The 72089-nt window shown below is 43.6% G+C and overlaps 1 protein-coding gene across 1 annotated transcript; it reads left to right on the plus strand.

Moving 5' to 3' along the window:
- The first annotated feature begins 44025 nt into the window (after positions 1-44025).
- On the plus strand, positions 44026-45321 carry LOC123450650. Its single transcript, XM_045127795.1, has 2 exons — positions 44026-44037; positions 44372-45321. Exons 1-2 carry the CDS (start codon positions 44026-44028, stop codon positions 44915-44917), a joined length of 558 nt encoding a protein of 185 aa, XP_044983730.1. The 3' UTR covers positions 44918-45321.
- Positions 45322-72089: the final 26768 nt, after the last annotated feature.

Here is a 72089-nt window from a genome sequence, read left to right on the forward strand (position 1 = left end):
AATTTTCAGGGCCATCGGAGAACTTTTATTTTCGAGGTATTTTTCTCCGGGACACTAAAATAGGAAACAGGGAAAACTAAACTAAATCTATCATTTTTCTTCTAAGCAAAAGAAAGTGAAAGCTTAAAACAGACGTATGTGACTCTTTGATTCATCCATTTCATGGTCATCGAAAGAAGTCCGTCAATGGGGTTGATCAAATCCTTATGACAAAACTTTCGAATCGCAAAAGAGAACAAAGAATTTTCGAATAGCCACTAGGTTACCTCAATGGGGATGTGAATCTCCCCAACAAGCAAATCATACTTCATCTTGACACGAGGAATAGGGCATTCAAAGCTCCCAATAAGAATTGATGAAGTTTTTTTGATAGCATTGATGCAATGTACTTGATATCGTTTCTTCGGGAAGTGCACGGTATGCTCATTACCGTTGACATGGAAAGTGACATTGCCTTTGTTGCAATATATAACAGCCCCTGCAGTGTTTAAAAAGGGTCTTCCGAGGATGACAGCCATGGCATCATCCTCGGGAATATCCAAGATAACAAAGTTTGTTAAGATAGTGGTGTTAGAAACCACAACAGGCACATCCTCGCAAATGCGGACAGGGAAAGCAGTTGATTTGTCGGCCATTTGCAGAGAGATTTCAGTGGGTGTCAACTTATCCAGTTCAAGTCTATGATAAAGAGAGAGCGGCATAACACTAACACCGGCTCCAAGGTCACATAAGGCAGTTCTTACGTAGTTTCCTTTAATGGAGCAAGGTATAGTGGGCACTCCAGGATCACCAAGTTTCTTAGGAGTTCCACCTTTAAAAGTGTAATTGGCGACCATGGTGGAGATCTCAAGATCTGGTATCTTCCGTTTATTAGTCACGATATCCTTCATGTACTTGGAATATGGAGACATTTTGAGCATATCAACTAACTGCATCTGCAGAAAGACGGGTCTTATCATTTCAATAAAGCGCTCAAAATCCTTATCATCCTATTTCTTAGATGGCTTAGGAGGAAAGGGCATAGGTCTCTGAACCCATGGCTCCATTTCTTTACCATGCTTCCTAGAAGTGAAGTCATTCTTATCGTATCTCTTAGGTTGTGGGTTATTAGGATTAATCGAAGGTTCAATCTCCACATCCTTATCATTGCTAGGTTGAGCATCATTATGAACATCGCTGTCCATATTCTCACCAGGTTCATGTTCATCACCAGATTGTGTTTCTGCATCAGACTCAGAAATATCATTTGGTTCTTCAGGTGTGACAGTATTTGGTGGACTAACATGCAGGTTTCTATCATCCTTCTTCTTCTCCTTAGGATGATTGGGTGTATCAGCATTAATTCCTTGAGACTCTTGATCAATTCTCTTAGGATGACCCTCAGGATACAAAGGTTCCTGAGTCATTTTGCCTCCTCTAGTAATGACTCTGACAGAGTTGTCATTTAATTCATTGAGCAAGTCATTATGAGATTTAAGTACTTGTTCTACCTGAGTAGTAATCATAGAGGCATGTTTACTCAGAAGCTTTAGATCATTGACATTTCTATCTACACAAGCACTTAAATGACTAAGCATACGAGTACTTTGTTCCAGATGTCTGCTAACATAATCATTGAAACTCTGTTGTTTGGCAACAAAGATGTCAAATTCATCAAAGCATAAGCTAGCAGGTTTATCAAAAGGAATATCACTCTCATCAAACCTATGCAGAGAATTTACTTCTACTACCTGTATCGGGTTATCGAGACCATGGATCTCCTCGATAGGGGGTAGATTTTTGACATCTTTAGATCTAATGCCTTTCTCTTGCATAGATTTCTTGGCTTCTTGCATATCTTCAGGACTGAGGAATAGAATACCTCTTTTCTTCGGAGTTGGCTTAGGCGGTGGTTCGGGAATAGTCCAAGCATTATCGTTGATCAAGATGTTATTCAGTAGAGTCTCAGCTTGTTCTACAGTTCGTTCCCTAAAAACACAACCGACACAACTATCTAGGTGGTCTCTAGAGGCATCGGTGAGTCCGTTATAGAAGATATCAAGTATCTCGTTCTTCTTAAGAGGGTGATCAGGAAAAGCATTATGTAGCTGGATGAGCCTCCCCCAAGCTTGTGGGAGACTCTCTTCTTTGAGTTGAGAAAAGTTATATATTTCCTGCAAGGCAGCTTGCTTCTTATGGGCAGGGAAATATTTCTCACAGAAGTAATAGACCATATCATGGGGACTACTTACACATCCAGGAGCAAGAGAAGTGAACCAGGCTTTAGCGTCATCCTTTAGAGAGAAAGGAAACAGTGTAAGGATATAGTAGTGGTGGATCTTCTCCTCACTAGTGAAAAGGGTGGCTATATCGTGTAGTTTGGTAAGATGGGCTACGATCGTCTCAGACTCATAACCGTGGAAAGGATTAGATTCGACTAGAGAGATTATCTCAGGGTCGACAAAGAATTCATAATCCTTATCGGTGATAAAGATAGGTGAAGTGGCAAACTTTGGGTCGTATTTCATCCTAGCTGTCAGAGATTTTTCCTTCCACTTGAGAAGTAATTTCTCAGCATCATAGGCATCCTTACACGCAAGAAAATCCTCAGCTATCTCTCCCTCCATAATGTAACCCTCAGGTATATTAGGCAATTCATATCTAGGAGACCTAGATCTAGCAGGAGCAAAAGCAGGTTCTATCTCAATAGCATCGGCAGTTTCAGAAGCATCACGAGCATTGGCAGTAACTCTAGCAATATGAGCATCAAGGAATACCCCTAGTGCCACATCAGGCAAAGTAGTATCTCTAGCAGTATCAAGCATAGCATCATGAGGCAAAATAGCATCTCTAGCATCATCAGGCAAAGCAGTATCAAGCATAGCATCTCTAGAAGTATCACGCATAGCATCTCTAGCAGTATCACGCATAGCATCTCTAGAAGTATCAGGCATAGCATCTCTAGCAGTATCAGGCATAGCATCTCTAGCAGTATCAGGCATAGCATCATAAAGCATAGTAGCATCATAAGCATCATCAAGCACATGCGACATATCAAGATTTCTAGCAGGAGGTGATGTCGAAAACTTACTCATAACTGAAGGTGAATCAAGTACAGAGCTAGATGGTAGTTCCTTACCTCCCCTCGTAGTTGAGGGAAAGACTTTGGTTTTTGGATCTTTTAGATTCTTCATATTGATCAGCAGATATAAATCCCAAGTGACTCAGAGAATATAGCTATCCTTCCCCGGCAACGGTGCCGGAAAAGAGGTGCTTGCTAGCAGTCCACAGCAACGACACTAGAAGAATGTTATTGACGTGTGCCTGACTTGATGCCTCCACGGCAACAGAGCCAGAACTGCTCCCAATTGCTGAACAATTAGTAATTGTCTTGCAATGGCCCACCAGCGTGTGGGTTCGCGGCAGTTTTCGAGGGTAGAGTATTCAACCCAAATTTGTTGGTTCGCACAACGGGAAGTGAGAGTATACTCTCAAGTATTAGCAGCTGAATGTGTCAGATTCAACCGCACCTGAAAAATTAGTATACGCAAGCGGAGTATCAGTAGCAAAGTAGTATGATAACAACGGGGTCAGAAACGATCTGATGACAAGGCAGACTATTCCTAACTGTTGTATCAATGGCGCCAGAAAAGTATTATAGCAGGTAGCGGCAGTGTAACGAGTAACAGCAGTGGCAAGGAACAGCAGTAATGACAACAGTAGCAAGTAGCAACAGTAGCAAGTAACAGCAGCAGCAACTAGCAATAGTAGTAACAGCAGCAGAGCAAAGCAAGTAACAGTAGCAGCAATAGTAGTAACAGCAGCAGAGCAAAGCAAGTAACAGCAGCAGCAACAGTAGTAACAACAGCAGAGCAAAGCAAGTAACAGCAGCAGTGAGACAAACTCGTAGGCAATGGGTCGGTGCTTCGTTTGGATGACATTCATCATGCAACAGTTATAACACGGAGAGATATGTGTCTAGCTCCCGTTCGTCAATGTGATGTAGGCATGCATTCCGTGTGTAATCATACGTGCTTAGGGAAAAGAACTTGCATGACATCTATTGTCCATCCCTCCCGTGGCAGCGGGGTCCAAAAGGATACTATGGGATATTAAGGTTCTCCTTTTAATAAAGAACCGGAACAACGCATTAGCACTTGGTGAACACATGAACTCCTCAAACTATGGTCATCACCGGGAGTGGTTCCGGTTATTGTCACTCCGGGGTTGCCGGATCATAACATATAGTAGGTAACTACAACTTGCAAGATAGGATCTAAAACACACATATATTGGTGACAACATAATAATTTCAGATGTGAAATCATGGCACTCGGGCCCTAGTGACAAGCATTAAGCATTGCAAAGTAGTAGCAACATCAATCTCAGAACATAGTGGATACTAGGGATCAATCCCCGTCAAAACTAACTCGATTACATGATAGATCTCATCCTACTCATCACCGCCCAGCGAGCCTATGAATAGATTACTCACGAACGATGAAGAGCTTCATGGAATTGGAGAGGGAAGAAGGTTGATGATGACGATGGCGACGATTTCCCCTCTCCGGAGCCCGAAACGGACTCCAGATCTGCCCTCGAGATGAAGAACAGGATGTGGCGGCGCCTCCGTATCGCAAACGCGACAAAATCTTCTCTTCTGATTTTTTCTGGACGAAAGTGAATTTATAGGGCTGGAGTTGGGGGCGGCAGAGCCATGTGGGACCCACAAGCTTGGTTGTCGTGGCCAGGGGGGTGGCCGCGGCAACAGGGCTTGTGGCCCACTGGCCCATCCCCTCCGGTGGATCTTTGCGCAAGTATTTTTCATATTTTCGAAAAATATTCTCCATAAATTTTCAGGATGTTCCGAGAACTTTCATTTCAACACAAAAACAACACCATGGCAATTCTGATGAAAACAGCGTCAGTCCGGGTTAGTTCCATTCAAATCATGCAAATTAGAGTCCAAAACAAGGGCAAAAGAGTTTGAAAAGTAGATACGATGGGGACGTGTCAGGCACGCATCATGTTGTTGCCATGAAGGGTAACAAGATGGGCTTTTATCATATATATGAGATTGTCCATCTACATCATGTCATCTTGCTTAAGGCGTTACTCTGTTCTTTTGGACTTACTACACTAGATGCATGCTGGATAGCGGTCGACGTGTGGAGTAATAGTAGTAGATGCAGAAGTACCGATCTACTTGTTTTGGACGTGATGCCTATAGATATAATCATTGCCTTAGATAACGTCATGACTTTGCACGGTTCTATCAATTGCTCGACAGTAATTCGTTCATCCACCGTCTACTTGCTTTCATAAGAGAAGCCACTAGTGAACACTACTGCCCCCGGGTCTATTCACAACTATCGTTTCCACTTTCACTTTTATTTTGCTTTGTTTACTTTTTGCTTTCAGTTCTCACTTTGCAAACAATCTATAAGGGATTGACAACCCCTTCATAGCGTTGGGTTCAAGCTCTTTGTGTTTGTGTAGGTACTTGTGACTTGAACGCTCCTCCTACTGGGTTGATACCTTGGTTCTCAAACTGAGGGAAATACTTACTGCCGCTGTGCTACATCACCCTTTCCTCTTCAAGGGAACACCAACGCAAGGCTCCAAGGACGCGGGGAAATCCTTTGCATATTTGCCAAGGAAGTCCCTATAGGCGTAGCCGTAGGAGCAGGTTTCCTGGCGCCGTGCCAGGGAAGGTCTGTTGTCGCAATAGCAGAAGGATTTCTGGCACCGTTGCCGGGGAGGATCAAGTCAAGAATAGTCTCCCTTCAATGTGTTGATTTCTGGCGCGGGGAGGAGAGATCAAGTCAAGATCTATCCAAGTAGGTGTCACAAACTCATCTCTTGCATTTACCTTTTTTGCCAGTTGCCTCTCATTTTCCTCTCCCCCACTTCACATTTGCCTTTTTCGTTCGCCCTTTTCTCTCGCTTGCTTTCTGTTTGCTTGTGTTGTCATGTGCCTTCAATATGCTTGCATCTTTGCTTGCTAGAAATCTAGTGATATGGATCCTCATCCACTTGCTAATCTCTTTAAAAGATCCAATTATGTTGATCCAATTGCTAGTAAGTTGAGTGCACTTGACTATCTTTATGGAGTTTTGCTTGAGATGCGTGAATCTGAAAATCGTGATGAAGAAATTTATGAAGTGATTCACGAGCGCTCCTTGAATGAAAAGCACACTATAAATGCTATTAGTGTCAATCATGCAAAAATATGCAAAACCCTAAGCTTGGGGATGCTAGTTTTTTTATGTCCCCTACTTGTTGCAATGATCATGATTGGGGTGATGATTGTTCTTATGATCTTGAAAATTTCTTTAAGCCTCATGATGAGTATGATATTCGCAACAATATTGAAAGTGGGATTGGAGAAGTCATGACTTTATTTGATGATAATCCCACTATTTTTGAAGAGCGTCAACTTTGCATGCATGTGGATCATGAAAAGAATATCCTATGTGATTGTTACATTGTTGAATTCGAATATGATCCCACATGTAATTATTATGAGAGAGGAAAATATGATGGTAGAAACTCTCATATCACTAAGTCACCTCTCGTTATGTTGAGATTGCTCTTGTCTCTTTCTTCTTCCTTGCATGTGGCAGTTATTGGTTGTCTTGACAATCTGTTTTCCTATAAAATGCCTATGCATAGTAAGTATGTTAGACTAAGATGTGATTTTCACATGTTTCATGATGCTCTCGTTGTTCTTCAATTCTTGTCTTTTTGTGAGCATCATTGAATTATCAATGCCTGGCTAAGGGCGTTAAACAATAGCGCTTGTTGGGAGGCAACCCAATGAATTTATATTTTTCTTTCTGTTTTGTTGCGTCCACACTTTCATAATTCTGTTGTGATTGTGTTTTTTGTGTTTCTTTTTGTGTTTGAGCCAAGCAAAACCTTTATGATTAGTCTTGGTAATGGTTGTTTGATCATGCTGGAAAAAGACACAAACTTTTCGCTCATGAGATGATTTTTCATTTTTATTCAGAAATATCTTTTGAGATGATTAGTTTTGCTGCTGGTTGATATGCCTTTTTCCCAGGCAGTCGTAATTTTTCAGAATTTTTGAGGTACCATAAGTATGCGAAGTATACAGATTGCTACAGACTGGTCTGTTTTTCACAGATTCTGTTTTTGTTGAGTTGGTTGCTTGTTTTGATGAAACTATGGTTAGTATTGGGGGGGGGTACTAGCCAAGGAAAAGTGAGAATACAGTAGCCCAACACCAATACAGTAGCCCAACACCAATATAGATAGAATTCAAGTTTGCTACAGTACCAAAAGAGGTGGTAGTCTGTTTTCTTGTGCTAATGTTATCACGAGTTTCTGTTTAAGTTTTGTGTTGTGAAGTTTTGAAGTTTTGGGTGATGTTCTCATGGACAAAGAGATAAGGAGTGGAAAGAGCTCAAGCTTGGGGATGACCAAGGCATCCCAAGCCAAATTCAAGGACACCAAAAAGCCTAAGCTTAGGGATGCCCCGGGAAGGCATCCCCTCTTTCGTCTTCAATGCATCGGTAACATTACTTGGAGCTATATTTTTATTCACCACATGATATGTGTTTTTCTTGGAGCATCTTGTATCGTAGGAGTCTTTTATTTTTGTTGTGTCACAATCATCCTTGCTGCACACCTTTTTGAGAGAGAGAGACATGCACTCATCGTGATTTTGCTAGAATGATCATAGTGCTTCACTTATATCTTTTGAGCTAGATAATTTTGCTCTATGTGCTTCACTTATATCTTTTAGAGCACGGCGGTACGTGACTTGGTAATATTAAAGGTGATAGGTACCCAAAGAGGATACAAAAACCTTCATCTTCATGTGCATTGAGTAGAAAGAGAAGTCTTGATTCCTCTCAATTAGTTTTGAGACATGGATTTGGTAATATTAAGAGTTATGTTAGTAGGGTGTTGTGAATCTAGAAATACTTGTGTTGAAGTTAGTGATTCCCATAGCATGCACGTATGGTGAACCGCTGTGTTAGGAAGTCAGAGCATAATTGATCTATTGATTGTCATCCTTTCTGTTGAGGTCGGGATCGCGCGATGGTTAACACCTACCAACCCTTCCCCTCGGAGTATGCATTTAGCACTTTGTTTCGATTACTAATAAAAACTTTCGCAACAAGTATGTGAGTTCTTCATGACTAATGTGAGTCCATGGTATAGATGCACTTTCACCTTTCACCTTTGCTAGCCTCTCTAGTTCCACGTAATTCTCACCCGTACACAAACCCACCATATGCCTTCCTCAAAACAGCCACCATACCTACCTACTATGGCATTTTCATAGCCATTCCGAGATATATTGCCATGCAACTCCCACCGTTCAGTCTCATGACTTGTGCCGTCACTCTCATATTGCCATTGCATGATCGTAAGATAGCTAGCGAGACGTTATAACGTCATACGCCAAGCTAGATCGTTGCACATCCCGGTACACTGCCGGAGGCATTTCCTACAGAGTCATCATCGTTCTGAGCTTTGAGCTGTTAGTAAATAAAAGTGTGATGATCATCATTATTAGAGCATTGTCCCATGTGAGGAAATAAAAAAATAGATAAGAGGCCAAAGAGCCCAAAAAAAGAGAAAAAAGAGGCCTAAGAGCCCATATATAAAACAAAAAGAGAGAAGGGACAATGCTACTATCTTTTTCGACACTTGTGCTTCATAATAGCACCATGTTCTTCATGATTGAGAGCCTCTCATTTCGTCACTACCATATGCTAGTGGGAATCTTTATTATATAACTTGGCTTGTATATTCCAATAATGGGCTTCCTCAAAATTGCCTTAGGTCTTCGTGACCAAGCAAGTTGGATGCACACCCACTAGTTCTACTTTTGAGCTTTCACATACTTATAGCTCTAGTGCATCCTTTGTATGGCAATCCCTACTCATTCACATTGATATCTATTAATGGGCATATCCATAGCCCTTTGATACGCCGAGTCAATGTGACCATCTCCTCCTTTTTGTCTCACAAGCACCACCACACTCTATCCCACCTATAATGCTATATTCATGGCTCACGCTCATGTATTGTGTGATAGTTATAAAATTTTTGAGAAAGTAAGAGTGCGAAAACAATTACTTGGCCAATACCGGGGTTGTGCATGATTTACATTAGTTGTGTGAGGATGATGGAGCATAGCCAGACTATATGATTTTGTAGGGATAACTTTCTTTGGCCTTGTTATTTTGAAAGTTCATGATTACCTTGCTAGTTTGTTTGAAGTATTATTGTTTTCATGTCAATAGCAAACTATTGTTTTGAATCTTACGGATCTAAACATTCATGTCACGTGAAAGAAGTTGCAAACGACAACTATGCTAGGTAGCATTCCACATCAAAAATTCAGTCTTTATCACTTCCCTACTCGAGGACGAGCACGAGTTAAGCTTGGGGATGTTTGATACGTCTCCAACGTGTCTATAATTTTTTATGGTTTCATGCTATTATCTTGTCAAACTTTGGATGTTTTGTATGCCTTTTACATAATTTTTGGGACTAACTTATTAACTCAGTGCCAAGTGCTAGTTCCTATTTTTTCCAAGTTGTTGACCCCTTTCAGAGGAGGATTTCGAACGGAGTCCAAACGGAATAAAACTTCCGAAAAGATTTTTCCGGAACGGAAGAAGATCGGGAGACTTGAGAGCCAAGGTAGGGGGTCCTCAGGGACCCCACAAGCCCTCATGGCGCGGCCAGGGGGAGCCCGCGCCGTCTAGGCTTGTGGGCTCCCTGGGCCACCTCTGCCCTAGGTTTTGCGCCTATATATTCCCTAAAATCCCACAAAAAATCAAGAGATCATCGAAAGTACTTTTCCGCCGCCGCAAGCTTCTATCTCCATAAGATCCCATATGGGGCACGTTCTGGTGCCCTGCCGGAGGGGGGATTCGGATACGGAGGTCTTCTTCATCAACACCACGAGCTCTCCGATGATGCGTGAGTAGTTCTCCATAGACCTACAGGTCCATAGCTAGTAGCTAGATGGCTTCTTCTCTCTCTTGGATCTTCAATACAAAGTTCTCCATGATCTTCATGGAGATCTATTCGATGTAATCTTGTTTTGCGTTGTGTTTGTCGAGATCCGATGAATTGTGGATTTATGATCAGATTATCTATGAATCTTATTTGAGTTTCTTCTGATCTCTCTTATGCATGATTTCATATCCTTGTAATTCTCTTCGAGTTGTGGGTTTTGTTCGGACAACTAGATCTATGATTCTTGCAATGGGAGAAGTGCTTGGTTTTGGGTTCATACCATGCAGTGACCTCACCAAGTGACAGAAGGGGTAGCGAGGCACGCATCATGTTGTTGCCATCAAGGGTAAAAAGATGGGGTTTTCATCATTGGTTTGAGATTATACCTCTACATCATGTCATCTTGCTTAAGGCGTTACTCTGTTCGTCATGAACTCAATACACTAGATGCATGCTGGATAGCGATTGATGTGTGGAATAATAGTAGTAAATGCAGAAAGTATCGGTCTACTTGTCTCGGATGTGATGCCTATATGTATGATCATTGCTTTATATATCGTCATGACTTTGTGCGGTTCTATCAATTGCTCGACAGTAATTTGTTCACCCACCGTGATACTTGCTATTTTGAGAGAAGCCTCTAGTGAACACTATGGCCCCCGGGTCTACTCCACACCATATTTTCAGCCTTACACTTTTTACTTCGTTGCACTTTCCATCTTCAGATCTCACTTTTGCAATCAATCTTGAAGGGATTGACAACCCCTTTAAAGCGTTGGGTGCAAGCTCTTTTGTGTTTGCGCAGGTACTCTAGACTTGACGAGATTCTCCTACTAGATTGATACTTTGGTTCTCAAACTGAGGGAAACACTTACTGCTCTTGTGTTGCATCACCCTTTCCTCTTCAAGGGAAAAACCAACGCAAGCCCAGTCTCCGTCAACGTGTCAATATCTGGCGCTGTTGTCTATTGTCGTAGCACACATCTTCATTGTGAGTTGAAAACAGCTCATAATAAAGTTTGGTGCAGCTTGGAGTCCCGATTTAACCAGAACTTCACGAGCAGCCTTGGACAATCCTTGTCCTTTCCATCCAGAAAATTTCCTAGAGGAGCTCTCTCTAACATATTTGAACACCCCATGTTGGAAGGCCTAGATATCGTTCAGTTAGAGCCTGTGAATCAATCCCAATAACTTGCTTCAATGTTGCCTTGTCCTCGTCCGTACATCATTTTCCAAAGAATATAGACGATATTTTCATATTCACTTTCTGACCCGAGGTTTCCACATAAATACCCAGGATTTCTTTTCGAACATGCAGATTGTCTTGTCATCCTTCTAGAGAAACTATACTATCATCTGCAAATAAAAGATGTGTAACATGTGGGCTAGTACCCCTAAATTTAACCCCCTTGAAAGTTTCCTCTTGTTTAGCATGATTAAGCAGTGTCGAGAATCCATCCACACATAATAGGAACAACTACGGGGACAAAGGGTCTCCCTGTCTAAGACTCCTAGATGGGGAAAATGACGTGAGAATCCCCCATTCAGTTTCACCGAGAAACGAGCACTCTTGACACATCTCATTACCATTGTTATCCATGCATGATCAAAACAAATTTCTGCAACGACTTCTCCAAGAAGAGCCACTCAACCCGGTCATAGGCTTTCATCATTTCCAACTTAATCGCACAAACTGGCTTCTTCCGTTTCCGCTTTCTCATGGCATTAACACACTCGTAAGCAACGAAAACATTATCAATAATCAGTCGCCTCGGGAGAAAGGCGGTCTTCTCCTCCAAAATAATGACCGGAAGAATAACTTTCAATCTATTTGCCAGAACTTTGGCTGCTAACTTGTATAGTACATTGCAAAGACTAATTGGACAGAACTAGAACAATATTTCTAGCGAGTTTACTTTCGGTATCATAATGATGATTCTGTCATTAAAAGTCTCCGGTGATGCCGATCGCCCACGAAACTCTCGTACAGTTGTGTACACGTCCATTCTAACCAAAGGCGAGTGCCTTTGGTAGAGCAAGGCCGGAAGCCCATTGCTACCTCTTGAGCTTGCGTTGGTTTTTCCCTTGAAGAGGAAAGGGTGATGCAGCACAGTAGAAATAAGTATTTCCCTTAGTTTGAGAACCAAGGTATCAATCCAGTAGGAGTATCAAGATGAGGCACCATAGAACCTGCGCAAAAACAAACAAACTTGCATCCAACGCTATAAAGGGGTTGTCAATCACTTCACGATTATTTGCAAGGTGAGATCTGAAAGTTGAAAAGTGCAACAAAATAATTTTGTGGATCTGAAAATATGATGTGAAATAGACCCGGGGGCCATAGTGTTCACTAGAGGCTTCTCTCATGATAGCAAGTATTACGGTGGGTGAACGAATTACTGTCGAGCAAATGATTGAATCGCGCAAAGTCATGATGATATCTAAGGCAATGATCATACATATAGGCATCAAGTCTAGACAAGTAGATCGATACTTTCAGCATCTACTATTATTACTCCAGACATCGACCGCTATCCAGCATGCATCTAGTGTATTGAGTTCATAAAAAACAGAGTAACGCCTTAAGCAAGATGACATGATGTAGAGGGATAAATTCATGCAATAGATATAAACCCCATCTTTTTACCCTTGATGGCAACAACATGATGCGTGCCTCGCTACCCCTTCTGTCACTAGGTGAGGACACCGCACGGTATGAACCCAAAACCAAGCACTTCTCCCATTGCAAGAATTATAGATCAAGTTGGCCAAACAAAACCCACAACTCGAGGAGAATTACAAGGATACGAAATCACGCATATAAGAGATCAGAGGAGACTCAAATAATATTCGTAGATAATCAGATCATAAATCCACAATTCATCGGATCTCGACAAACACACCGCAAAAGAAGGTTACATCGGATAGATCTCCATGAAGATCATTGAGAACTTTGTATTGAAGATCCAAGAGAGAGAAGAAGCCATCTAGCTACTAGCTATGGACCCAAAGGTCTGTGGTGAACTACTCACGCATCATCATAGAGGCAATGGTTGGTATGAAGAAGCCCTCCGTGTCTGAATCCCCCTCTGGCAGGGCACCAGAACGGTCCCAAGATAGGATCTTGCGGAGATAGAAGCTTGCGGCGGCGTAGAAGTATTTTCGTGGCTCTCTCTGGTGGTTTAGGATTTTTAGAGAATTTATAGGCGAAAGAAGTAGGGAAAAGGAGCCACGTGGGGCCCACAAGCCTGCTAGGTCCCCCAAGCCGCGACTAGGGGGCTTGTGACCTCCCCCGGGGTCTTCTTCCTTGGTTCTCAAGTCCCGTGCATATCTTCTGTTATGGAAAAAATCATCCCGCAGGTTTTATTCCGTTTGGACTCCGTTTAATATCCTTCTGTGAAAAAGGTCAAAAACACGGAAAAAACAGAAAGTGGCACTTGGCACTGAGTTAGTTGCTTAGTCTCAAAAAAGATAATAAATAGCATATTCATGCATATAAAACATACAAAGTTGACAAGATAATAGCATGGAACCATCAAAAATTATAGATACGTTGGAGACGTATCAAGCATCCCCAAGCTTAACTCCTGCTCGTCCTCGAGTAGGGAAGTGATAAAGACCGAATTTTTGATGTGGAATGCTACCTAACATATTTGTCCTTTGTAACTTCTTTCTTGTGGCATGAATGTTCAGATCCCTAAGATTCAAAACAATAGTTTACTATTGACATGAAAATAATAATACTTCAAGCATACTAGCTAAGTGATCATGAACTTTTGAAATAACAAGGCCAAAGAAAGTTATCCCTACAAAATCATATAGTCTGCCTATGCTCCATCATCCCCACACAACAAATTTAAATCATGCACAACCCCGGTATTGGCCAAGTAATTGTTTTCGCACTCTTACTTTCGCAAAAAATTTCAACTCTTACGCAATACAAGAGCGTGAGCCATGGATATAGCACTATAGGTGGAATAGAGTGTGGTGGAGGTTGTGAGGCAAAAAGGAGGAGATGGTCACATTGACTCGGCATATCAACGGGCTATGGATATGCCCATCAATAGATATCAATGTGAATGAGTAGGGATTACCATGCAACGGATGCACTAGAGCAATAAGTGTGTGAAAGCTCAAAAGGAAAACTAGTGGGTGTGCACCCAACTTGCTTGCTCACGAAGACCTAGGGCAATTTTGAGGAAGCCCATCATTGGAATATACAAGCCAAGTTATATAATGAAAATTCCCACTAGCATATGGAGGCGACAAAACGAGAGACTGTCTATCATGAAGAACATCGTACTATTTTGAAGCACAAGTTTGTAAAAAGATAGTAGCATTGTCCCTTCTCTCCTTTTCTCTCATATTTTTGTTTGGGCTCTTTGGCCTCGTTTTTTTTCATTTTTTTGTGGGCATCTTTGGCCTCTTTTTTTTCTTTCCTCACATGGGACAATGCTCTAATAATGATGATCATCACACGTTTATTTAGTTACAACTCAATACTTAGAACAATGATGACTCTATATGAAATGCCTCCGGCAGTGTACCGGGATGTGCAACGATCTAGCTTAGCATATGACGTTGAAACATCTTGCTAGCTATGTTACAATCATGCAATGGCAATATGAAAGTGATGGCACATGTCATGAGACGGAACGGTGGGAGTTGCATGGCAATATATCTCGGAATGGCTATGAAAATGCCATAATAGGTAGGTATGGTGGCTCTTTTGAGGAAGGCATATGGTGGGAGGTGAAAGTGCATCTATACCATGGACTCACATTAGTCATGAAGAACTCATATACTTATTGCGAAAGTTCTATTAGTAATCAAAACAAAGTGCTAAACGCATACTCCTAGGGGAAGGGTTGGTAGGTGTTAACCATCACGCGATCCCGACCACCACACAAAGGATGACAATCAATAAATATATTATGCTCCGACTTCCTAACATAGCGGTTCACCATACGTGCATGCTACGGGAATCACTAACTTCAACACAAGTATTTCTAGATTCACAACACCCTACTAACATACCTATAATATTACCATATCCATATCTCAAAACTAATTGAGAGGAATCTAACTTCTCCTTACTAATCAATGCACTTGAATATGGACGTTTTTATTATATCCTCTTTGGATTCCTATCATTTTTAGGACTCTTTCATAGCACACGCCAATTACCAAGTTACTTAGAGAGAGCACTCTCAAAAAGATATAAGTGAAGATTGAGAGTTCTTATTTCTTAAAAATATGACACCGCCATGCTCTAAACAGATCTAAGTGAAGCACTAGAGCAAAATTATCTAGCTGAAAAGATATAAGTGAAGCACATGCGAGCTAAATTGCCTAACTCAAAAGATATAAGTGAAGCTCAATGAGTATTCTAGAAAATTCACGATGAGTGCATGTCCCTCTCAAAAAGGTGTGCAACAAGGATGATTGTGACAAAAAAAAAGACTCCTACACGACGCTCCAAGCAAAACACATATCATGTGGTGAATAAAAATATAGCTCCAAGTAACGTTACCGATGGATTGAAGACAAAAGAGGGGATGCCTTCCCGGGGCATCCCCAAGATTAGGCTTTTTGGTGTCCTTGAATTTGGCTTCGGATGCCTTGGGCATCCCCAAGCTTAAGCTCTTTCCACTCTTTATCCCATTGTCCATGAGAACATCACCCAAAACTTGAAAACTTCACAACACAAAACTTAAACAGAAACTCGTGATATCATTAGCATAAGAAACCAAACCACCAACTCTTTAGGTACTGTAGTAAACTTGATTTATATTTATATTGATGTTATATTACTGTATTCTCACTTTTCCATGGCTAATACCCCCCGATACTATCCATAGTTTCATCAAAATAAGCAATCAACACAACAAAAACAGAATCTGTCAAAAACAGACCAGTCTGTAGCAATCTGTATACTTCGTATACCTCTGCTATCCCAAAAATTCTGAAACATTTTGAAAATTAGGGCAATTTTCATATCAACCAGCAGCAAAAAGAATCAACTCAAAAGCTCTTTCTGGATAGGAATGAAAAATAATTTTGTGAGCGCAAAGTTTCTGTCTTTTTTAGCACGATCAAACAACCATCACCAAAACTAGTCATAAAGGTTCTACTTGGCACAAACACAAAAAAGAAACATAAAAAACACAATCATAACAGAATTATGATGGTGTGGACACAACAAAACAGAAATCAAAAAGCAAAGATAAATTCATTAGGTTTCCTCCCAACAAGCGTTATTGTTTAACGCCCTTAGCTAGGCATAAGGCGATAGAATCAAGTATCGTCATATTTGGTGCTCAAACCATAAGTAGCCCTCATCATGGATTCATAGGGCAATATTATTTTCTTTCTAGGAAAGTGTTCCATGCCATTCTTTAATGGAAATTGAAATCTAATATTCCCTTCCTTCATATCGATGATAGCACCAATAGTCCTAAGGAAAGGTATAACAAGAATGACGGGACATGTCAGATTGCAATCGATATCAAGCACAATGAAATCTACGGGCACATCGTTCCTATTTGGAATAATAAGAACATCATTGATCCTTCCCATAGGTTTCTTAATAGTAGAATCCGCAACATGCAAATTAAGAGAGCACTCATCAATCTCATTGAAGCCTAGAACATCACATAAAGACTTTGGAATAGCAGAAACACTAGCACCCAAATCACAAAAGCATTGCATTCATAGTTTTTAATCTTGATTTTGATAGTAGGTTCCCACTCATCATGAAGTTTTCTAGGAATATATCTCCAACTCAAGTTTCTCTTCAAGAGATTTCATCATAGCATCAACGATATGATCGGTAAAGGCCTTATTTTGGCTATAAGAATGTGGAGAGTTTAGCATGGATTGCATCAAGGAAATACATTCAATCAAAGAGAAACTATCATAATTGAATTCCTTGAAATCCAAAGTAGTAATTTCATCACTACTCAAAGTTTTGATATCCTCTACTCCACTTTCAGTGCTTTTAGCATCAAGGTAGATAGACTCCGAATCATTGGGGTGTTTTTCAACCAAAGTGGATTCATATCCAGCCCCATCGTCATTGGGATTGACATTAGAAAACAAGGATTCAATAGGAGTCACACCAAGAACTTTAAGATCTCATGATTCTCATCACGAGAAACACGCCTTTTTAAGCCATTCATGTCTAGCACGAATTTGGACGGTTCTTTCTTTACTCTCATTCATGCAAACATGCATAGCTTTCAAAGTTTCATCCATATTAATCTTGGGAGGAGCACATCTCAATTTCAAAGCATCAATATCAAGAGACATTCTATCAACGGTCTTAGCCAAGTCATCAATTTTGAGCAGTTTTTCTTCTATGGACGCATTCAAAATCTTTTGCGAGTTGATAAACTCTTAATATTACTCTCAAGATCATAGGGTAATTTATTGTAATTTCCATGAGCATTGTTGTAGGAATTGCCAAAGTTATTAGAGGGATTACTAGGAAAAGGCCTAGGATTAAAGTTACCTCTATAAGCATTGTTTTTGCCAAAATTATTCCTACCAACAAAATTAACATCTAAGCTCTCATTGCTATTCTCGATCAAGGAAGAAAAAGGCATATCATTTGGATCTAAAGGAGCACTTTTACTAGCAAAAAATTTATTAACTCATCCATCTTAGCACTCAAAGAGTTAATTTCTGCTATACCATGCACTTTTTTACTAGTAGGTGACCTTTCAGTGTGCCATTGAGAATAGTTTGTCATGATATTATCTAGGAGTTTTGTGGCTTCTCCTAGTGTGATTTCATGAAAGTTTCCACCGGAGGCAGAATCCAAGATATTTCTAGAAACAAAATTCAAACCAGCATAGAAGATTTGTATAATCATCCAAAGACTCAGGCCATGAGCGGGACAATTTCTAATCATCAATTTCATTCTCTCTCAATATTGTACAACATGTTCATGATCTAGTTGCTTAAAATTCATGATATCATTATGGAGAGAGATAATCTTAGCCGGTGGAAAATACATGGAAATATAAGCATCTTTACACTTGTTCCAAGAATCAATACTATTTTTGGGTAAAGATGAAAACCAAGTTTTTGCTCGGTCTCGTAATGAGAACGGAAATAGCTTCAATTTAATCATATCATTATCCACATCTTCTCCTTTTGCATATCACATAACTCAATGAAGGTATTAAGATGGGATGCAGCATCGTCACTAGGAAGGCCGAAAAATTCCTCTTTCATAACAAAATTCAGCAAGGCAGCATTGATTTCATATGATTCCGCACTAGTGGCGGGAGCAATCGAAGTACTAATAAAATCATTATTATTAGTATTCGAGAAGTCACATAATTTGGTGTTGTCAGTCATGGTGACTTAGTAAGCAGACAAGCACACAAGCGAACAGAAAGCAAGCGAAAGAAAGGGCGAGCGAAAAAGGCAAATATGTTTGTAAATTTTGTTTTTTCAGAAGTGGGGGAGAGGAAAACGAGAGTAAAAAAGGCAAATAATCTAAATGCAAGAGATGAGTTTGCGATAGTTACTTGGATAAGCTTCACTTTGAATATTCCCCGGCAACGGCGCCAGAAATTCTTCTTGCTACTTGTTGAGCTTGCGTTGGTTTTTCCCTTGAAGAGGAAAGGGTGATGCAACACACTAGCAATAAGTATTTCCCTCAGTTTGAGAACCAAGGTATCAATCCAGTAGGAGTATCAAGATGAGGCACCAATGTACCTGCGCAAAAACAAACAAACTTGCACCCAACGCTATAAAGGGGTTGTCAATCCCTTCACGATTATTTGCAAGGTGAGATCTGAAAGGTGAAAAGTGCAACAAAGTAATTTTGTAGATCTGAAAATATGATGTGAGATAGACCCCGGGGCCATAGTGTTCACTAGAGGCTTCTCTCATGATAGCAAGTATTAGGTGGGTGAACGAATTACTGTCGAGCAATTGATAGAATCTCGCAAAGTCATGATGATATCTAAGGCAATGATCATACATATAGGCATCACGTCCGAGACAAGTAGACCGATACTTTCTACATCTACTACTATTACTCACACATCGACCGTTGTCCAGCATGCATCTAGTGTATTGAGTTCATAACAAATAGAGTAACGCCTTAAGCAAGATGACATGATGTAGCGGGATAAATTCATGCAATAGATATAAACCCCATCTTTTTACCCTTGATGGCAACAACACGATGCGTGCCTCGCTACCCCTTCTGTCACTAGGTGCGGACACCGCACGGTATGAACCCAAAACCAAGCACTTCTCCCAGTGCAAGAATTATAGATCAAGTTGGCCAAACAAAACCCACAAATCGAAGAGAATTACAAGGATACGAAATCATGCATATAAGAGATCAGAGGAGACTCAAATAATATTCATAGATAATCTGATCATAAATCCACAATTCATCGGATCTCGACAAACACACCGCAAAAGAAGGTTACATCGGATAGATCTCCATGAAGATCATGGAGAACTTTGTATTGAAGATCCAAGAGAGAGAAGAAGCCATCTAGCTACTAGCCACTACAGGAATCAGCTTCTTTGTCGTCTGCCATCACAGACGGCAAAGACTAAATCCCGGACGGCAAAGACAAAACCACAGACGGCAAAGAATCTCACGGCCGGCAAAATTTCTGCGTCAGCCTACGACGGCATAGGACCTTCTTTGCCGTCTGTCCCCCCAAAGCGGACGGCAAAGCTCTTTGCCGTCAGATTTCCATAGGAGCAATCGGCAAAGTGCTCGAGACGGCAGCCGACAGGCGTTGCCTCCATTAGGGGTTAACGGAGGCTTTGTCGTCTGCCTCCCCCTTATTCTTTGTCGTCTGCCTCCCCCTTGTTCTTTGCCGTATGCTCCCCCTTATGCTTTGTCTTCTGCCTCCTCCTCCCCCCCCCCCCTCCACTCTTTGTCGTCTGCCTCCTCCCCCCCCCTCCTTTGTGCCCTCTTCTTTGCCGTCTTCCCACCCTGGAGGCAGACGGCAAAGAGCCTATATAGACACCCCAGGATGCACAGGTCTTTGCCATCAGCTGGCGGACGGCAAAGAGCCCATATAGTACCTGTTTTTTTTGTTTTATATTATTTCATAGCATATATATATATTTGACATCATATTTATATAATTCACCACACATATATGATATATAGTTCACCACACATATACTTGCAACACATATATATAATTCACCACACATATATGATATACATATAAATCAATGTACATCCCCATATATCGAAAGAACCAACATACAAAGTATTGCATTGTTTATCCATATATACATATACATATAGTTCGACATTGTTCATCAACTCAAATGAAAACTAGATGATATACATATAAAGTTCATCCATCGACATTGTTCAACTCCATGAATCCCAGCTTCCATGCCTGTAGTATATCCAATCTCCAAAAATGTGAATAAGAAAGTCAGAAGAAGAACAAAATATGATGTTTTTGAGCTAATTATGTCATTTTTTAGCAGAAAACAAGCTAAGAATATAATATTCATGAGCTAACCAAGGTTCTTATGCCATTTTTAGCTTATTATGGCATTTTGGAGCTAAATGGGCTAATTATGTCATTGTTGGGGAAATTAAAGCAAAGATAATATGAAAGAGGAGAAGAAAGAGGAGGAGGAGGAGAATAATAAGAAATCAAGAAGAAGGAGGAGAAGGACTAGAAGGTCCTTGGCCTTCTCCTCCTCCTCCTCCTTCTCCTTCTTCTCTTCTTCTTCTTCTTCTTCTTCTTTCTTTTCATTTTGCCTATTTCTTCTCCTCTTCTCCTCTTGTTGGAGCTAAATTACCTAATTATGTCTTTTTGGAGCTAAATGGGTTAATTATCACATTTTAGAGGAAAACAAGCTAAGTATATAATATTCATGAGCTAACCAAGTTTCTTATGCCATTTTGAGCTTATTACGGTATTTTGGAGCTAAATGGGCTAATTATGTCATTGTTGGGGAAATTAAAGCCAGGATAATATGAAAGAGGAGAAGAAAGAGGAGGAGGAGGAGAAGAAGAAGAAATCAAGAAGAAGGAGGAGAAGGAGGAGAAGGAGGAGGAGGAGAAGGACTAGAAGGTCCTTGGCCTTCTCCTTCACCTCCTCCTCCTCCTCCTCCTTCTCCTTCTTCTCTTCTTCTTCTTCTTCTTTCTTTTCATTTTTCCTATTTCTTCTCCTCTTCTCCTCTTGTTGGAGCTAAATTACCTAATTATGTCTTTTTGGAGCTAAATGGGCTAATTATTCCATTTTAGAGGAAAACAAGCTAAGTATATAATATTCATGAGCTAACAAAGGTTCTTATGCCATTTTGAGCTTATTATGGTATTTTGGAGCTAAATAGGCTAATTATGTCATTGTTGGGGAAATTAAAGCAAGGTTAATATGAAAGCGGAGAAGAAACAGGAGGGGGAGGAGAAGAAGAAGAAATCAAGAAGAAGGAGGAGAAGGACTAGAAGGTCCTTGGCCTTCTCCTCCTCCTCCTCCTCCTTCTCCTTCTTCTCTTCTTCTTTTTCTTCTTCTTCTTCTTCTTCTTCTTCTTTCTTTTCATTTTTCCTATTTCTTCTCATCTTCTCCTCTTGTTGGAGCTAAATTACCTAATTATATCTTTTTGGAGCTAAATGGGCTAATTATCCCATTTTAGAGGAAAACAAGCTAAGTATATAATATTCATGAGCTAACCAAGGTTCTTATGCCATTTTGAGCTTATTATGGCATTTTGGAGCTAAATGGGCTAATTTTGTCATTGTTGGGGAAATTAAAGCAAGGATAATATGAAAGAGGAGAAGAAAGTGGAGGAGGAGGAGAAGAATAAGAAATCAAGAAGAAGGAGGAGAAGGAGGAGAAGGAGGAGGAGGAGAAGGACTAGAAGGTCCTTGGCCTTCTCCTCCTCCTCCTCCTTCTCCTTCTTCTCTTCTTCTTCTTCTTCTTCTTTCTTTTCATTTTTCCTATTTCTTCTCCTCTTCTCCTTTTGTTGGAGCTAAATTACCTAATTATGTCTTTTTGGAGCTAAATGGGCTAATTATCCCATTTTAGAGTAAAACAAGCTAAGTATATAATATTCATGAGCTAACCAAGGTTCTTATGCCATTTGGAGCTTATTATGGCATTTTGGAGCTAAATGGGCTAATTATGTCATTGTTGGGTAAATTAAAGCAAGGATAATATGAAAGAGGAGAAGAAAGAGGAGGAGGAGGAGAAGAAGAAGAAATCAAGAAGAAGGATGACAAGGAGGGGAAGTAGGAGGAGGAGAAGGACTAGAAGGTCCTTGGCCTTCTCCTCCTCCTCCTCCTCCTCCTCCTCCTCCTTCTCCTTCTTCTCTTCTTCTTCTTGTTCTTCTTTCTTTTTATTTTTCCTATTTATTCTCCTCTTCTTGGAGCTAAAGTACCTAATTATGTCTTTTTGGAGCTAAATGGGCTAATTATCTCATTTTAGAGGAAAACAAGCTAAGTATATAATAGTCATGAGCTAACCAAGGTTCTTATGCCATTTTGAGGTTATTATGGCATTTTGGAGCTAAATGGGCTATTTTTTTATTTTTGGGGAAATTAAAGCAAGGATAATATGAAAGAGGAGAATAAAGAGGAGGAGGAGGAGGAGAAGAAGAAATCAAGAAGAAGGAGGAGAAGGAGGAGGAGGAGAAGGACTAGAAGGTCCTTGGCCTTCTCCTCCTCCTCCTCCTCCTCCTCTTCCTTCTCCTTCTTCTCCTCTTTTCTTCTTCTTTCTTTTCATTTTTCATATTTCTTCTCCTCTTCTTGGAGCTAAATTATCTAACTATGTCGTTTTGGAGCTAAATAGGCTAAATATCTCATTTTAGAGGAAAACAAGCTAAGTATATAATATTCATGAGCTAACCAAGGTTCTTATGCCATTTTGAGGTTATTAGGCATTTTGGAGCTAAATGGGCTAATTATGTCTTTTTCGGGAAATTAAAGGAAGGATAATATGAAAGAGGAGAAGAAAGAGGAGGAGGAGGCGGAGAAGAAGAATAAATCGATAAGAAGGAGGAGAAGGAGGAGAAGAAGGAGAAGGAGGAGGAGGAGAAGGACTAGAAGGTCATTGGCCTTCTCCTCCTTCTCCTCCTCCTTCTCCTTCTTCTCTTCTTCTTCTTCTTCTTTCCTTTCATTTTCCTATTTCTTCTCCTCTTCTTGGAGCTAAATTACCTAATTATGTCCTTTTGGAGCGATATGGGCTAATTATCTCATTTTAGAGGAAAACAAGCTAAGTATATAATATTCATGAGCTAACCAAGGTTCTTATGCCATTTTGAGGTTATTATGGCATTTTGGAGCTAAATGGGCTAATATTGTCTTTTTGGGGAAATTAAAGCAAGGATAATATGAAATAGGAGAAGAAATAGGAGGAGGAGGAGAACAAGAAGAAATCAAGAAGAAGGAGGAGAAGGAGGAGAAGGAGGAGGAGGAGAAGGACTAGAAGGTCCTTGGCCTTCTCCTTCTCCTCCTCCTCCTCCTCCTCCTCCTTCTCCTTCTTCTCTTCTTCTTCTTCTTCTTTCTTTTCATTTTTCCTATTTCTTCTCCTCTTCTTGGAGCTAAATTAGCTAACTATGTCTTTTTGGAGCTAAATGGGCTAAATATCTCATTTTAGAGGAAAACAAGCTAAGTATATAATATTCATGAGCTAACCAAGGTTCTTATTCCATTTTGAGGTTATTATGGCATTTTGAAGCTAAATGGGCTAATTATGTTCTTTGGGGGAAATTAAAGCAAGGACAATATGAAAGAGGAGAAGAAATAGGAGGATGAGTAGAAGAAGAAGAAATCAAGAAGAAGGAGGAGAAGGAGGAGGAGGAGAAGTACTAGAAGGTCCTTGATCTTCTCCTCCTCCTCCTCCTCCTCCTCCGCCTCCTCCTCCTCCTTCTCCTTCTTCTCTTCTTCTTCTACTTCTTTCTTTTCATTTTTCCTATTTCTTCTCCTCTTCTCCTCTTCTTGGAGCTAAATTACCTAATTATGTCTTTTTGGAGCTAAATGGGCTAATTATCTCATTTTAGAGGAAAACAAGCTAAGTATATAATATTCATGAGCTAACCAAGGTTCTTATGCCATTTTGAGATTATTATGGCATTTTGGAGCTAAATGGGCTAATTATGTCTTTTGGGGGAAATTAAAGCAAGGATAATATGAAAGAGGAGAAGAAATAGGAGGAGGAGGAGAAGAAGAAGAAATCAAGAAGAAGGAGGAGAAGGAGGAGGAGGAGAAGTACTAGAAGGTCCTTGACCTTCTCCTCCTTCTCCTCCTCCTCCTCCTCCTTCTCCTTCTTCTCTTCTTCTTATACTTCTTTCTTTTCATTTTTCCGATTTCTTCTCCTCTTCTCCTCTTCTCCTCTTCTTAGAGCTAAATTACCTAATTATGTCTTTTTGGAGCTAAATGGGCTAATTGTCTCATTTTAGAGGAAAACAAGCTAAGTATATAATATTCATGAGCTAACCAAGGTTCTTATGCCATTTTGAGATTATTATGGCATTTTGGAGCTAAATGGGCTAATTATGTCTTTCGGGCGGAAATTAAATCAAGGATAATATGAAAGAGGAGAAGAAAGATGAGGAGGAGGAGGAGGAGGAGAAGAAGAAGAGAAGAAGGAGGAGAAGGAGGAGAAGGAGTATTAGGAGAAGGAGGAGAAGGAGGAGAAGGAGGAGGAGGAGAAGGAGGAGAAGGAGGAGGAGGAGGAGGAGGAGAAGGACTAGAAGGTCCTTGGCCTTCTCCTTCTCCTCCTCCTTCTCATTCTTCTCTTCTTCTTCTTCTTTCTTTTCATTTTTCCTATTTCTTCTCCTCTTCTTGGAGCTAAATTAGCTAACTATGTATTTTTGGAGCTTAATGGGCTAAATATCTCATTTTAGAGGAAAACAAGCTAAGTATATAATATTCATGAGCTAACCAAGGTTCTGATGCCATTTTGAGGTTATTATGGCATTTTGGAGCTAAATGGGCTAATTATGTCTTTTTGGGGAAATTAAAGCAAGGATAATATGAAAGAGGAGAAGAAATAGGAGGAGGAGGAGGAGGAGAAGAAATCAAGTAGAAGGAGGAGAAGGAGGAGAAGGAGGAGGAGGATAAGGACTAGAAGGTCCTTGGCCTTCTCCTCCTCCTCCTCCTCCTGCTCATTCTCCTTCTTATCTTCTTCTTCTTCTTCTTCTTTCTTTTCATTTTTCCTATTTCTTGTCCTCTTCTCCTCTTCTTGGAGCTAAATTAGCTAACTATGTCTTTTTGGAGCTAAATGGGCTAATTATCTCATTTTAGAGGAAAACAAGATAAGTATATAATATTAATGAGCTAACCAAGGTTCTTATGCCATTTTGAGGTTATTATGGCATTTTGGAGCTAAATGGTCTTATTATGTCTTTATGGAGCTAAATGGGCTAACTTTGTCATTGTTGGGGAAATTAAGGCAAGGAGAATATGAAAGAGGAGAAGAGAAACTTACCGTAGTGGTCATCAAGGAGGAGAAACACTTCGAGAAGGGTCGTGCGATACCGCTTGGGAGTTATTATGCGGAATAGATATTTTACAATGTCTTAGTTAGCATGATGACACTCAATTATTAATACTAGTTTATAATGAAACTCACCGTGCCAATCGAAGAGAAGACGGGCATCGGTGGAGGGACTTGACCGCTCTTCTCGCACAGACCATGAAGAGTGGGTCGTATTAGTTAGTAATGAAACAGACATTACACACATGATTTCGCCTATGTGAAAAAAAACTTACCACAAAAAGCTCGTACAGGGCCCGTTGACCCGCCTCATTCCGGGACCTCTCCTCCTCAATCAATCGTGTCGTGGTCTGGTCCCTCTCATCAAGAGAAGGCTGACTTGCCAATCTCTCTTTCTCAAGAGCAGCCTGGCTTGCCAATCTCTCTTTCTCAAGAGCAGCCTGGTTTGCCAATCTCTCTTTTTGAAGAGCAGCCTGAAACACCATTCCTCGTTACCACAGTAATGATCTATGGTGACACACATAATGAAATGGATGAAAGTGTTCTTAGTCCGTACAACTAACCTCGATGGAAAGTTCGACTGGCCATGGACGACGCATTACCTTAGGACAGCTGCTCGACTGGCGCGCCTTGATCTCCGGAAGAGTGAGTGGACAATGTATTATCCCATCTCCAATGGCTATCGATCCATGGGGCCTCCCGCCACCAGATATCATCACCAGCTCTCGATCCAAAGGTTCCTAGCTAGGGTTAAAGTCATCCCCTTTCGTAGCCTTCCCCGCGTCCCTGTATGCCACGAGCTTTTGGTGGGATGATATGTTGGTGAAGTTATTGGGATCATCCAGGTCATACTCAGAGAATGCCTTCGCCTTCTTGTACGAGGCAGTATGGGCCATGCCATAAAGGTCGTACAAGTGATGCGCCTAAAAGAAAGGAACAAAATATTAGCATCAAGAATGAATTGCATGAATCATGAAGCAAATCACATACCCAGTTTCATCCAAACTGAAGTAAGTTGGCGCTGCCTTGATGGTGTGGCACACCAACCATTTGGCTACGCCGATCCTTCGCATTCTCGTGGACGGCTCGCCAGCTGCCTATGCACCACTCATCAACCAACGCCTCCCAACAATCCATCTTATCCGCACACCATCTCGGGGGCACGTGTAAGTTATTAGAAAGAATTTGCAGCGCTACGCCTATGATGAAATCAAGAAAACTACGTAGAAGGACTTAAGAATAGGTAATTACCTTCATGTATTGCTCCTTCCTTAGAAACTTTCCGCGGCAATCCTTCTTCTGCTTCTTAATACCACGCGTGGCGTAGTAATCTCGAATAGCCTGCGGCCGAGCCTCATGGCGCAAGTTCTGTAGTAACCGCCTACACTCAGCCTCGAGAACCCTGGCCGCCTCCTCCTCATATCCATCCTCACACCTATAGAAGGTCTGCAATCAAACGTGAAAACACCGATTAGTACAATAATTAGCTATATTGTTAATTTGAGATTCTGTAAAAGGATAATTTACCTAAAAGCTCTTGATCACCATCTCGGCCCCCGTGAGGCACAAGACACCATCTATAATATCCTCCGGCGGGGCCTGTGCAGCCTGGTAGTGCTCCCAGGAAAATCCTAGTGTAGGAACCTAACCCTCACCAGGCAACGTGACAAACCCCGGGAAATTTGTCCGGCAAAGCACACCAAGGACGGAGTTCGGCCTGCGGACTCCAAGAGGGTGTACCCATCCCCTGCAGTATGATAAGGTCAACGCATTAGATATTTGAACAAACTTGAAGGCAAAAGCTAAAAAAAGAGTAAATGTACTTACCTATCTCCTTCAGGTTTAATCACCGGCCTCTGCTCGCGGGTAGTCGGCGCGACCGGGAGACGTGTACTACCACGCTTGTACACGGTGGCCCCGTCCACCTGCACATCGCCCTCACTATCCGTAAGCTCATACCCGTCATCCCCGCCCCCTGAGCCACCCGGACCCTCGGTCCAATCTGGCAACTCGGTACGATCCGGCCAGGTCTCCCATCCGGGCCTCTCCACGTCGGGTGAAGCCTCCGGAACCCTAATCTCCTCCGGCTGCTCCTGGGTCGAATGCACCTCGACCCGAGGCTGCTCCTGGACCAGAGTCTCATGGGACGAATGCCCGTCAACAACAAGCTCCTGGAACGGAGTCCCCGTAGCCTCCTCCGCAAACGGGTCGACCATACTAGTCCTATGCTCGGGTGAATGAGCTGGTGGTGGTGGCGAGGACGGCTCAACAGTCCTCCTGGATCTTCCGCGGCCACCAGCTCTCCCTGTACCCTTCCCCTTCTTCCCTACCCAACCAGCACCTCTCCCAGTGGGCAATGCCGCCGACGAAGAAGAACCCACGGGTGGTGTCGGCAGACTGTCTTCCAAGGCTCTACGGAGAGATAGGGGTGGAAGGGAAGTACCACCCCTCGTGCGGGGCGCCTGGGAAGAACCCGTCGAGCGATCTGGACCAGCGCCCACCATCTTTCCATACCTGGTCACCTGCCATGATAAAGATTAAAAGAAATTAGTACAACATAAAAAATTGAATAACTGACATGAATAATAATATGTACATGAATAATAAAGATTAAAATATATATGATTTAAGTTGTGAATCTTACAAACTAATAATCATCATCAATAAATGCATCATCATCATCACTATCACGCATGTCTTCATGAATGACGTGCTCGTCGGGTTCAACGGCGTGAAGTTGTGAAAGGCCTTCCTTTAATCGTTGAAGCATTGATAGGTCATCCACATCAGTAACCTCTACGAGTTCCAGGTCTTCTGGTTCCGGCTCAGGGCTGGAGTCGGATTCATTGTCGCTCTCTACTTCCATGTTCTTGGGTGAAGCACGGTGGTTCTTGAAACGTTTCTTGGAAAGACGTGTTTCTTGGAAGAATTCTCCATGATATGTGTTTGGGTTAATGTGAGGTTCATAATCCTGTTCATTTGGGAGAGGTGGTCTGACATGTGGCGGCACTTCATAAACAACATACCAACCTTCCAGATTCTTATCCGTTTGGCATGCCCACAGTAGATAGAAAACTTGGGTCGCCTGTTGAGCCGTAATATAGACATCGGGAACATCTAAATGGGTGTTTGGATTGATTTCGACTAGTCCTATATGTTCATGAGTCCTTCTAGTCTTTTTCGGCTGGAACCAATAACATTTGAAGACTACGACGTTCGATGGGTTTTCACCGTAGAATTGAAGTTCATAAATTGCTTCAACTCTTCCATAATACTCGATAACACCTTCGCCGATAGCACAGACACCACAATTTGTAGATTTCCGGTCGGGCATAGATAGCTCTTTGCCAAAGGTACGAAAGAGATACCCGTTGATGTTGTATTTCTCAAATGAACGGACCTTATAGTCAAAACCATTAGCGACTTGTCTCAATTCTGCATCCATAGACTCTGAATTAGCCTACAAGTTTAATACGAAACGGTTGTTGCATTAGCCGCAAGTTAATTACCATTAGAATGAAATGGTCCATTATTGATAATTACCATTTGTTTGAACCAATAGATGAAACCGGGATAGCTGCCTCCTGTCTTTGACAGAAGCTCATACCCTTCGACGGAATCATTTTCGATCACCGCTCCATCCGAGAATTTGACGACGTAACGGCTATTTGAAATATCCGGGAATAAGAGCAGTTCAAATGAATTAGAAGTTACGGGAAAATGTGCCGAGAAATCACTCGATGTACGGCCGCACTTCTGTTAGGTTGTTGAAGATATACAACAAAATGTTCCGCCATTCGACATCCAACGTTATTGGTTTCGAAGCACCGGCTGGTGCGAGCTTCCCTTTGAATAGGCTGAGGTTGGACCCACCTTTTTTAGGGTCTACATCATTGTGTCGAGGCTTCGGATTATGCAAATGATGATTTTTGGCTTCGTAGTGTGCTGTCACAAACTTTGCCACCTCCTCAATAATGAATGCCTCAGCCATCGATGCTTCAATTCTACGCTTATTTTTACATTTAGCTCGAAGGGTCTTCTGCATCCTCTCAGTTGCATAGCACCAACGATCTTGCACGGGCCCACCCAATCTTTCCTCGGTCGGTAGATGTAAAATCAAATGCTGCATTGGATTAAAGAAGCCTGGTGGAAAGATCTTCTCTAACTTGCACAACAACTCCGGTGCAAACTCCTCCATGTCTTCTACCACGCCAGGCGACAATTCTTTCGCACAAAGAACACCGAAGAAATAGCTCAGCTCCGCTAGTACTAGCCATTCATCCTCAGGAATAAAGCCACGTAAAATCACCGGCATTACCCGCTCTAGCCATATGTGCCAATCATGACTCTTGAGACCAAAGATTTTTAATTTTTCAAGACTCGCTCCCCTCTTTAGATTCGCTGCATACCCATCGGGGAACATCAAGTGCATTTTGACCCACAAGATAATTTCCCTCATAGCTGGCCTTCGAAGATTGAACCAGGCCTTTGGCTTCGACCGCTTCTGCTTTCCTTTGCCTTCTCACATGTTTTGTAACGGTCTATGACATAGTGTCTCTTGATCGACTCTAGCCTTAATATTATCCTTTGTCTTCCCATCTATGTCGAACAATGTACCAAAAATAGCCTCTCCGATATTCTTTTCAGTGTGCATCATGTCGATATTGTGTGGAAGAAGGAGGTCTTTCAAGTAAGGCAGATGCCAGAAGCATGGCTTGTGAGTCCAGGCGTGTTTTGAATTATACCCCTTGAAATACCCTGGACGCTCTGGATCAGGCTCGAGGGTGTTTAACTGATCCAGGATCTGTTGGCCTGTGAACGCATGTGGTGCCAAGTTTTTGACAACTTTACCTTTGGTAAAGTTCTTCTTGTCTTTTCTGAACTGATGGTCAGGATCCAGGAACTGTCTATGCAAGTCAAAGCAAGAATACGTCCGACCCTCCTGCAACCAATGAAACTAAAGAGCTGCCTTACATTGGGGGCACGGGAACCTTCCATGCACACACCATCCAGAGAATAGCGCATACGCTGGCAAGTCATGCATAGAGTACATGTACCACACATGCATTTTGAAGTTTTCTTTTCTAGCGGCATCGTATGTCTTGACCCCATTATCCCAAGCTTCTTCCAATTCATCCTTAAGCAGTTGCAGGTATACATTCATATTCTTCCCCGGATAATTGGGCCCTGGAATTATCAATGTCAGAAATATGTTCTTTCTTTGCATAATCTGCCCGGGGGGGAGATTGAGTGGAATGACAAATACAGACCAACAACTGTATTGGGTTGCCGTCATGCCAAAGGGATTAAAACCATCCGTGGCGGCGCAGACTCGAGGATTCCTTGGATCTGCCGCTTTATCCTCGTGCAATCCATCGAAATGTTTCCACGCTTCCCCATCCAATGTGTGTACCATCATCTTATTCCCATCCGCATCTAGTTCGGTTCTTTTGCCCAATTTGTGCCATGTCATCTGTCTGGCTGTCTCTTCGACCATGAAAAGATGTTGAAGTCTTGGTACGATTGGCATATACCGAAGAACACTAACTGCGATTTTGGTCTGCCTCTTCTCACCCATACCGTTGTCTACCACAAGATACCTGCAAGACTCGCAATTGGGACAATAGTCCAAGTGTGCATACTCCTTCCTAAATAAGACACATCCTTTCTCACATGCATCTATCTTCTCATAGGGCATCTTAAGTACACGAAGTATTTTGTCCGACTGGTACAGGTTTGCAGGCATGACATGGCCTTTGGGTAGGAAACGTCCAAATAGTGTCATCATCACGTCGTAGCATTCTCTTCCCAAGTTGAACTGAGCCTTCAGAGCCATTACTTGTGCAATTGCATCCAGCTGACAGAGCTCAGTGTGCTCATGGAGAGGACGTTTTGAAGACTCCAACATTTCATAAAAGGCCTTTGCAGATTCCTCCATCTCATCTTCCGAATCCCGAGCATCATCAAAGTCTTGCACCATGTCTTCGATCCCAGTACCATGCTCGTCCGTGCGACGACGGACCACCTCAGCTCTTGTGCGTTGTATAGACTCACCATGAAATGTCCACACTGTATATTTAGGCTTAAAAACCCTCCTCTGCAGGTGTTTAATCATTACAGCCTGTGTCGTCTTTTTATAGTTGTCGCATCCAGGACAGGGGCAATAGTTTCTTTCCTGGCCATTTGCGAATGTGGCTTTCACAAATTCCTTTGTTTTTACAAACCATTCTTTCGTCATCTCTTTCTGACTAGGGTGACCGGTATACATCCACGCACGATCACTCATCTTACGTAGCTACTAAAGACAGAAGAAATATATTTATATATAATTTAGCATTTATATTCATCGGTTAATCAGGTTCGCCATTTTTATTACGTCCAGGCAACCTACACGCTAATAGGTAAAGATAGGTCCTAATCCCACCCGAGTATGTGTAGATTGGGTTCGTTTTCCCATGCTCTGCTCCGGATCCAACACAAAATTTCGGTAGCACCTCCCCGCTGTTCTCCTGATACATGTCTCCTCAATAAACAGAGAGGATGTGCATCCGGAGAACAACAGGGAGGCACTGACGAAATTCTGCATCGGATCCAGAGCACAGCATACGGGAAAACGAACTCAATCTACACATACTCGGGCTGTCCATGGATAATGTTGGACAATTCGAAAGGATGGCGGTTATAAATATGCAAAGACATGCATATTTATAGACGTGGCCCTTTCGAACGGGAGACGCATATTGGTCACGCATACTGATAAATTAATTGAATTACCTAAATCTAGAAAGTTTCATCCGGAAACTGAGCCACAGTAAATGAAGGGGCGAGGAGGAGATGAAATTTGTACTGTCCCACGAATGCAGGGGCGGAGCTCGTACAACGCACGGGCAGGTCTTCACACACCAGACCTCACAGCGACGAGACAACTATCACATGTAAATCCACCCGATCAACACAAATATTCTAATTATGTCATTTTAGAGGAAAACAAGTTAAGAATATAATATTCATGATCTAACCAAGGTTTTTATGCCATTTTGTAGCTAAATGGGCTAATTATCTCATTGTTGGGGAAAATAAGGTCAGGAGAATAAGATAGAGGAGAAGAAAGAGGAGGAGGAGAAGAAGAAGAAGAAATCAAGAAGAAGGAGAAGGAGGAGGAGAAGGTATTCTTCTTCTCTTCTTCTCTTCTTCTTCTCTTCTTTTCTTCTTCTTTTCTGCTTCTCCTTCTTATTTTTGTCTTCTCCTCCTCCTATTCTTCTTCTTCTTCTTCTTCTTCTTCTTCTTCTTCTTCTTCTTCTTCTTCTTCTTCTTCTTCCTCTTCTCCTCCTCCTCTTCTCCTCTTCTCCTCCTCCTCCTCTTCTTCTTCTTCCTATTCTTTCTATTAAGCTAACTAACTAATTAACCTAACTAACCAAGCTAACTAAACCTATCGCTAAACCTAGATAGCACTAAACAGGAAAAAAAATAACAAAAACAGAATCTACCACTATAACAAAAACAGAATCTACCACTAAGTAACTAAAAAAGAATCTAGCTACCACTAAATACCAAACAATAAAAAATCAACTTCTTCTTCTTTTTTCTCTTCTTCTCCTTCTTATTTTTTTCTTATTCTCTTCTTCCCTTATTCTTCTCTTCTTCTTTACTTCTTCTCCTTCTTATTTTTTTTTCTCTTCTTCTTCTTCTTCTTCTTCTCCTTCTTATTTTTTTCTTCTCCTCTTCTTCTTCTTCTTCTTTTTCTTCTCCTCCTCCTCCTCCTACTCCTCTTCTTCTTCTCCTCTTCTTGTCCTCCTCCTCCTCCTCTTCTCCTCTTCTCCTCCTCCACCTAACTAACCAAGCTAACTAACTAACCTAACTAAAACTACTAACCTAACTAAATCTACCACTAAAACTACTAACAATAACAACTACTAAAACTACTAAAAAATAATAAAACTACTAAAGAATAATGCGGGTGGGGGTGGGGGTGGGGGTGTGGGGGCTCACCGGGAGGGGCGGCTGTGGAGAGGCCGGGGTGTTGGGGGTGGCGGGGCGGCGCCGGGGGTGCCAGGGACGGCGGCGCGACGGCGGTGGGGCAGCGGCAGCGAGGGAGAGGTGGGGAGAGAGAGAGGGGCGGCGGCGGGGGCGACAGGGGCGGCAGTGGGGGCGACAGGGGCGGCGGCTAGGGCGACAGGGGCGGCGACGCGACGGGGGCGGCAGCGTGACGGTGATGGCGGCGGCCGTTACAGAGAGAGGGGCGCGCGGGGTGGGGAGAGAGAGAGAGGGGTGCGCGGGGTGACCGTTACAAATAGAGAGAGGGGCGGGGTGGGGGGAAGGAGCCGTTTAACGGTGTTAGAGCATTGCCGTCTGCCGGCGGACGGCAAAGAGTCTAGACTCTTTGCCGTCTGCCTCCGGACTCTTTGCCGTCCGCTAGCACACGGCAAAGGTCCGACTCCAGTTTGACCTAGCCACCCCGCGGTCAGGTGGGCCCATCTATATCTTTGCCGTCTGCCTCTGGACTCTTTGTCGTCCACTAGCAGACGGCAAAGATGTGACAGATGGCAAAAATACTTTATGCCATCAGCATGTGCTTTGCCGTCTGTTTTGTTGAAGCTGACGGCAAAGACACTCTTTGCCATCAGCTAGCAGACGGCAAAGACTAGGCAGATGGCAAAAAACTGTTTTCCAGTAGTGACCTATGGACCCGAAGGTCTGTGGTGAACTGCTCACGCATCATCGGAGAGGCAATGGTGATGATGAAGAAGCCCTCCATGTCCGAATCCCCCTCCGACAGGGCACCAGAACGGTCCCGGATGGGATCTTGCGGAGACAGAAACTTGCAGCGGCGGAAAAGTATTTATGTGGCTCTCTCTAGTGGTTCTGGACTTTTAGAGAATTTATAGGCGAAAGAAGTAGGGCAAAGGAGCCATGTGGGGCCCACAAGCCTGCTAGGCGCGACCCCCCAGGCCGCGACTAGTGGGCTTGTGACCTCCCCCGGGGTCTTCTGCCTTGGTTCTCAAGTCCCGTGCGTATCTTCTGTTATGGAAAAAATCATACCGCGGGTTTTATTCCGTTTGGACCCTCTTTAATATTCTTCTCTGAAAAAGGTCAAAAACACGGAAAAAACAGAAACTAGCACTTGGCACTGAGTTAATAGGTTAGTCCCAAAAAAGATATAAAATAGCATATTCATGCATATAAAACATCCAAAGTTGACAAGATAATAGCATGGAACCATAAAAATTATAGATACATTGGAGACGTCACCCATCTGGACCCGGGGCCTTCGTCGGCCCCATCTGGAAAAGAATTGTATCAATCTAGTTGTCCAAAATCGGAGCTCTTAGTTTTACATTCATCTCTGGCGTGACCAACATGTCTAGTCTGTCCCAAACTCTCTCCATACCCACTGATCCCTCTGGACAGAAAAGTTGCTCATAGAATAGCAATGCCATCTCCCGCATACCTTCGTCATCAATAGTACACTTGGAGCCATCCTCCCTCGTACGAACTTTGACTGTGTTCTTCTGCTTGCGATGGGAGGCCCGGTTTTGAAAATACTCAGTATTTTGGTCACCCTCCTTAAGCCATGTAACCCGAGACCTCTATTTACACATTATTTCTTCCCTCTCATAGATTTCCCTAAGGGGCAAAATCGACAAATTTGACCCCTGGGTGAAAAAATTCACAAAGTGGACCGTGTTCGAAAAAAAATTCGCTGAGGTGACCCTTTTATGTGGCGCTCGACACGTAGGCGCCAAACTACAGTGTGTGGCACCTAAGCTGTAGGAGCCACACCCCCGTCCACGCTGGCGTCCGACCCCACCGCACTCCCAGCAGTGTGACGCCCAAGCCTCAGGCGTTGTAGTTGTGGCAGTGTGGCACCGAGCGCTTAGGTGCCACACCTTCACTTATCCAGCCACGGGCCGGCCCTCCCCCACCCCCTCCTCATTCACCCCCATCACCATAGAGAATTCTCAGCTCGGGGTCCCCTCTCCCCCTTCCTCAAATCCCTCTCCAAATCAACAGATCTGAAGGTTTGGTCCGGGCATTTCGTCTCCAATCCCTCCCTTAAGGTAATCTCCCCCGATCCCCTCTCTCTCATCCAAAAAAGAATCTCATTTGCTCACTTTTTTGCAAGTGTGAGGAAACCCTAGTTCTTCATGAAAATTGGGATGTATATGATATTGTTGGACGTGTTTGTATGTTAGGACAAGGGGCATGATGGGGTTAGGATTAGGGTTGTTTGGATGTTAGGATTATGGTTGTGTTGGGTTAGGGGTAAGATGGGGTTAGGATTATGGTTGTTTGGATGTTAGCATTAGGCTTTTTTATTAAGAAGATTTTGTAGTATTTGAATTATTGATTATACAAATATTGTATGTTGCGTTGTTTAGGGATGGGAAGAACATGTGTTTATGTTCATCACGTGGACAAGCATGCCTTTTTAAAAGGCAATATTATTCCAGACCTAGGTGAGCTTGACATGGTATTTGATTGTTGTCCTAGCTATGCTGAATTGTTGGAACAAGTCCAAAGGGATTTGAATTGGATGGACCCAAGTGATGTTGTTGAGTTTAATGGTAGGCATAATGTGGGATTTGGAATGCACATTCGTGGAAGACCATGTGTGTCAACTCCGAGCAACGTTGGCTTGCATACAAGGATACGATGGCCTAATCACTAGACAAGGCTCTAGAGTTATTTGCCATAAAAAATGATCCAAACTAGCACTTGGATTTGAACCGGGTTGCCTCTCCGATTGTTGAAGCTAGTCCTCCACGCATCAACGAAGAGGCCAACATTAAACCTCTTTTGACACAACAATCGAGGACAACATTGACCTAGAATTCAAAGATCCAACATGAACCATTGCTAGAGGAGAATAATGAGCATGTGTATGATGAGAATGATGATATTGTTCTCCATGACAACAGCCTTGGTGATTTGGATAAATATAATTTGCAAGAGACAATGGACCATTATATTCCGTACTCACGTGGCTATTCATCGGGATCGGACAATGACGGTCTCGATGAAGAAGTTGATGAGGAAGGCTTCACGGCAAAGGAGACTGAAGCTTCCACGAAGGTATTAGGGCGGGATCACCGGACACCATTGTTCGAGGATCTTAGTCTTGCGATAAAGACGTGGTTGACGTAGGCGATGGCATATTGTTTAGAGTTAGGCCACCTTCTCACCGGGACAAACATGGGAAGAATATTATTTTGCCGGAGTCAAAGTTCAAAACATTCCTGGAACTGAAGATGTGGTTGGATGAATATTGTGTTTCGCATTATCGTCCACACAAAGTTGTTCATTCGAACATGAAGTTGTGTTACATGGTTGCATGTGAGGATTCAAGATGTCCATGGATTATCTGTGCAAGAGCATGGAAAGGAGGGCCCAGATGGAACATTGTGAGTTGTATACCTCACCTGTGCCGAGGCAAGAGGGTTGATGGCAAGCTTTCATCACGAAACCATAGATAACTCTCCTCCGAGTTCATCGCTTATAGGTTTTCGAACTCCATCTCCTCTCTTCCTACAATGAGCATAAAAAAGCATACAAGACCTTGTGAAAGCCCTTTTTCACTACCAGGTGAAATACGGGAAGGCATGGAAAGCGAAGGAATTCGCATTCAAGATGTTGTGTGGTGATTGGGAGCAAGCATACAACCGACTACCTAGGTTGTTGAGAACTATTGCCGCCACTAACCCGGGCATGGTTCATGTGGTTGAGCCATACAGGGAGAGAACAAGGATTCACAATGGAAAGACGGTCTGCGTATTGGGCCATGCATTCTGGGCATTTGAGCAATGTGTGAGGGATTTTCACCACTATCGTCCGGTCATCTCCATCGATGGCACATTCTTGACCGGACAATTCAAGTGCACTCTGTTGGTTGCAATAGGAAATTATGCCAATAACCGGTTGTTGCCTTTTGCTTCTGATTTGGTTGAGTCGGAGAACAATGTTAACTGGGATGGTTCTTGCATATTTTGAGAACCAAGGTATTGCCATCTGAAATGGAAATTTGTGTCATATCAGATCGCCATCAAGGTATACTTAACACTGTTGATATTGTTATTCCCGGGCATGCTCCTTTGCACCATCGATGGTGCATGAGGCATTTCTGTGCGAACTTCTACAGGGCATGTGGTAGCAAAGAGTTAACAGATCATCTTCAAGATTGTTGTCAAGATTTTTTGGACAAACGATTTGCAAGATTGTACAACGCTTTGGTTGCAAACAAAAAACTTCATGCAGGGGGTCTTAAGTTTCTCAACATGCACATTCAACTTAGGCCAAAGTGGGCACGAGCTTATGATGAAGATGGTCGAAGATACGATCAAATGACAAGCAACGTGGTAGAATGCTTCAACCGGGTGCTAAAGGGTGTCCGTGCGTTGCCGGTGATGGTAATAGTTCAATACAAATTCGACAAGTTGAGAGCATACTTTCTAAAGTACTCAACTGAAATGGATGATCAGGTTGCGGGAGAGAACAAGAAAAATGACAAGTACAAGTGCCCACCAAAGGTTATCAAATGGATGGAAATTCAATCACGGAAGGCTAACTCCCAAACAGCTATGTTGTACAACAACGAGGATTGTACGTACCAAGTGAATGAGCCCGGAGGAACGACAAACAATGGCTAACAACAGGGAAACAGGAAGTTCAAGGTATCTTTATCGTTGTGTGATTGCTCTTGCGGGAGGCCAATGTTTATTCATCTTGCATGCTTGCACTTGTACATGACAGCTCACACTAGGAATGTGGATGTCAACCATCTGCTAATCGTGGGGGACTCCGAGTTCTCTATCATGACCACGAAGCATACATGGGCTCCTAGATTTGAACCATACTTTGACCAATCACAATGCCCGGAGTATGATGGGCTACAACTATGGCTCGGCCCGGGATGGAAGGTGGTCAAATGGGGAAGACGAAAGACAAAACATTTTAGAGTAGACATGGATGGATGGGGCCATGGTGGTGGCCGAAAATGGGGAACAACCAATTCCAAGAGCCTACTGAGATATCACATTGTGGAGAGTGTGGTGTAATAGGGCAGAACACAAGGTGTACCAACCGTAAGAAGAAGTCCAAAAAATGATTCAAGGTCAAGCCAACCAAGTAGTAGCCAACAAGGTCCTATCCAAGCAAGTGGTAGCCAACAAGGTCCTATCCAAGCAAGTATAAGCCAACAAGGTCCTAGCCAAGAAAGTAGTAGCCAACGAGTTCCTAGTCAACATGTTCCTAGCCAACATGTTCCTAGACGACTTGGACTTACTAGAGGACGTGCTCATGGGATAGTGCGTGTTGGTGCTAGAGTAAGGGGTGGGAGAGGTCGTGGACTTACTAGGATTGGTATGCATGGATACCTATACGAGGACTATTTCCGTATGTAATAGTACTGACTTATCTTTTTCATGTTGTTTTTAATGCTCCCTTCTATGTTAACCATGTACTAGCGTTATTTTACTAAGTATTATGTTGTTGTTTTGTAGGTATGGTGGCGTCTCAACCCAACAAGGCAACAACGGAGTGGGTGGAGGACAAGCATGCAGTCGCTGAGGACCAGGGGTTGTGGGAGAGGGCTGCAAAGAAGTTGAGAGAGGAGGACGCGACCAAAGTGGAGAGGAAGAAGGAAGAGGAGAGGGAAGAAAAGATGAAGGAGGAGCTGAAAATAACGCTTGACTACTACAACTACCAGAAGCGGATCAAGGAGGATCACAAGAAGATGATGGAGAAACGTCAAAGGGATTTGGTAGCAAACTATAAGAAGTCAACCGCGGAGAATGCAGCAAAGAGAGAGCGGGAGCATCAAACGCTTCACGGAGAGGGTGATGAAAGAGGCTTCAAAAATGCGCAAAAGGGAAGAGGAAGAGGAAGAAGAGAGGAAGAAGAAGAAGCGAAAGGGGCCTTGCTCGACACAATAGAGCGTGTTGCTTCTTTTCGTCATGCGCGCCTTCATCTTTGAACCTATTGTGTTGTTGAACCTTGTCCACTTGTGTGCTTTGTTATTTGGAACTTGTCTACTATGAAACTCCTCCATTATGAACTCTTTTATTATGGAACTCATGTATGTGTTGCTGGGATAATTTATGATTTGTTATGCTGGATAATTTATGATGTCTTATTATGTGATAAATTATGATGTGGCTGTGATAATTTGTGATGTGGATGTGATAAACTGCACTTGGTGCAGTTTTGACTATGTGGCGCCCTTCCCATAGGCATCACACATGCCAAATGGTGTGGCGCCCTTCCCATAGGCGTCACACATGTGAAACAGAGTAGTAATAGAGAGTGGACACTTTGTGTGGCAACTTACCCCTAGGTGTCACACATGTGAAACAGAGTAAAAACAGAGACTGCGAACTTGAGATTAACATGTGTGGTGCCTTACACCTAGGCGTTGCACATGTGTGGCGCCTTACACGTAGGTGTTACACATGCAAAATTTCACACAATAGCAACTTCAGATTAACATATAATAAGCTTAATATATTTTCACAGAATGGTAGTTTCACAAAATTTCACAGAATGGCAATTTTACAAAAATTCCATTCGAACCAGAGAGTGACAACAAATAATAAGCTTAATATAATTTCCATTAGAACCGAAAGATTGATTTCATGGTAATACAAGTTCATCAACGAGTTAAACCAAAGACAAACACTACAAGTTCAACAACTTAAAAGGTAGCTTCATTCTCACGACACCGATAACACTACTAGTCCGTTCATCGCGTCTTGTGGCCTCGTCCCCTCTTAGAAGGTAGCTTCGTTCTCGCAACAAGCTGCGGTTCATCAAACTCATCGTCATCGTCATTGTCCATACCTCTCATCCTTGTCACATCTTGTGTCATACGCGAGCCCTCGGAGACCGGATTGTTTCCTTTGTTCCCATAGTCATCCGGTGAGTACCGCTTAATTCCCCTCCTAGGCTTCAACAAATAAGCGGAGCGTTAGAAAGCCTCCAACGTCATGTCGTCCTAAACCTTCAATATAAAACCGATATCATCATCATTTAGCGTGGTATGAAGAGTTCAAAGTGCAGATTCTGTGATGGGTATGGCATACCTCTGGAGAGAACACATCATCCTCTTAATTAGCTGCCGAGGTAATGTCACCATCATCCATACGAGCTCCCGATGTATTTGAATCGTCTAGAGTATGCCTATGGGATGAACTGGATCTCGAGAATATTCACGGTCACGGCAACCTAAAATGTTGGATAAGCGACGCAACTTCTGGCCATGTTTCTGTAAGATTGAAAGATAAATGAGACATAGAATGTACCAAATGTTGCATTGCTCGAGAATTTGTGAATTATGACACAACACCTTGATGAAAAGTCGAAGTGCATATTCTCCTTTTTTCCTTTATGTGTTGTGTCTAGAATAGCCCCGGTTTCATCAGCTTGTTTCTTGATCTCTTTGCGCTATGATCACACGAAAATGACATGTAAGGCAAGCAAAGATGTGTATTAATGTTAATAGATAACATAGGGGAGCACACTTACCACAAAGTTGAGCACTGGAGCAAAAGGCGTTTGATACCCTTCATGAATTAGCTTTTTGTATTCGCCATGGGAAAGTTCATCGAATGAAGTGGGATCTTCCAATATGTCCTCCTGAAAAGTCGTCGGACAAATCTCCACTCGAGTATTCTTCTGAAACCATCTGACCTAGTTGTTGAACGCAAGTGGGCAATGCTTGCGGGCCTGGGTTCATGGCGTACTACTAGCTTCTTCCACACTTTGCTCGAACATGGTGACATACTTCTTATGATGCTTATTCCAATCCTTGATCTTTCACTGCCTCCTCCTATCCAACCTGCTTTTTACATACCTCATTATTAGCTCGCTCAACACTTGCTCAAACATAGTTCTTTATTGTGTATGCTTTGTTACGTGTGAAGTTGTGCGTCCGTGTCCACCCACTCCGGCGGGTGACCCTGAAGCAACCCAAATTGATGCAACACACAGTGCGGGAGATGAAACTCAACCGCCCAATTGCATATGAGTGGACAACACATTAGCCAAAGATGGTTTTCCTGCAAACATATTGGATTGAGCTAGAACGTGTGTGCATCACCAAAGCTTGCCATGGCACCATATGCCGCCATTCCACCTACAACACAACAACAAAAGGAACCATTCATTTTTTACTTTCATTTAGGGAGTCAGTTGAGTGATGTTTACCTGCTCGGCAGTAAGAGAATCCATCTCGTTGGTGTATTGCTTGTACAAGATATTCACATCGCTCGTCATCTCCGATACCACGTCCCACTTGTAAGCCCAGTTGGGCAGCCGTACATGGTTGTCGTGGTCATCCCAGGCCTTGAACGTTACCTCTCCAGTGTGTCCAACAGGAAGGCGTTCCCAGCTCCATACCGAAAGTAGGAGCATACAACCACCAATTATGCCGTCTCTTGTGGACCTACGACAAGCTTCGTCCAACTACAAGTAAAGACAAACATGGATCAGTTAAGCGCAAAAGTATAAGCCAAACAAAAACTAACTATGAACAATTTATTACCTGTCGATACAAGTAGGCCAATGCGGTCGACCCCCAGCTGAACTTGTTGTTGAAAACCGTCGATGCCTTCAGCCACATCCATTGAGTATTCTTGCCACAGTCGTCAGCGAATATAGTCCTAGAGATGACATATCACATGTACACGCGAGCATAAGTCTGGATCACATCGTCATTGGCGTCCTCGGGACAATGAGCAAAGTTGGTTGCAATCCAAGTGAACGGAGCGCCAGCCAGGACTCTATCTTTCTTCCCTCCATCTTCTGCCTCCGGCTCTGGAGGTGACATACCAATAAGGGCCTCCATTTGTTGCCGCCATCCCTCAGAATCAGTTCTTATACAAAGAGGCTTCCCCTCGATTGGAAGTGCGGTGATCATGAAAACATCTTGAAGAGTTACGGTCATCTCTCCGGTCCAGAGGTGAAAACTATGAGTCTCCGGCCTCCACCGATCAGAAAGTGCAGTGATTGCCACAGCGTTCATGTTGGGCGTTGACCGGCTCACAAGCTGAATGAATGGAAGGAGTCCTGTCATCTGGATGTATGGTGTGTACCGCTCATCGTACGACATGACAGTTGATGCCCCGTGAGACCGAATCTTCAAGGGCATAAGATTCTGCAAACATAGGAGTGATATGATTACGTTTGATCTTTTTAAATAAATACATGATTTTTGAAGATAATAGTATTTTGTATTTACCATCTGCTTCTACGACATCAAGTAGGCCCGGTGTTCAACGTCATAGGCATCATTCAAAAGACACACCGTCCTACATATTACAAAAAAAATCAACTAACTTCTCATATATATTCATCTACTCATATAGGAATAGTCATCTACTCATCTACATATTACAAAAAAATACATCTAACTCCTTATATAGGAATAGTCATCTATTGGTCTACATATAGGAATAGGAATAGTCATGTACTCATCCTACTTATATAGGAATAGTCATCTACTGGTCTATATATAGGAACAGGAATAGTCATGTACTCATCCTATTCATATAAGAATAGTCATGTACTCATCTACATATAAGAATAGTCATCTACTCATCCACTCATCTATATGTTATCAAAAAAATACAACTAACTTCAAAAGCCACACCATCTACTCGTATAGGAATAGTCATCTACGAAACCTACATAATCATCTACTCATCTACTCATCTAGGATTCATAAAATACAACTAACTCCTTATATATATTTCAAATCCATTCAAAACATGGCTCTCATCCAAACTAATACAAATCTGAAAAATTTGCAACATTATTTGGATAAAAAGATGAAAACGAAAGAGATTACCTCCGAGACCAATATGAGGGATAAATTCATGAAAGAAATCAACAGATTTGTAGAATTTGGAAGAGAGGATTGAGAGGAGGAGATGAGGCAACCGCTGCCACGCTCTGTGGAGGAAGAAAACGAGTGGGGAGGGGGTTGGGGGAGGGCCGGGCCGCAGCTGCATAACTGAAGGTGTGGCGCCTAAGCCCTCGGCACCACACTGCCGCATGTGCAACGCCTAAGGCTTATGTGTCACACTACTGAAGTCAGGTAGGGTCGGACGTCAGCGTGGACGGGTGTGCGGCGCCTACAGCTTAGACGTCATACAATGTAGTGTGGCGTCTATGTATCAAACGCCACATAAAAAGATGAGTCCAATGAATTTTTTCGAACATAGTTCAGTTTATTAATTTTTTCATCCGAAAGGTCAGATTGGTCGATTTTGCCTCCGTCAGGTGACTTTCGATGTCTCCCACCTCCTGCATATACGAGTAAGAGAGAATTCCTTATTTGGCCCTTTCTTAAATTCTTCTTCCCTATTTGGCCCTAAATATTATTTTTTTCCCTATTTGACATCTAAACTTCATTTCCTTCCTAATATGGCCCTGTAGTGCAATCTGAACACTAACGGTGTTAAATGTGGTTGTAAAATGACTCTTTTGCCCTTGATGAATTGTGGGAACAAAAGTTACTCTCTAGTGTGTGTGACATATTTAAGCCAATAAAAACGTACCAGTAGCTCAATAACCGTTGAAAGCATCCAAAATGGAACTACTGGTACGTTTTTATTGGCTTAAATATGTCACACACACTAGAGAGTAACTTTTGTTCCCACAATTCATCAAGGGCAAAAGAGTCATTTTACAACCACATTTAACACCGTTAGTGTTCAGATTGCACTACAGGGCCATATTAGGAAGGAAATGAAGTTTAGATGTCAAATAGGGAAAAAAATAATATTTAGGGCCAAATAGGGAAGAAGAATTTAAGAAAGGGCCAAATAAGGAATTCTCTCTACGAGTAACTAGTGACCTCTCCTTTGCATTCTGCAGCAGCTTCTTTAGCTCAGCGTACTGGTTGGTGACACTGACACAGTGTTAGATCTCGGTAGGAGAAGTCGCTTCGGTTCACCACTTTTATACTCGCCGATCAAGTACACCGCCCACCCCACTCCTCAAGTCCTCAAATCAACACTCCAGTCCAAGCTAGCCAGCAAAGACGCCTCATCCTCCCTACGCTCTCCCAGTCGCTCCCAGTTCATGTGCGCCCGAACTCCACGCCACAGCCTGCCCCCGCCACCCTGCCATCCCAAAGCTTCTACAACTGCCACCGAGAGGTAGCGAGCTCTACACCTGCTGTAATCTTCCCCTCCGCGGTAATTGAACCGAGAGAGGGAGGTAGTACAGGTATGGTTTGTTGCTCTCGGGGACGAGATAGGCCGGCGGCCGGCGGGCTGCTCGGGTCGTGCCTCCTCATCGCCGCCCTCGTCCAGTTCTCGTTCCTCGGATCCACCTTCCTCTTGGCCGTCGACGGTGCTCGCACGTCGTCATTCATGGCCATGGCGCCGCTTCCTGTGGCTATGGCCCCCTCGCCGTTGGGGCTCAAGGACGACAAAAGGCCTGTGCCCACGGGCTCAAACCCTTTGCACAACAGATGAGGCGGATCACAATATGGTGGCACGCATAGCGAAGGTGCTGATATCCTGGGTCAGAGGAACTGCGAGTATCTCAATATGATCACAATACAGTGCGTGTATCTGAGCATGCAGGGAGATCAACTTGCGATGCGATCGACATTCGATGGTGCTGCGAGACTCCGTAAGCTTCTGATTCTACTTCTTTTCTTCTCCGCGTCAAGCCGTGTGAAGTCATCGATCAGTCGGTGTTTTTTTTTTTTTTGTAATCGATCAGCTGGGGGTCCGTCTGATCGAGGAGAAAGGAAGCTGAATGAGAAGGGTACTGGGTTGCGCTTGTATTACTAGTTAGCTAGCTTGGTATAGTTCACCCTTGCTGTTTTGTAGTATGGCATTCTTGATGCTTCAAGTAAAAAACATTCATGTAATCATTTGTTGTTGTTCTTTTTTCCTCCGGGGCTTCTCATTATTTTGCTTCTTCTTCATGACGAATCAATAAATACACAGTTGTGAAGGTCAACGTCCAATGTGAGCACGTACGGGCCTGCACGATGATGCATGGAGACGAGGTAAAGACCTCGTGCTGCAAAACTTGCTGTACGTAACGTTATACCAGTGTGCACGATCACATCTGGTTAATTTCAGTCAAAGTGAGGCCCCATGTCATTAGTACAAAGGCACTAGCTAGTGGACACGACCTTGGCACGTACGTCGTGGCCAAGGAATTTGATCTCGAAACCATTTGGCCAGCTGCAAATTTAAAAGAAACAAACTTCCAGTTACAAACGCGGTCTATGCTCGATTTCAGATATTGACATCGTTACTCTCACTCATGTAGTAACTTCTAGTACTCCTACTAGTAATATATTCAATCAGCTCAGATCTGGATTACTCGCTACTAACCAGTATATATATAGTACTATTGTAACGCAGCAATTGATGATCCTTGTTTGAAGTGCATCAATTCCGTTGTCCAAACGGAACCGTGTTTGTGGGATTCATAGGCAGGCTTGGCGTTTTGCTTTTGGAAGCAACTGCATTACTATCAGTGTTGCATATGCAGTCGGGAGCGAGAGCGCGTGTGGGTTAGTGCAACTTAACGCACGAGACGCCGGAAAAGGTGCCCTCATGTTCTCCGCCCTCGGACTATTTTATGCGCGGCACTCGTACTGCTCTCACATCTGCACTAACCAGGACGCATGCATCGCGTCGCGCCCCTATCTTTCACCGGTGGATTCGCTACCACATCCAAGTCATCGACCTTTTGCTTGATTAGTTTAGTACAAGGTCAAAACGATCTGCATAATTAAGCATGCATAGGAGTTCGCGCAGCTAGGTTTGTACACGCAGTAGGAGTATTATCCGCATGAAGGTAGAAAATAACATTTTACCGATGAGAACTGAGAAGAGATGGATCGATGGAGGTAAATATATACTAGCAAACCCTGACGTGATGTTTCAGCAGCAGGAGTAGGTGTTTGTACCCAGTCCATATAGACTGTACGCACGTATGTACTGTACGCACGTCGACGGCACGCAAGTATACGTACTTTTGGCACTAGCCTTTAGTGAAGACGCCGACTGGTCGAGATTTGACCGTGGTAGAGTGACAAGCCAGCTCTCATTTTGCTTCTGCTGGTAGGATCAGATTGGTCGATAGGGTTAGGGCCATCGCCTCAGGTTAACAACTCGGCGTCTCTGGTGGCTTATGGACAAAGCAAGAACATACATACAGCACGTCTAGCGCTAAGCCAGAAGCAGTCCTACTGCTGCGTATGTTTTACTCCAACCAGGCAGTCATACATAAATCCGGCCAGGGCGACTTTATTTGGATGTGAAGGGAAATAAATGTCATAGAATTGCGGCCCTCTGATTGGTGTAATTAAACCACGGGAGGGAAGCCTGGAAAGAGCTTTTGCGTCACGCAGCTCAAGAGATTCCGAGTCTCCGTGCATCTGCGCGGCGCGCCCTGGGCGCCGGGGAGGCAGAGGCGGGAGCGAACGGGGAGCGCCGACCGGTGTCTGGGTCGCCACGGTTTCCCGGGCTTTGTTTATCGCACCGAAGGCGTTGAATGTCTGCTGCTCGTATTAATGGTCACGTGAGGTGGAAGCCATAGCCAGCCCGCGTTCGCTCTTGTCCCTCGCCGCCCGCTGCTGGATGCGGAGACTCCATCTCTCTTGCTTGTCAGCTGCGACTGCGGAGTCTCCATCTCTCTTGCTTGTCAGCTGCGACTGCGGAGGTCAAATTAATCATGCTGGGTTTAGAGCAACTCAACCGGTCGATCTAAAGGGATGGTCCGTCACGAACGTCCATGTCTTTTTAAATTGGATTAATTATCCTTTTGTCCTCAGTGGTATCTCTGTGCTTATTTTTTGTTCTCAGGTTTAAATTATGCTCAGTTTTGCTCCTAGTCTGTCCGCACCAACTCGTTCCGTAAATAATGCCGTTTCCGTCAGCTCAACGTTTCGACACGGTCCTTACAGGTGGGACCAGGCGGCAGAGACGCGCTACACGATCAAACAGTTGTCTCGCGGCTTGTGGGACCCAGCAAAGAGCCGTTGAGCACAGAGCCGTTGCGGGTGTGCGATATAAGCGACGGCACACGTTCCCGGAGCCGCGGTGAGCAACAGTCAGCTAGGCTGGAGAGCTGGGCGCGGGCGACAAAAAGAGCGGTTGTGACCACTGTTGGTAGCTAGGACCTGGGCGCGGGCGACAGAAAGAGCGGCGGTGACCACTGTCGATAGAGAGAGCGGGTGACAGAGAGCGTGGCGGTGGGAAGATTGTTGTGGAGGGCGAGGCGGCGTTGAGATCACCTTCGGCTTCGTGCTCGATGTCTTCTTCAAGCTCCCGCGCCACCTCGCGAATCCAGAGCCCGGCGTGAGTGGAGACGTCGATCTTCGTCAGTCCGTGGTGTCGGACAGGCGTTGATCGGAGGGTTTCTCGCACGCCGAAGACCATAATCGTCCGTTCTACATGTGCAGCGAGAATGAGGTAAGAATAGGGGCAATTGCACCATTTTCATGGTGGGGATCCTTGACCAATACAGTTGCTCTGTGTGGCGTTCATGCATGTTAAATGTTTCTTCCTTTGGGTCAATGTTCTAGCCAAAACTCTGATGAATGAACTACAGGAAGAGCATGAAGAATAGTTGCCCATCCTGCCTCGAACGGCAGTGGCCGCAGCACGAGCTTCGGAAGAAGAGACGGAGGGCGGAGCACGCAATGACAGAGAGCTACCTGTTGAGCTTAGGAGGTTGAACAAGAAGGTTAGGAAGGTCGAAGATCAAGCAAAAATACCCAATTACAATTATTTTTGGGCATTTATAGGTATGGTAATTGCACTGGATGTAATGTTGAAATTGTATGGAAAGGCATCAATTATGAAGGAATTTTGTAAGCTTGAAATTGTATGACAAAATCATCTTGTTTAAATGTTGGTCAAAGTTATTTAAATGTTGAAAAAAGGGAGAAGAAATGACGAACATTTAAATATGTGAAAAAAAGGGAGAAGAGATGAGAAATTGAGAAACTTTGATAAGTGAGATGCAGCTCTCTGCTCTGCCTTTGTGTAAAAAAATAGGTTTCTTTGTGAGCCAAGTTCAGAGCCGAGAGCCAAGTGTCGGCTAGACTAACGGGAAAACTACATCCAATTAGGCCCATTCGGGGTGAACAAATGAGATCTCTTGCGTGTTTTTCTGCTTTCTGTTCAGATTTAGTTAAGGTAGTAAGTCATTTTATTTAATTCTGAAACTTTTTGTGGAAGCAAAATTAATTATTCCAGAGCCAAACAATTAAGTTCAGATTTTTTTTGGAACTGTTAAATATTTCATACCAATTTAATTACTCCAATTCAAATACATCGTGATTTAAATCAAAGACCAAAATGTCATGGAAAATGTGCCTCAGCCCTAGTTGAGGTTTACACCTCATGCCAAAATTAATGAACATTTTTTAAGGGCAATACATGGAGAAAAAAATAATTTGTCTAAATAAATGAGGGGTGGAAATGAACAAAAAATTGGTGCCGCTGGGACTCGAACCAAGGATCGCGTGAGTTTGTGGTGTTTAGGGCCGCGCTGGTAACCATTAGGGCAGATGGAAAGACTTTGACATGGATAGGGAAGGAAACTATACATAGTGAGACCTTGACCTGGTTTAGGATTTAAAAACGTATGTTTGTACTGAATGTTTGCACACGCGTGAGAGTAGTTTTCCTTTGTTTTGTACTGAACTTTTGAAGGGTTGAAAACACATGTTTGCACTGCCACATGATTCTGGTTAGAGTGACACTTGGTTTAGGGTCTAAAGGGAATAAATGTGCATGTTAGTTCATGACTTGGTTTAGGGAAGAAATGATATCTTTGAAAACGGACATTTTTGACCACACATAATAAAATAGATAGATAACATGCTACCCACCGTACTCTTACATAGATGGATACACTACATAGATAAGTCCAGGGACACGACACAACACGACACGCATGACATAGAAAAGTAACAAAATAAAAATCATAAAACTAAAACATGACGAGCTTGATGAACAACTTCACTCCGGGCTCGCACCCCTTCTTGAACATCTTCATCTTGACCTTTCTTCCACCTTGGTCGCGCCCCTTCACCACCGTCTTCAACTTCACTCCTCCTCGTCATCGTAGGGAAGGGAGTGCATCTGGTTTTGTGGAAGATGCACTTGTAGTTGGTGAAGATGTTGTACACCGTGAAGAAGATGGACTCGCAGCCGCACCAATACACTTGGCCGAGGAGCTCGCAAGTGTCAAACTGGTTGGCGAAGGTGACCGTGAGCAGTACGAGGGTGTGGGCGCGGTCACAAACCCCGTTGAGGGTGAACATCCTAGGCGAGCCCCGTGGGAGGTGGGCATAGCCGGCTCTGAGGAAGACGCGGGCGAGCTCGACGAACCCTCTCCACCTGGAACTCACCCACACACGGAGCTCGCTCTCCACGAGCACGTCTAGTGGGTAGCGCAGCTCTGGCACGACAGGTGGACGAAGGAAGGTCAACCAGTTGTACTGCATCTTCACTTGGTGCTTGGGGTTCTCGGAGAGGATGGAGGGCTCGGTTCGTTGGGCGTTTGAAGTTGGAGAGAATGGATCTGGCTTGGGTGGTGAGTGGGTGAGGAAGAGAAGCATATAAATGGGCGTGTGAGTGGGAGAGGAAGAGAGAAGGCATGCGAACAGTGTGTGTGTGAACCCGGCCGCGTGCGTGTGTATCCGTTAAGTTTTGGCACCGAAATGATGGGGCGTGTGCGTGTGTATCCAGGCACCGAAATGGTGATAGGGCTGCTGTTTGACCGGGCGCGTGCATCTGAATCAATGCGTGCATGGCCACGTTGCTCGCCTCCCGCGCATGCATGCCCACGTCCGCCTCCCTCGCATTCATGCCCATGTCCACCTCCCGCACATGCAGGCAGGCCTGGAAAGGCTGAGACGGGCATTAACAAATCTCACAGGCCCGGATAGCGAGACGGCCCAATGGTCTATCTAGCGCGCCCACTATGCGTGTTGAGAAAAAAAAATCGCCCAGCCAATGAGATTGCATCTCGCGGATCGCCCTCCTCCTCCCCATAGATCGACGGTCCTTGTTCGGCGCTATGGTTAGATGGACGGTTCTTGTTCAGCTCTAGGGTTAGCGGGATTTGGGAGGGGTTTGGAGCAGTCAAAGATAGGTTTGACCAGATTTCAAATAAGCATAATAAATTAAATAAAAATCAGAACAATGAAAAACATGCGCACATCATCTTCTTAAGTCATATACTAACGATTTAAGTTGATAAACAAGGTCTACATACATTTAAACAAAAATTTCATGTGTCTCATGTGATATCTCAAGTATCTCAAACTCTCTTGTATGAAGTGAAGAGAATTGTTTTGGGGAAATAATCATGAAAATTTTAAAAACCTCACCACAGCTTCATTTTGGAGTGACTAAGAAGGATCTAGGCTTAGTTTTTCATTTTCATACTTTAAACTTCTTTAATTGGTGAAAGTTAGGTTTGACCAGAATTCAAATGGGAATAATAAATTAAAAAACTCAGAAAAATGAAAAACGAATGCACATAGTCTTCTTATGTCATATACTAGCGATTTAAGTTGATAAACAAGATCTACATACATTCAAATGAAAAAAATTGACGTATGAAGTGAAGAGAAGTGGTTTGGGGCTTGGAACATGAAATTTTCAAAAACCTCACCATAGCTTGTGACTAAGAAAGATCAAGGGTTAGTTTTTCATTTTGATGTTTTAGACTTTTTTAAATCTTGGTCAAAGTTAGGTTTGACCAGAATTCAAATGAGCAAACAAATTCAAAAAAACAAAAAAAACTAGCGCACATAGTTTGTACATATAGAATATATGTGTAGGAAAGTTATTTGGCTGATTTAGACAAGGTCAAAAAAACTTGCTTAGAAATGAGGTCGTTTACCCTACCTTTGGAGCTCTTTTTAGCACATTTTTCATGAATGTGAGTTTACCCTACCAAAGTTTCGAAAGAATTGCAACATCCAAATAGCATGTCACATTTGAAGTTCTAACATAGATCCAACATCATTCACACATAGTACTAACATAGATCGAACATCATTCAACAGAAATACAACATTATTCGTAATTTTTCATAATTATTCATAAATAGCGTTGGGGCTTGTGTTTGATCCTTGAGCTTCTTGTCATCACTTTGCTCCTCGTGCACCATTGCTCATTGTGCTCATTGCTTCTTCTATTCTCCTCTTGGTTGTCGGTACCTTGCACGTCTTCTTCAAACCTACCGCAGAGCTGTACAAAAAATAAAGGGTAATGAGATCATGTCAAGTTATAACTATCTAGTAGTATTTGCAAGATTTACATAGAATGTGGCTCCGAGGTGACCTCACCCGTCTAGGGTGCTCAAACACCCAAGAGTAACAAGATCCGCAAGGGATTAGTGGGGGGAATCAAATATCTCTTGGTGGAAGTGTAGATCAGGGCCTTCTCAACCAATCCCTAGGAAATCAACAAGTTTGACTGGCTAAGGAGAGAGATCGGGTGAAAATGAGCTTTGGAGAAACAATGGACCTTAGGGAGGTAAGAGGTAACCTTCTTGGGGAAGAAGACCCCTTTATATAGTGGGGGAAATAATCCAACCGTTACTCCCACTCATAGCCCGAGTAGAGCGGTACTACCGCACGGTAGGTTCACTAACCATGGTAGTAAAAAATTACTTCCATGCCTACCACCGGTGAGACTGCGGTTGTGCAAAAGTGTGAGGGGGTAGTAGTAAAAAAACTACTACCTCCAGAGAGCGGTACTACCACTGGCACCTGCGGTACTACCGGTGGCACATGAGTACTACTGCTGGCACTTTGCACAGACATGGAGAAACAAGTTGGAGCTCCATTGAAGCGAGGGAAAGGTGGTGCAATAGAACGGTGTACGTGTTGATTCCACCCTAACTTTTCTGAAGCGGACCCCCTCTTAATAGTACGGCTTCCTATGACTCTAATCCACCAAAGAGAAACATAGAAAGCAACCGTCTTTGCTAGACTCCGAGGGGCACCGAATCGTCTTATGCCTAGTCATGAATTATCTGAAATGCTCAGTGCACACGATTAGTCCGCACAAGCTTTGTCATCAATCACCAAAACCACTTAGGGAGAAATATGCCCTAACAATCTCCCCCTTTTTGGTGGATTGATGACAATGCATGATTTGCACAAAAGGATATAGAAAATAACATATGCAAACCCAAAATCTGTACACTAGAGACATGCTCCCGTGGATGTGTGCATACTTAGAGAAAACCATGGACTGCAAAGCACACAACCTGGGAATAGCACCCCCCTATATTTTATAGACGATGCATTCCTTCCAACAAACTGATTAATCACTAAGCATGGAAGCAAGGCATAGCATGTGAGCATGAATATAAGGGCACAAACTAAATAGACTCACAAGCTACTAATGTACTGGATAATAATAAGACAATAAGGATAGATGAGTGATGGCATATGTCTCACACCATATGATAGAGTACGCCTCCAGGACTCACACACAAAAGAAAACCAACCAAGGTAACAACGAAATTTCAACGAACAAAGAGACACGGAAAACGATGGAACTCGCAAATCCTACACTCCCCCCTTTGGCATCGGGACACCAAAAAGGCAGGGAGGACACCTACGACACAGGTGGTAGCTCGAGATGCATAGATATCAGCAATCGGACTCCTCATCATCCTCCTTATCAGACTCATCCCACTCAAGATTCTTCTTGTCCATCCAGGCAGCTTCAGGAGTAATGTCTTGCTCAGACCCACTAGAGATGTGCACATCGAGCTTCCTGAGAATCAGCTTGTCGCGCTGACAGCTCTCCTTCTGAGCAACATATGTCATATATTTCCCCTTTGCGTGCATGCAAAACATGGTCTTCATCCGGTCCTTGAGCTTCTTGGCCCAAGATGGCTTGGCAGAGGAAGGCACATGTGTCTCGAGAATGCCCTCATCCTCGGCCTCAGCCTCATCTGTATCTATGTTGGCAGGAGCAGGTGTCGTGGTAGTGCTGTCCCACTTGTTCTTCTGACGCATCTTAATAGGCTCATGACGGATCCAACCGGGAGCCTCAAACATCATATCTGGATAGGTCATCGACCACCTCTCCTAGATCAAGTAAAACAGATAAGGTCCATAGGTAGGAACCTTTAAGGTGAAACACAGCTGACTGAAGCTCACAGCACATGACGTGAGACACATCAAGCGGTCCAGGAGCACGAGCCCACCCTTTATGACACATCAAAAGCATATCCACTAGATATGATTGCACCTGGACCTTGTTGCCAACGCACGCAAAGAGAGTGTTGCGAATGTTTCGGTGCATGACATCAAGGAAGGGGTTCAGGACATGAGAGATCTCACCAGATGGGGACACCTTCTCAATAAAGTAGGGCAACAGCTTTTCCTTAGGTGTAGCAGATGGCTTGGCGTGTGGGCGCAAACCAACTGGGTTCTCAAGCCCCTCATCACGAATGTGTAGAAGATCCATAAACTCCTTCCAAGTAGCAGAGAGCTTCTCCACATTGGTCATCCAAGTCATAGTGCGCTCCGCATCAGAGTGGAAGTGAACAGTAACAAAGAACTGAGCCACAGTCTCAGGATTGAAGTTAATCTGAAACGCGATGATGTCCTCGATCCCGAGCTTCTCCACCATGTCCAGAGGCTCACCAAAATATGTCGGGTCCTTCTTGAGATGATCCATGTCAATCCACTGAACTGGTACATATATGTTCTTCTTAGTCTTGATCACAGCCCTTGAGATGAACCCTGTCGATGACGTAGGGGCGCGCTTCCGGTGAACCCGAAACTCAGCTTGCGGCGTACCATCCGGACTGACAGTGTGCTCCCAGCCTTTGTTTGCGGGCCTCTTGAAGTTGCGCTTCCAAGCCTGGGATCCCTCGGGTACATCTGAATTTTGAAGGCACTTGGAACCGGTATCCTGAGAAGGGTTCGATCGCCTGGAGCCACCACCTATGGCACATAACGCAAACACAAGAAAACAACAAAAGAAGTCAAGGCAAAGACCAAAGAAAACCAGAAAACCCCAAATAAATGAGAAGTAGCACGACAGAACATGTGAATTCAGGGTCCAGCGGTAGTACCGCAGTACAAGCAGTAGTAAATTTTCACTACCGCATTGACCGTGGTAGTACCGCTCCAGGGTGCAGTAGTACCATAGTGCAGACGGTAGTAAACAATTACTACCGTGCTGGCCACGGTAGTACAGCTCCAGGGTGCGGTAATACCGTAGTTCAGGCGGTAGTAAAAATTTAGTACTACGGTCAGCTCGAGGGTGCGGTAGTACCGTAGTGCACGCGGTACTAAAATTTTACAACCGCACCCACTACGGTTGTACTGCTCCAAGAGGAGCGGTAGTACCGCACGGGGCAAAAACTACAAGATCTGACACTCCAAACTTCAGATTCGGTACTACCGGAGACCAAAACTAACATGTTGTATCCTACTAAGTAGCAAATCTACCACACAAGCACTCTCCAACCATCCATTCATGTAAAGATTGTGCCACAAAACAATGAAACCTAACTCATATGCCCCCAACCCTAGATCCAACAAAAATGAGGCAAAGAGAAGAGAACTAGGGAAGTACCGGGTTCCATGGCATGAGGGAGAGGAGGGAGACGATCCCACCAAACGGAATGGAATGGGAGTGACCAGAGAAGGAGATCCAACGAGTCCTTCCGGCTCCGTTTCTTGAGGAGAGAGAGATAGATAGAGAGAGAGAGAGACGAGATGAATGGGTATGAATGGGTATGGGGAGAAGGAACTGCCCCCCGCCCTAACATTATGGTAGTACCGCTTGGGTAGCGGTAGTACCGCTCGCTGAGCGGTAGTACCGCTCGTCTTGTGGCTGTAAAATTTTACTGTCGCTCCAGATGTGGTTGTACCGTGCCCTCTCCACCGGTAGTACCGTGGCTATCCACGGTAGTACCGCTCAGGAAAAAATGGGTTGACCTTTGCAGGAAAATAGAGGAAAGCACAGGACAACTCCAAGAGAAGACAAACAAAGCAAATCACAACACGACCAACAAACACAAAAATGAATCTTCTCATGAAGAGAGGGCGGTGGCCGGAGCCACCTATGTTTGAGACATTTGGTGTGACACCGCGAATAATTATCCTTGGGTTCATGACCATAGCTCGACTTTGAAGCACAAGTGCCATCAACAATGGCTAATGTGAACAACGTGATCGATATATGCATAATGGGGGGTGGGAAAATTCATTGAGAGAACATCACTCCCCGTATGTCCATGCCTACACCTGGAACAAGATATAATAATGAGTGTGGTGTGGTGTGCCTAGTTCCAATCCACATTGCTCGAATCAATGATATTTAGCTCATGCCTTAACTCGCAAAACATTACTTCATCTAGAGGCTTTGTGAAAATATCTGCAAGTTGCTCTTGTGTGTTGATGAAGAGGACCGCAATATCTCCATGCTTGATATGATCTGGAATGAAATGATGATGAATATCAATATGCTTGGTCTTGCTATGTTGCACCGGATTGAGAGATATCTTGATAGCACTCTCGTTGTCACATAGAAGAGGCACTTTGTCACAAGTGACACCGTAATCCTATAAAGTATGCCTCATTCATAGTAATCGAGCACAACAACTTGCGGCAGCTACATACTCGGCCTTGGTGGAAGAAAGTGACACATAGTTTTGCTTCTTCAAAGACCAACTTACCAAAGAGAGACCAAGGAATTGGCATCCTCCAGAAGTTGACTTCCTCCTGACACAGTCTCCAGCCTAATCTGAGTCAGACTAACCTACTAGATTAAAGCTTGCTCCTTTGGGGTACCATAAGCCAAAGTCTCGGGTATGAGCCAAATATTGAAAGATTCGTTTGACTACCGCATAATTGCTTTCCTTTGGTGCGGATTGAAACTATGCACAAATTCCCACACTCAACATGATATCTGGTCTAGATGCACAAAGGTAAAGCAAGGATCCAATCATGGAGCGGTATACCTTTTGATCCACTGCTTTACCATTGGGATCATTGTCAAGCTTGCATTTGGTTGGCATGGGAAACTTGACCGGCTTGACGTCCTCTAGATCGAACATCTTGAGCATGTCTTGAGTGTACTTGGCTTGTTTGATGAACGTTCCTTCTCTTCCTTGTTTGATTTCGAACCCAATAAAGAACTTCAACTCTCCCATCATAGACATCTCAAACTTCTCGGTCATTAGTGCAACAAATTCTTCATTGAAATATTTGTTAGGACGACCAAAACTAATATCATCAACATACAGTTGGCATATGAACAAATTCCTTTTGACCTTTTTGGTAAAAAGGGTGGGATCAATTTTCCCAATCTAAAACCCACGATCTTGCAACAACTCGGTAAGGGTACTCATACCACACACGTGGGGCTTGTTTAAGGCCGTAGAGCGCCTTCTTGAGTTTGTATACAGGAGTGGCAAGCTTGGGATCCTCGAATCCCACGAGTTGTTTGACATATACCAACTCATTTAAGGGACCATTAAGAAATGCACTCTTCACATGCATTTGTTGCAATTTGAAATCATGATGAAAAGCAAATGCAAGCAACATGCGAACAGATTCAATACGAGCAATAGGGGCAAAGGTTTCACCGTAGTCGATATCCTCGACTTGGGAGTAGCCTTGAGCCACCAGTCTTGCCTTGTTTCGAACAACGACACCATTTGCATCTTGCTTGTTCTTGAAGATCCATTTGGTTCCAATGACATTATGTTCCTCTGTTGGCCTTGCCACTAACTCCCAAACTTGATTGCGCTCGAAGTTGTTAAGTTCATCATGCATGGCTTCAAGCCAGTCCTCATCATCGAGCGCTTCCTGTACCTTTTGAGGTTCAACACATGAAACAAATGCGTGATGCTCACCAAAGTTTGATAATTGTTGATTAGTAGTTACCCCCTTATTGAAGCTTCCAAGCACATTTTCCAACATGTGTTGTCGACGCTCGAGCCTGGAAGCCACCTTGGCTGCGCGGCGCTCCAAGACTTCCTGACTTGGTAGTTGAGGATCATCTTGTTCATCCTGAGCACCGTCTTAAGCTTTCTCACAAGCTTGTCCTTGATCTTGTGGTTGCACTTGATCTTGAGCAAACTCAGACTCTTGAGCATGATCATGGACATCATTTGGTGCATCACCATCTTCATGAGGTTGATCCTGTTGTTGATCTTGTTCAACAGGTTGAGGGCCTCCATTTTGTTCTCCGGAAGCGTGTGGGTCTAGCGAGGGTGATGACTCCACTTGAGAACAGCATTTTCCTTCTCCTTCGAGCACAATGGGTTCCTCAATGGGGAGTATTTGAACAATCCCCATTCTTCTTATGGCTTGAGGAGGAATTTCATCACCTAACTCACAAAGACCACTTTGATCCACCTCGGAGCCCTTATTTTTATCAAACTCTATATTAAACGTCTGCTCAATGAGTCCGGTGGACTTGTTGGGGACACGGTAAGCATGAGAGTTTGTAGCATAACCAACAAATATGCCTTCTTGAGCTCTAGTTTCGAATTTAGACAAATGAACACCTTTCTTGAGAAAGAAACACTTACAACCGAACACCCAGAAGTACTTGAGGTTGGGCTTGTTCCCGGTAGGAATTTCATATGGAGTCTTGTTTAATCCTTTTCGGAGGTAGAGCCGATTGGATGCATGACATGCGGTGTTAATGGTTTCTGCCCAAGAGTTGTATGGAGATTTAAACTCCGTCATCATGGTTCTTGCCGCGTCCATTAATGTCTGGTTCTTCCTCTCCTCCACACCATTTTGTTGAGGGGTATAGGGTGCTGAATATTGGTGCATGATCCCCTCGTCACTAAGGAACTCATCCAGGGTGTAGTTCTTGAACCCGAGGCCATTGTCACTTCTAATCATCAATATCTTTGCTTCATGTTGACGTTCAACGTCATTAGCAAAGTCGATGATGGTTTGTTGAGTCTCATTCTTCCTCTTGAAGAAGTATACCCAAGTGTATCTTGAGTAGTCATCCACAATCACCAAGCAATACTTTCTTCCCCCAAGACTATCAAAAGATGGAGGACCAAAGAGATCCATGTGAAGGAGCTCCAAGGGCCTTTTAGAGTAGATGATAGTCGTGGGATGGTGAACCATTTCATGAAACTTTCCTTCAATACAAGTACTGCATGCACGGTCTCTGGCAAAACTCACATTTGTTAGTCGACGGACATGGCCCCCTTTGAGGAGACTTTGCAAAGATCTCATATTGATATGAGGTAGCTGGCGATGCCAAAGACAACCCACATCAACTTTAGCCATTAGAAAAGTCGTGAACTTAGTAGGTCGCTCTGAAAAGTTCACCACATAGAGACTGTTCTCGACATGTCCAACAAAGGCTACTTTAAGAGTCTTGCTCCACAAAAGGGCCACGGTATCAAGATTAAAGAATGTGGCAAAGCCCATAATTGCAAGTTGACAAATAGAAAGCAAATTGTATGCAAGGCACTCAACAAGCATGACCTTCTCTGTAGATAAATCTTGAGAGATGACCACCTTGCCAAATCCCATTACCTTAGATGTTGAGGCATCAACAAATTGGACATGGGTGGGCATAGAAGGAATTGGATGCACATCCACCACCAAGTCCTTGCTCCCGGTCATATGATTTGTGTCTCCAGTATCGAGCAAACATGACACTCCACCGGAAGCAAACTCCTACAAGAGATAAATGCTTGGATTTAGGTACCCATTCTTGAATGGGTCCTTTGATGTTAGAAACAAGGGTCTTAGGAACCCAAATAGCCCATCCAATGTACTCATAATAAGAACCAACAAATTTAGCATAAACATGCCCATCACTAGCACGGCATCAAACATAACAGGGGTTAAAGTCACCGACTTGGTTGGTAGAGGTGGTTTTGCCCTTGTTGGCATTACCACTACCTTCCTTGTTCTTCATATTCTTATGAGTACTCTCACCCTCTTTGACCAAAATGTCCTTGAGAGAATGAGATTGCTTGGTCTTGTTCTTCCTTTTCTTCTTAGACTTGGGTGCAAACCCAAGTCCCTCCTTTCCTACAACTTCCTTTTGATTACTCAAAAGGTCATTTAGGTTCTTTTCGCCTTGGATGCATGACACAAGGCCCTTCTCAAGTTGTTCTTTCAACTTGGCATTCTCCTCCACAAGATGCACATGCTCACAACAAGGGTTAGTAGCACAAGCATTATCAATTAGAACAAAAGGAGGACAAGTAGAAATCTCCTTGGTTAGTTTTACTTGGAGTTGATCATGAGACTCCTTAAGAGAGGAACAGACACCTTTCAAGACCTTGTGGGCCTTGTCAAGTGTGTCAAGTTCTTCGTTGAGTCTATCATGGCCAACCCCAAGTGCAACTTTCTCGGAATTAAGCACATGGGCAAGAACAATAGCATGATCAAGATCTTTTAGTAATTTAGCATGATCAACGTTGTGTGGCTCCTTAAGAGCCAAACGAAGAACACACTCTTCCTCTAGAGCAATGGATAGTTCTACAATATCATCGGCGTAATCACGACTATGTCCCTCTAACTTGTAGATAGTATCCTCATGAGTCTAAATGAGATCATTGGCCTCACCAAGTTGTTCGAAAAGAGCAACAAAGTGCTTCTTGGATTCACCTTTGATCTTACACAAGAATTTGTCAAACTAATTCTCATCAAGCTCCACTACTTCACTTTCATCAACACAATCTAAAAATGAAGGAGAAGTAGTGATAGTGGTCTTGATGTTGGTGGTTACCGTATTTATACCTTTGTCCATGATGCACTTGGCGAGGCGGTTCTCGTTGGTGGTGCCGAAGAGAGACACCTTGGAGGAGGAAGTGGCAATGGCTACGGTAGCCGTTGCCACCCCTCACGGCCTGTATCATCTTCGTCATCATCGTATGTGTACTCTTCATGGGCCACCAAGGCCCTTGGAGGAGTCTTATTGGCGAAGATGTTCTTGCTAGGGAAAGACTTGGCATTGTCTTTGCGAATGAGCTTGCCCCCGTTGTCTTCCCTCTTCTCATAAGAACAACCTGCCGCAAAGTGACTCATATTGCTGCAATTGTAGCATGTCCTCACTCGTTGCTTGTTCTTGGACCCACTTGAGTTGTTCTTGGAGAAGTTGGGCCTTGAGTTTCTTTTGTTGCCCCAAAATTGCCTTGACGCAAAATCCATGTGCTCAAACACCCAGGAGTAACAAGATGTGCAAGGTATTAGTGGGGGGAATCAAATATCTCTTGGTGGAAGTGTAGATCAGGGCCTTCTCAACCAATCGCGAGGAATTCAACAAGTTTGACTGGGTAGGGTGAGAGAGCGGGTGAAAATGAGCTTTGGAGCAACAATGGAGCTTAGGGAGGTAAGAGGTAACCTTCTTGGGGAAGAAGACACCTTTATATAGTGGGGGAAAGAATCCAACCATTACCCCCACTCACAGCCCGAGCAGAGCGGTACTACCACACGGTAGGTTCACCAACCATGGTAGTAAAAAATTACTTCCGTGCCTACCCCCGTTGAGGCTACGGTTGTGCAAAAGTCCGGCGGAGGAGTAGTAAAAAAACTACTACCGTCCAGAGAGCGGTACTACCGCTGGCACCTGCGGTACTACCGCTGGCACTCTGCACAGACAGGGAGAAACAAGTTGGAGCGCCATTGAAGCGAGGGAAAGGTGGTGCAATAGTACTGTGTATGTGTTGATTCCACCCTTACCTTTCCGAAGCGGACCCCCTCTTAATAATACGGCTTCCTATGACTCAAATCCACCAAAGAGAAACGTAGAAAGCAACCATCTTTGCTAGACACCGAGGGGCATCGAATCGTCTTGTACCTAGTCATGAATTATCTGAAATGCTCAATGCAAATGATTAGTCCGTACATGCATTGCCATGAATCAACAAAACCACTTAGGGAGAAATATAGCCTAACAAAGGCATGAATGCATGGAAACCCAGTTATCTTCCATTGCGTACAATTACAAGTTATAGCTTCTAAATCCATTGGATATCTCCATTCCCTCTTCTCTTTATCCAAATATGATATCTCTGTTGTTGTACCCGAGCAAAGAGTCATGTTCATTTCCAAGCCTGTTGTTTTGTGCTTCAGTTCATTCATCACGGTAGGGATGATAATGTGGCCCATGAATTTTGCCTCGGCTATTCCTGCACAATAATGAAATTTCTGCATGTATTCTATCCTTATCCTGTCAAGAAAATCCACCACATAATGACCCTTTAGTTTCCGGATCATTGAGTTGAAAGACTTTGCTACATTATTGTGCACATAGTCAACTTTGCTCAGTTCACTTAATTGGCTTCTCACCCATAACTTGGAGTGGTGTGTTTCCAAGTATTCCTTCACTTTGGGATTCATGTATAACTACCTCAAGTGGTAGTTGTGCTTCTTCACACTGCAAGTCAAACATGTTGGCCATAAATTGTCGGTATACACCTTTCCTTAGTATTTCTTGTCAAATTTTGCAGGAAGGTGACGCATGCATTCCCTATGCTCTACTCCAGGGAACACATTGTCCATGGCCACTTCTAAACCTCTGCAGGCATTTGTATGAATTACCAACCCATTGGGATGTGAAACAGCCCGGTGTAGATTGTGCAAAAACCAAGTCCAGTTCTCCTCAGACTCTGTCTCCAGCACACCGTACGCAGATGGAAATACGAAATTGTGTGCATCAACTGCACAAGGTGCTACTAACTGTCCTTTATACCTCCCTGCAAGAAAAGTAGCATCAATAGCCAAATACGGCCTACAGCCTGCCAAAATCCTTGGCGACAAGCCTCAAAGCAGACAAAACCCTCCTCAAGCATTCCTTGCTCTTTGTCACTCCCCTGAATGTGTACTCCACGGTGTGGTGGTCAATATCTACAATACTACCTGGGCTGGTCCTCTCCACTTCTCTTTGAATGGATACAACAATTGAAAACTTTCCTGCCAGTTACCATAAATAGAATCCATAGCATGTTTTTTATCATTGACGTTCCTCTGCAATTCCTTTGGACCTACTTGCGGGTTTTCTTTCACCCACTTCTTTACTTCTTCCGCCACCCATCCTGACTTGGCTCTACTAATTATATCCTCCCTAAGGGTTGATTCCTGGCACATGTGCTTAAAAGAGTTCGCTTTGACCTGAACATTCGTGATATTTCAAATTTTAGATGCGAGCATCCTCCATGGACAACTTTTAGTCGGATAGTGCACTTTGGAACGTACTTGGTCGCTCTTGTCAACTTTGAAAGTACGTTCTACCTTGATGCAGTATGTCACAAGTGCATTTCTATACTCACTCATGGATGCAAAAACGACACCTTCTTCCATATGAGGGTTCAATTGGTCCCATTCAACAGGTGCAAGGTCTTCATCCTCACCCACCGCATCATCATCCACATGGACATCATTGTCAGCCTCATCTTGGTTTTCAGCCCGAGGTGCCCGTCACAAATTTTGAACAACATCAGAATATAGCTTGTCTTCATCAACCCTAGAATTGTTGGAACCAGGCTCCACTTAAAGGGGGACCCTACTGCCGGTGCCTACGCTTGTGGAGCCACCACGTCGCCATGAACTAACTGAACTATTCTGGCTAGAGCTGCCATTATGATGAATTTGTTCTGCCCGAGAAGGTGCACCCGCCATCCTAGGTCCAAATGCCTGCTCAAGCACATCAATTTGCAGCCTCACATGAAAATTCTCTTTCTCCTTATGCCTAGCAAACATGGTAGCCAACTCTTCATCATTACTAACTGTCACCCATTTATTTTCCCCATCGTAGTATTTCTGTTCCACTTCATCAAGAAAACCCCAAGGATATTGGGTGCAAATTACCTCCCCAACTTGTGGAAACTCCAAATACAAGCCATTGGCAATAGATAATCGAAACCTGCTTGGAATTTCTTCTTATTCTTTGCATTCAACATGTACCGGTCCCTTCTAATATGCACCAAGAAAGAAAACCACAACTCCATCCTAACCAACAAAAAACAAAGACGCAATCAACACACCAATAGCAAAACTAACTGGGCAAACCAACCCGAATCGACTGTTGAAATGCACAACTAAGCCGAATCTAAACAGGAGGCGTGACTTACCTCTCGGGAACCTAGTCGTGGACACGGCGGATCTCCGGGCCGATGCCTGCCTCGACAAATACTCCGAGGACGCTGCTGCTCGCCATTTATCCCTGGGTTTCACCCTCGTACTTCCTCTGTGTGCACCAGCGCCCCACCTATCAGTGCTCCGGCCGGGCGCACGGAAGGAGGCCATGCCACGGGTTGAGCTGGTGGCAGGTGCCCCACACGTGGCGTCACAGGAAGGTGGCGGGCGGAGCAAGTAGAGGTTAAGTAGGATGGCCACGGCCGCGGACATGGCATCGCACCTGGTGGCGACGCAGGTGGTGGCAGTGGCCCAGGACGGCCGGGCGGCGGACGGGACAGAGTGGCATTGAGTGGCCCGGTTAGAACCCTAGGATTGATTTGGGGATGTTGTTGTGCGGTCCCACATGTAAGCTCCGGTCCCACGTCCACGTGGTCCCACATGTAAGCTCCGGGACCACTACTAATAACGCCAATAGACGGAATGGACTCAAAACTGCCCGTTTGGCCTCGTCATAGTAGTTGCACACAATCTAGGGGGAAAACTGAGCACGATTCGGAGCTGAAAACAAAACTGAGCACATGGACACCACTGAGGGCAAACAGATAATTTTCCCTTTTAAATTTGGAGAGCATGCACCTAACCCTGGTCCGTTCCATTTTTTTCACGCGGCACGTAAAAAAGTAGGCTCAAACTTATGAGGCGCTCAAGCTGCATCCTGGTGCACCACCGGCTGGCATGTTTCATCGTGGGCATGATGCTCATCCTCCTCACATTTGACCTGCATGACGCTCTCGGCCTATGACTGCTCCACCATCAGGTGGCATTGCCTTCAGTGCTCGAGGTATGCCTCTTGTGCGTCGGCATAGCCCCGAGATAAACGGCAGGCGCGCTGACGCACTCGCGCATCCCGCCCTTGCATGCGTACTTCTCACTCGGCTGGGGCTCCGTCGGGTGTGGCTCGGCCTTGGGCGCGGGGAGCCTCGATGGCGAGGAGGGGGAGGGCTCACGTAGTCCACGATGACCGACAGGACGAGGGCCTGTGCAAGCCACACTTGGTATGTGATGTGTGCTAGAACTACGTTGGTATTTCCCCAAAGAGGAAGGGATGATGCAATATAGCAACGGTAGGTATTTCCCTCGGTGATGAGACCAAGGTTATCGAACTAGTAGGAGAACCTCCTCACACCATATAAACAACACCTGCACACAAATAACAAATACTCGCAACCCAACGTGTTAAAGGGGTTGTCAATCCCTTTTGGGTACGACGCCTCAAGATAGGAAAATAACGTGAGTAAGAAGTGGTAGATAGGATAAATAGACCGCGGAACAAATAAATTGCAGCAAGGTATTTTTGTATTTTTGGTTTAATAGATCTGATAATTAAAGCAATGGAAAATAGATCGCAAAGGCAAATATGATGAAAAGAGACCCGAGGGCCATACGTTTCACTAGTGGCTTCTCTCGAGAAAAATAGCAAACGGTGGGAAAACAATTACTGTTGGGCAATTGATAGAACTTCAAATAATCATGACTATATCGAGGCAATGATCATTATATAGGCATCACGTCCAAGATTAGTAGACCGACTCCCGCCTGCATCTACTACTATTACTCCACACATCGACCTCTATCCAACATGCATCTAGTGTATTAAGTTAATGAAAAAACGCAGTAATGCAATAAGAACGATGACATGATGTAGACAAGATCTATTTATGTAGAAATAGACCACATCTTGTTATCCTTAATAGCAATGATACATACGTGTCATTTCCCTTTCTATCACTGGGATCAAGCACCGTAAGATCGAACCCATCACAAAGCACCTCTTCCCATTGCAAGATAAATAGATCAAGTTGGCCAAAGAAAAACCAAATATCGGAGAAGAAATAGGAGGCTATAATCAATCACACATATAAGAGAACAAAGAAAACACAAATAACTTTCATGGATAAAAACATAGATGTGATCATAAACTCAAAATTCATCGGATCCCAACAAACACACCACAAAAGGACTTACATCATATGGATCTCCAAGAGACCATTGTATTGATAATCAAGATAGAGAGAGGAAGCCATATAACTACTAACTACGGACCCATAGGTCTACAAAGAACTACTCACGCATCATCGGAGAGGCACCAATGGACATGATGAACCCCTCCATGATGATGTCTAGATTGAATCTGGTGTTTCTGGACTCTGTGGCGGCTGGAGTTGATTTTCCTCCTCCTCCTAGGGTTTCTGGAATATTGGGGTATTTATAGAACAAAGAGGCGATGCAGGACGCCAACGACGAGGGCAAAACCCATCGGGGCGCGCTTGGGCCCCCACGCACGACCTGGTGTGATGTGCTCCCATCGGAGTTCCGCTCAATTGCATTCCTGGCCCACTGGATGTCTTCTGTCCCACAAAAATCCTCAAAAAGTTTCGCCACGTTTGGACTCCGTTTGGTATTGATTTCCTGTGATGTAAAAAAATGTAAAAAACAACAACTAACACTGGGCACTATGTCAATAGGTTAGTAGCAAAAAATGATACAAAATGACTATAAAATGATTGTAAAACATCCAAGAATGATAATATAACAACATGGAACAATAAAAAATTATAGATATGTTGGAGACGTATCAGCATCCCTAAGCTTAATTCCTGCTAGTCCTCGAGTAGGTAAATGATAAAAAAAGAATGTTTGATGTGGAATGCTGCCCCCAAGCCTATGGTTTGCGCCCCTTGGCCCTCTCTTGCGCTTTGGGTTGAGGTGGGAGGCGCACCAGCCCATCTAGGGGTTGGTTCCCTTCCACTCTTGGCCCATGTAGCCTTTCGGGGCTGGTGGCCCTTCCCGGTGGACCCCCGGATCCCTTCCAGCGGTCCTGGTACAATTGTGACGGTCCAAAACTCTTCCGGCGATCAAAACTCTACTTCCTATATATGAATATTTACCTCCGGACCAGTCCGGAACTCCTCGTGACATCCGGGATCTCATCCGAGACTCTGAACAACCTTCGATAACCATGTATACTATTCCCATAATAACCCTAGCGTCATCGAACCTTAAGTGTGTAGACCCTACGGGTTCGGGAACCATGCAGACAGACCGAGACACCTCGCCGGTCAATAACCAACAAGAGGATCTGGATATCCATGTTGTTTCCCGCATGTTCCACGATGATCTCATCAAATGAACCACAATGTCGGGGATTCGATCAATCCCGTATGCAATTCCCTTTGTCTACCCGTATGATACTTGCCCGAGATTTGATCGTCGGTATCCCTATACATTGTTCAATCTCGTTATCGACAAGTCTCTTTACTCGTTCCATAACACATCATCCCGTGGGTAACTACTTAGTCACATTGAGCTCAGTATGATGATGCATTACCGAGTGGGCCCAGAGATACCTCTTTGAACCACGGAGTGACAAATTCTAGTCTCGATTCGTACCAACCCAACAGATACTTTCGGAGATACCTGTAGTGCACCTTTATAATTACCCAGTTACGTTGTGAAGTTTGATACACCCAAAGCACTCCTACGATATCCGGGAGTTGTACAATCTCATGGTCTAAGGAAATGATACTTGACATTAGAAACTCTTTAGTAGAAGAACAATACGATATAGTGATATGCTTAGGACTGGGTCTTGTCCATCACATCATTCTCCTAATGATGTGATCCCGTTATCAATGACATCCAATGTCCATGATCAGGAAACCATGATCATCTATTGATAAAGAGCTAGCCAACTAGAGGCTCACTAGGGACACATTGTGATCTATATATTCACACATGTATTACGGTTTCCAGTTAATACAATTATAGCATGAATAATAGACAATTATCATGAACTAGGAAATATAATATTAACCAGTTTATTATTGCCTCTAGGGCATATTTCCAACAGTCTCCCACTTGAACTAGAGTCGGTAATCTAGTTAGATTGTGATGAATCGAACACCCACAGAGTTCTGGTGCTCATCATGTTTTGCTCGTGGAAGAGGTTTAGTCAATAGATCTGCGACATTCAAATCCGTATGTACTTTACAAATATCTATATCTACATCCTGGATGTATCCACGTATGGAGTTGAAGCGGTGTTTGATGTGCTTGGTCTTCTTGTGAAACCTCGGCTCCTTGGCAATGGCAATAGCACCAGTGTTATCACAAAATGGAGTCATCCGGCTCGATGCACAGGGAATGACTCCTAGGTCGGTGATGAAATACTTCATCCGGACTCCTTCCTGTGTTGCTTCCAAAACATCTATGTACTCCGCTTCACATGTAGATGCCGCCACGACGCTTTGCTTGCAACTACACCAGCTGGCTGCCCCATTATTCAAAATATACACATATCCGGTTTGTGACTTAGAGTCATTCGGATCTGTGTTGAAGCTTGCATCGACGTAACCCTTTACGACGAGCTCTTAGGCACCTCCATAAACGATAAACATATCTTTAGTCCTTTTCAGGTACTTAAGGATGTTCTTGACCGCTGTCCAGTGATCCACTCCTCGATCACTTTGGTACCTCCCTACCAAACTTATGGAAAGTTTCACATTAGGTTTGCTACACAGGATGGCATAAATAATAGAGCCTATGGCTGAAGCATAGGGGATGTTACTCATCTTTTCTCTATCTTCTGCTGTGGTCGGGCGTTGAGTCGTACTCTACCTCACACCTTGTAATACAGGCAAGAACCCCTTCTTAGCCTTATCCATATTGAACTTCTTCAATATCTTGTCAAGGTATGTGCTTTGTGAATTACCTATGAGGCGTCTTGATCTATCTCTATAGATCTTAATGCCTAATATGTAAGCATCTTCTGCAAGGTCCTTCATTAAAAACTATTATTCAAATAGGCCTTTATGCTTTCCAAAAGTTCAATATCATTTCCCATCAACAATATGTCATCCACATATAATATGAGAAATGCTACAGAGCTCCCACTCGCTTTCTTGTAAATACATGCTTCTCCAAAATTCTATACAAACCAAGACACTTTGATCACCTCATCAAAGCGAGTGTTCCAACTCCGAGATGCTTGCACCAGCCCATAGATGGAGCGCTGGAGCTTGCATACCTTGTCAGCATTATTAGGATCGACAAAACCTTCCGGCTGTATCATATACAATTCTTCCTTAAGAAAGCCGTTTAGGAATGCCATTTTAACGTCCATTTGCCAGATTTCCTAATCATAAAATGTGGCAACTGCTAACATGATTCGGACCGACTTCAGCATTGCTACGGGTGAGAAGGTCTCATCATAGTCAATCCATCGAACTTATCGATAAACTTTACCGACAAGTCGAGCCTTATAGATGGTCACATTACCATCCACGTCAGTATTCTTCTTAAAGATCCATTTATTTTCTATGCCTCGTCGATCATCGGGCAAGTCAACCAAAGTCCATATTTATTTCTCAGACATGGATCCTATCTCGGATTTCATGGCCTCAAGCCATTTGTTGGAATCCGGGCCTGCCATCGCTTCTTCATAGTTTGAAGGTTCACTGTTGTCGAACTACATGATTTCCATGACCGGATTGTCGTACCACTCAGGTGCGGAACATGTCCTTGTGGACCTTCGAGATTCAATAGCAACTTGATCCGAAGTGTCATGATCATCATCATTAACTTCTTCTCTTGCCGGTGCAGGAACCTCAGAAACATTTTCTTGTGCTGCTCTACTCTCCGATTTGAGAGGAGGTACAATTACCTCATCAAGTTCTATTTTCCTCCCACTTACTTCTTTCGAGAGAAACTCTTTCTCTAGAAAGGATCCGTTATTGGCAACAAAGATTTTTTCCTTTGGATCTAAGATAGAAGGTGTACCCAATAGTTTCCTTAGGGTATCCAATGAAGACGCATTTTTCCGCTTTGGGTTCGAGCTTCTCTGGTTGAAGTTTCTTCATATAAGCATCACAACCCCAAACTTTCAGAAACGACGGCTTAGGTTTCTTGCCAAACCATAATTCAGACGGTGTCATCTCAACGGATTTAGATGGTGCCCTATTTAAAGTGAATGCGACTGTTTCCAATGCATATCCCCAAAATGATAGCGGTAAATCAGTAAGAGACATCATAGATCGCACCATATCCAATAATGTGCGATTACGATGTTCACACACACAATTACGCTGCGGTGTGCCAGGCGGGGTGAGTTGTGAAACAATTCCACATTTCCTTAGGTGTGTTCCAAACTCATGACTCAAATATTCTCCTCCACGATCAGATTGTAGGAACTTTATTTTCTTTTCACGTTGATTCTCTACCTCACTCTGAAATTTCTTGAATCTTTTAAAGGTTTCAGACTTGTGTTTCAACAAGTAGACATACCCATATCTACTTAAGTCATCAGTGAGGGTTAGAACATAACGATTTCCACCACGATCCTCAACGCTCATTGGACCGCATACATCGATATGTATTATTTCCAACAAGTTGGTTGCTCGCTCCATTGTTTCGGAGAACTGAGTCTTTGTCATCTTGCCCATGAGGCACAGTTCGCATGTGTCAAATGATTCAAAATCAAGAGACTCCAAAAGTCCATCTGTATGGACTTTCTTCATGAGCTTGACACATATATGACCAATACGACAGTGCCACAAGTATGTGGGACTATCATTATCAACTTTACATCTTTTGGCACTCACACTATGAATATGTGTAACATCACGTTCGATATTCATTAAGAATAAACCATTGACCAGCGGGGCATGACCATAAAACATAGCACTCATATGAATAGAACAATCGTTATTCTCATATTTAAATGAGTAGGCATCTTGCATCAAGCGAGATCCCGATACAATGTTCATGCTCAAAGCTGGTACTAAATAACAATTATTAAGGTTTAAAACTAATCTTGAAGGTAGATGTAGAGGCAGCGTGCCGACGACGATCACATCGACCTTGGAACTATTCCTGACGCGTATCGCCACCTCGTCCTATGCCAGCCTACGCTTGTTCTGCATTTCCTGTTTTGAGTTGCAGATGTGAGCAACAACACCGGTATCAAATACCCAGGAGCTACTACGAGCGCTGGTAAGGTACACATCAATAGCATGTATATCATATATACCTTTGACGTTGTCGACCTTCTTATCCGCTAAGTATTTGGGGCAGTTCCGCTTCCAGTGACTGGTCCCCTTGCAATAATAGCACTTAGTCTCAGGCTTGGGTCCTTTCTTTGGCTTCTTCCCGGCAACTGGTTTACCAGGCGCGGCAACTGCTTTGCCATCTTTCTTGAAGTTCCTTTTACCCTTTCCTTTCTTGAAACTGGTGGTCACCATCAACACTTGATGTCTTTCTTGATTTCTACCTCCGTAGATTTTAGCATTGAATACAACTCGGGAATGGTCTTTTCCATCCCTTGCGTGTTGTAGTTCATCAAAAAGCCCTTATAGCTAGGTGGAAGCGACTGGAGGATTGTGTCAATGACCGCGTCATCCGGAAGTTCAACTACCAGCTAAGTCAAGTGGTTGTGCAACCCAGACATTCTGAGTATGTGCTCACTGACAGAACTATTTCCCTCCATCTTACAGCTAAAGAACTTGTCGGAGACCTCATATCTCTCGACTCGGGCATGAGCTTGAAAAAATAGTTTCATCTCCTTGAACATCTCATATGCTCCATGTTTCTCAAAACACCTTTGGAGCCCCGGTTCTAAACTGTAAAGCATGTCGCACTGAACCAGAGAGTAGTCATCACTCCGCGACTGCGAGGCGTTCCTAACATCCTGGGTTGCCGCGGGAATGGGAGGGTCACCTAGCGGCGCATCAAGGACATATGCCTTCTTGGAAGCCATGAGGATGAGCTTTAAATTAAGAGCCCAGTCTGCATAATCGCTCCCATCATCTTTTAGCTTGGTTTTCTCTAGGAACGCGTTGAAGTTGAATGGGACATTCGCGTAGGCCATTTGCTCTACAATATTTGTAAAGACAATTTTAGACTAAGTTCATGAAAAATAAGTTCATCTAATCAAATTATTTAATGAACTCCCACTCAGATTGACATCCCTCTAGTCATCCAAGTGTTACATGATCCACGTCGACTAGCATGTGTTCGATCATCACGTGAGACAGACTAGTCATCAATGGTGAGCATCTCCATGTTGATCGTATCATTCATATGACTCATGTTCGACCTTTCGGCCTCCCGTATTCTGAGGCCATGTATGTACATGCTAGGCTCGTCGAGTCAACCTAAGTGTTTCGCGTGTGTAAATCTGGCTTACACCCGTTGTATGCGAACGTTAGAATCTATCACACCCGCTCATCACGTGGTGCTTCAAGACAACGATCATCTTATCTTTGCTACCGTCGTTCTAAGCAATAAGATGAAAACATGATAAACATCACATGCAATCATATAGTGACATGATATGGCCATTATCATCTTTACTCCTTTGATCTTCATCTTTGGGGCACCATGATTATCATTGTCACCGGCAAAACACCATGATCTCCATCATTGTGTCTTTGCAAAGTCGTCTCGCCAACTATTACTTCTACTACAATAGCTAACCGTTTAGCAAT

This window comes from Hordeum vulgare, chromosome 4H (assembly GCF_904849725.1).
Source record: "Hordeum vulgare subsp. vulgare chromosome 4H, MorexV3_pseudomolecules_assembly, whole genome shotgun sequence".
Lineage (NCBI taxonomy): Eukaryota > Viridiplantae > Streptophyta > Magnoliopsida > Poales > Poaceae > Hordeum > Hordeum vulgare.